The sequence below is a fragment of the Silene latifolia genome, chromosome Y, assembly GCF_048544455.1.
Source record: "Silene latifolia isolate original U9 population chromosome Y, ASM4854445v1, whole genome shotgun sequence".
NCBI lineage: Eukaryota > Viridiplantae > Streptophyta > Magnoliopsida > Caryophyllales > Caryophyllaceae > Silene > Silene latifolia.
Window position 1 is genome coordinate 225,358,909 of NC_133538.1, and position 72,089 is coordinate 225,430,997.

Genomic DNA, 72,089 nt, shown 5'->3' on the forward strand with positions numbered 1-72,089 from the left:
ACCCGACTGCCTCTACTACGTTTTATAGAGACCGGTGGGTTTTATTTTTTATAGGGTTGCGACAGCCGTGTCAGTATACCCCCCTCACAACCATACATACCAATCCAGCCTCTATAAAATCAACCTCTTTAAAATGACTACCTTTCCTATTAATTATCACCCTTAACCACTAGTGACAATACCACAACACCACCACTGTTCGTATAACAAATCTCTTACACTCACCTCTAAGTAAAACAGTTCCTTTCCTATCTTCGGTTAACATCTTAAATAACAAGCATCAATTCCATTAATAAAAATTACCTCAGCATCCATTCCAATTCTATCCTTAATTGTATCGTCACCTAACTCACCACCAAAATCTCATATCGTGCAAATACTCTACCAACTTTCACTCCCCTTAATTCCTCGAAACTCATGGCTAACATGTTGTCCTGAAACTCCTATATAACCATTAACTCAAATCCTCATGATAGTATCATACATCTTGACGATTCCTTATTTCTATATCACATAACTCCGGTCAACATTCTCCTAGTTTACTCCCCTCATTCTTTTTTTTTTTGGGAAAGATTAAGTATATTAATATCAACAAAATAATACATCATCCTTATAGAGTTTTTACAAAAATAGTAGTATCACCCACAGCAAGCTAGACCAACTCAAAAACCAAGGACAAATACATCATCTATGTAGATTGAATACTTTTAAGCCAGGTATCTTCCTCCCTAGTTATAGGCACTTTGTTACGAGCCCAGAATCTGGTAGTAACAGCCTGAATGGACTGCTGAACCATAATTTTAGGATGAGTAACAGTGAACAAAACTCAAGCTTTATTACGAGCCTGCCAAATTATATACACCATCACATAACAAGCACACACAATCCTTCTGCGTAAAATGTTGTATCTCCTCCCTCTTTTGTTCCATCCAACCAGATCTCGTGGATTCAAATAAGTATGAAGCTGCTGTTGCAGCAAATCAGAACATCTTATGCTAAAATCACAATAAAAAAACAGATGCTCATGGGATTCATCTGCACTATTACATAAGTAGCAGTCCAGATATATAGACCCACCCATTCTAGCCAGTCTATCTCGAGTAAGCAACCTCCTTAGCATGAATGGCCAATAAATGAAGGAGGTTTTGGGTATATTCATAGAATTTCAGCAGATTTTCCACCAGCTAACTGATGCCCCAGGGCTTGTTATCAAGTCATAACCTGCTTTGATTGTATAGGCTTCAGTTTTCCCCAGCCACAGATCAGTATTATAGGCAGATCTGAAATAAACCATGGTGTGAGCTATTTTTTTTCAAGACCAACTACAGTCAGAAAGAGGAGAGTAGTTGGTCCAGTGACCACCTCTGAGATATACATGATTAATCCATCGCACCCAGAGATGATCTTTCTTAGCAGCTACCCACCAGACATACTTCCCAGTAGAGCTTTATTCCAGGTCTTCGCATTTTTAATCCCCAATCCACCTTTAGCTTTTGGCATACAACAATGATCCCATCCAACAACAGGAGCAAGATGGTAAGAATCTTTCCCACTCCATAGGAAGTTCCTACAAATCCTATCAATGTTATTCATGATACCTGAAGGAATGAGGAAAATGGAGGCCCAATAGGAGTGCAGGGTATGCAAGACAGAAGTAACCAAGGTTAGTCTACCAGCATAGGATAAATGTTTAGCCCCCCAAGCTCTAATTTTAGCAGTGATCTTATCAGTCAGTTTCCTCCCATCATTCTTAGAGAGTTTCTTAGAAGAAATTAGAACCCCTAGATACTTAAAAGGAAGTGCCCCTCTCTTAAACCCAGACATTTGCAACACCTCTGCCACTGTATCATTTCTTACCCCATTCAAGTAGATCTCGGTTTTATCTTTGTTGAGACAGAGGCCAGAAGTAGAAGAAAAGGTGGCAAATGCCCTAAGAACCCACATGATAGAATCAACATTACCTTTGGAGAACATAAGCATCTCGTCTTACCCCATTCAATTTCAGGTGACCACAGAGAGGGTGGAACCTAAAATTATCTTGGTGTCCCACAACAGCCAATATCCTTGATAAGTAGTCCATACAAAGGGTAAACAAGAGAGGGGACAAAGGATCACCTTGTCTAAGACCTCTCTTGCCTTTGAAAAAACCAAATGACCTACCATTCAGGGATAAGGAATAGGAAGGAGAGGATACACATTTCATAACCCCGTTAATAAATTTTCCAGGAAATTTTAAAGCTAACATCATCTGCTGTAAGAAATCCCACTCCATACTATCATAAGCTTTCTTTAGATCAATATTAACCAAACATCTGAGAGAAGCAGCCTGTCTGTTGTAGAGTCTAACAATATCTTGACAACTGAGCACATTCTCAACTATGTTTCTCCCTTTGACAAACCCACCTTGGGTAATACTCACTACATCAGGTAGGATTTCCCCAAGCCTGTTGCATAAGAGTTTAGAAATACACTTATACAAAGTGTTAAAACAAGCAATTGGACGAAATTCTAGCACTGTTTTGGGATTACTACCTTTTGGAATTAGAGTAATATTTGTGGTGTTGAGCTTCTTCAATAGATGCCCAGTATAGAAGAAGTCTTTCACAGCAGCACACACATCCCATCCCACTATATCCCAAGAGTCTTTGTAAAATTGACTTGTGTATCCATCAGGCCCTGGACTTTTATCAGCTGGAATGGAGAAAATACTTTGTCTAATTTCTTCATCAGTTACTGGTCTGAGCAGGATTTGAACATGTTGCTCAATAATGAGATTCCCAGTTCTCACAGTAGGCTTGTGCACCTTAGTAGTTGGCTTGCTGGATTCCAGCAACTCAGTGTAGTTGGATAAGAATGGCATTCTCAATATCATTAGGGTCCTGATGACTGTTACCATCAGCATCAATGATTTGAGAATCCTTATTATGGATTTGCATGGATTTAATCCTACTATGATTAAATTTGGTATTTTCATCTCCTTCTATTAACCATTCCACTTTTGCTTTCTGTTGTAAAAAACTAATTCTTACCTTGTTTAAAGACTTATAGTCCTCTGTAGCTTCCTTTTTAGCAGCTAAGATTTGTTGATCTTGTGGATTAAGATGCATTGCAGTTTGCAATCTATCCAGCAGAGCTCTAGCAACTTCAGCACTCTTCTCAACATCAGAAAACTTGTTCTTATTTAAGTCCTTCAAAGGTTTCTTCAGATTCCTAAGCTTAGTAACAATTTGATACATTTTGACCCCTGAGATGTTCTTGTTCCATTTAGTACCAACAACCATTTTATACTTAGGATCCAAGCTCCATATATTGAAGTACTTAAGGGAATTATGTCTAACAGGTGCTTCATGCCTTCTATAACAGATACAGGGACAATGGTCAAAAGTTCCTTCATTCATGAAATAAGCTGAGCTCTTAGGATACAATTGAAGCCACTCAATATTAATAAGGCATCTATCAATTATGGAAAAGACTCGAGTGGTAGGATCTTGCTTATTGTTCCATGTAAAAAAGGAACCATGCGCAGGAATGTCAGTCATCTCACAGTGTTCTACACACTGCCTAAAATCCTTAATTTCATTCCAAGACACTGCCCTACCCAGTCTTTCATTAAAGTCTAAGACTGAGTTAAAGTCCCCACAAATACACCAAGGTTTAAGACAATTATCCTTAAGCTGATTAAGCTGCTCCCAAAGCCTAATTTTGTCACTATTAGAGTTGGAACCATAAACCACAATGTACCAAAAACTCTCTCCTGAAGCAAGATCAGAGACTTCCACTGTGATATGCTGGTCACTGCTAGTTATGAGGTGAACATGAAAAATCTGAGGGACCCAAATAATCCACACTCTACCACCAGGATGATGCGTATTATTGTTGATACCTTCCCATTGAAGCCCTAAATTATTAAGCACAGACAAAAAATCTTGCTCCTTTATTTTAGTCTCCACTAAGCCAAATAAACCAATTTTATTTTGATAAAGAAAATGCTTAATATCTAATTTTTAATTTGGATTATTCATACCTCGAACATTCCAAAATCCCAAATTATCCATTATCCCTATTGATATTAATGCCACTCCCCCCCTTCATCTTGTACTACCATTGTCTCAGTATTACCAGGATTATCCTTAGATGGAGAAACAACTACCCTATAAGACGTCCCAGGTCTGAGATGTGATATAGGAGCATGCTCTTGCCTTACTCTTTATATAATAGGACTGGCAGGAGTAGGGAGATTAGCAGAATTATGTATGGTTACCTTGAATTCTTGATAATGGTCATTAGAAGCGATTTAATCTATGTCGTGTACAACTTGCGTCTAACAATGGAAGTTATCCTAGGCGTATGATTTTCTTGAAATATCTCCATATTTATGTATGGGTTTTGCTATTATATATAGAACTAATATACATCCGACATGCAAATCATCCCCTTATGGTGTTGATGATTTAAAACAATTTGTCAAAAACTCAAGTAAGACCATTGTAAAGCGAGTTTCGTGTAGCGTATAACAATATTATTATATAAGGTGCCAACTCTTAACAATCTAATTTACTTGGATGGTGTAGAGGATGGAATTGTAGTAATTAAACGATAAATGCATTAAACTATAACGGTCGTCGTTCGAAGTTTAGTGTGACACCCTCATTTATTGCGGAAAAGTAAACACGTAATTCTACAGAAAAACTGACAGGATATGTTTGTAATAGGTTCAATTGGGTAAAAACCTGTAATTTTTAAAACCTGAACCTGTTATAAAGATATCCAAAAGGGAAGGTGTCAAACATGCAAGGTCCAAAATAAATCTCATGAATGAAACATCGCTAAAGTCGCGAAACAAAGTTATACAAACCAAATATGAGAAAGGGAGACATATGTCCCTAAAATGTATGTGACATAAAAAGGGTTTAAGGGTCACAATAAAATAAAACCAGTCTAGGTCCCAAGGTTACTTTGCTCGCTAGCTCGTCCATGTACCCCATATATGCATCACCTACCTTTCATTCGCATTTTATACAAATACGAAAGTCACAGTCAGTGGGGAGTAACTCCGAGTTCTCCCAGCCACGAAATGTCATAATTAATATAACATGTAAACATAAGAATATGAATATGAATAACACATAGCCTTAGCATATAGATGCTAGACAATCGTGCTTATCATGTGAACAACAATATAACAACACATAATCCTAGCATGTGAATACTAGACCGACTCATACTACACTATCAGGTGAATCACATAACATCCAGGAATCCAAACTCTATCAACCATAGCCGGCTGGCATCTCACCTTCTATGATTCATAGAATCACCATACAAGAAAGGGCAATATATCAAAGACAGGCATAAGTTCTTAGCACCGTCAATAGTCACTCTGTAACTCGAGTCTATACCACGAGGTAGGGAAGGTAATCGAACCGGTATCTTGGCTCAGCGGTTAATATTAATAAAACATGGCCAAGACACAACACAACCCTAGCCTAAAATCTGCCTTGAGACCTAGACATGCGGATACACACCACCGCACCCAAGACCCACAATTTTTCTAAAACAAAGTGAGTACCCTAAGGAGTCCACCAAAGGGTTGGCTAGTACTTAAGCTGACCACTTACTATCAAAATAAGTAACGAGGTCATGCCCCAACTTGGATATAAATCCACTAGTCAGGAACACAAAGGCTATTAAGCAGTGAACATATACTCGTCAGAGACTATAAAGACCTATCTATGATGAAGGCCGAAATACTCACCTAGGACCTAGTCGCAGCTAGTCCCAGCTTGAATACTTTAGCCCACACCACACAAGACAAGTAAGACACCCACTTAACCATAAGAGGGCAAAGAGTCCAACTTACCAACATAAATGCTAACATTCTATCATGTAAAAGGCTATATAAATGTCTATTAATGAGACAATCCAACAATATCCTCAATATCAATAATAATCCAAATTCCAATTAACCGTTAATCTCATAATTCATGAGAACAAGCTAAAATGGCAACAAGGCAAGAAGACTCAAGTATAAAGCATCCAAAGCATCCAACAACCAACATGTGAAATGATAATTACAAATATCAAGGCATAACATAAAACATCCAATCTTACCTCAAAGACAAACCCTCGACCCGAGTCCCGCGACGGGTCATCGGTCAAATCGAGGCTGACTGGTTTAAACCTAGCTTGACCAAACTCGTTCGGTCAATCTAGCCCAGCTCAGAGTCTTGGCCTACTTTGGCCCAAATTACAAAATTTATCGCAATATTATTCTCATGCTATTTCCAATTTTTATTATGTGAAAAACGAAAGTAACACGTTATCAATCACCTAATCACTTAACAAACAACAAGCACCACATTACTACTAATGTGACATTAATTCGTCGAGTAACTCGGAATAGTTACCTTACGCTAGCAAAGAGACAAGTAATAACTTGAGAAAGCTTCTAAAACCCAAAATTACTCTTCATCTTCAACCACATATGAGCCACCTAAAATAATTATGTGAAAGGACGATATTAACGAATTATCTTTATATAAAATATGAGACGGGATTTAAATAACTCGAATAACTCAAATTTGTCTTATAATAATAAATATTCCATTATATAATTTAACATGCCGGAATATACGAGTGACCCAACAACCACAAGGCATGTCCAAAATTTAACATAGGATATGAGAAGGCATGAAACAAAGGAGGAAAGACGGTCACGGACTACACAAAAGACGAGCTGGACACACACGGATTAAAGCCGTGCTGCCCAGCCGGCCTGCTCGCCCCTGACCACTGCCCAGGCCTGGCCCGGCCCTGCACAGAAACACGCACAAGCAGCCTGTAGTAGGCAAACAGTCCAGCAGTACAGAGCATCTCAAAAAAAACGCAGCTCCCCCTCATTGCCCAGCCATCTTAGAGCGGTTTTCTAGGCCAAATTAGGACGGATTCCACCCGAACCAAAGACTCAATCCAAACACGTACATGTACTTGAGACAATAGCAAGAAAGTTGGTTCAATTTAACATAAAGAAACCCGTCAAAACAGCCCGCAAAAACTGCTCAACAAAGTCCATTTTCACGATTTATGATGATCGTTTGTGACCGTCTTAAGACGAAATTTTAAGCATGAAATGGACGGAGTTTCTTACATACAATCGACCCAACTCAAACCTGTATATGTACACATGACACGAGCTATCAAATTGACTCGTATCAACAACAATTTTAGTCTAGAAATCGCGTCCAAAACTGACCCAAACGCACCGCCCATGTTATCAATTAGATAAACCAAATTGCTCAACCTTGCGTAAATCCCTTTATTCCAACATTTACCATATAACCTAATCCTAGAAACCCACTGACAACTTACCACCAAACAGTAAACCTTCTTTCATAAACAAACAACTGAATTATAAGCGCTCATGTTTATCCCGCATTCCAACAATTAAATTAACTTAACAATAGGAAATATAATAGCTAGTATTATAAATAATTCGAGTAGCCTATCACCGTTACCTTTAACTCTCGAATTCTCGAGTAAAAACGTCCAAAGCACGAGCCTTTCTTCAGTCTTCAACTAAAGAGGAGGAAAAACGAGTTAATTAAGACCAGAAATCGAGTTGTCATTTAAGACGGTATTTTCGAACTTTTACAAAATAGAAGATTTCTTACCTTAAAAGAACGAGGAAAGGACAAGGAAGCTAATGGTACAAAAATAATGGAGTTTGGTTGAGAAATAAAGAAGGGATCTGGGTTTTTGCGATCGAAAAATTGGTGATGGAGCTGTTGATTGTTGTTGCTGCTGTTGATTGAAAAAGAGAAAAAAAAAATGGAAGGGGGAAAGTGACGGGTAGGTTAGTAATAATAATAATAATAATAATAATAATAATGAAACACCAGCTAGCTTGCTAGCTACTAATTATACGTACGTTTCTTCATCGTTAAGTAATTTCGCTCGTTTTTAAAACCGTCTCGAGTTAATAAAATCGGTTTTTAGTAAAAGTTTCAGAAATAAAACGGAATTAATAATAAATAAATTTAATGAGTGAAAATAAAATAAACTCAGCTAGTTAACGTAAATAATACAATATCAGCTTGAATCGGAATTATTAGCGATTTTTACGAAACTAACAGATATTAATAAAAATTGCTAATTTAGTGAAATACGCTCAAAATAGCTAATTGGACGGTTTTGTTCCCAAAATCCATCTCGGGTTCACTTAAAACAACTTTCATAAGGACTCGTAAAGAAACGGAAATTATTAAATAAACAAACTCGAACTAACTTCAATAAACTTGAACTAACTTTCAATAAACTTATTAATGATTATTAAAATTAACGTATCGAATTATGATGAAATTAATTAATTAGCTAAGCATATATATATATATAAATCGTTAAATGATGTAATTAAATTCAAAATAGCAATTAAAAGAATTTTATCTAACTTAATAAAATACGGGGTGTTACAATCACCCCATCTTTTAAAAAGTTTCGTCCTCGAAACTTGAAAGTATAAATAAAAGGTTATAAAAATAAAACTGAAATTGGAATCGGTAACCAAAACATTTTAAAAGGTCACTTATCGTAAAAATCAAAATTCTTTCAAGAGCTTCAACTAAAATTTTCCGACAGAACCAGACTCTCATCAGAGGAACGGAAGTGTTTCGAATTACGTATTCAAGAACATCACATTCCAAATCAAAGATAAGGTCAAAAGGCAAATCATTTGTATAAATCAAAAATCAAAATACCTTCAAAAACATTAATGAAGAGTTTTCAAAAATATAAGTCTCATTCATGGAACGGAATTGCTCTTGTCGCGCACACAAGAACGCTAACTTTCCAAGTCAGAGACAAATTTAAAACAAATACTATTCGCCGACAAGCGTAGAACAAGTTATCAAATGTTTCCAATAACTAGTTCTAACATCCGATCAACGTTAAAATCAAAATAAGGGAAAGGTAATCTCCTCAAATGTTCTTTTGCAAAAAGCCAAAGTAGAAATAAAGGTTTCACCTTTAAACTAAAAGGGGAGTTAAATTAGGAAATATAATATTAAACTTTGACAAAGAAGTCATAAATAGATCAAGGTTAATAGAAATTGGATAAAATTTAAAGAAATTTCGGGTCTAGTAATTAAAATTACGATAAATGAGTTTATATTCAAGGAAGGAATAGGGAACTAAATCAAATTTTCATTTTCAAGTCTTCAAAAATAGGTTAGGTTTGCAGAAGTGACATAAACTTTTTAAGAATGAATCGAAACTGGTAGCTTGAAAGTTTAGAAGTTGTACAAAAAGGAAAGTAACTTAGATAGCATAAAAAACAAAGTATGTTAAGAGAGCTCAAACTTAAGCCACAAGAGAGCTATAATGACTTTCATAGGGTAAAAATTGAAGTCAAATTTACAAGGATGTCAAAGATGGAGTTTGACAAAATACGAGTGTCAAACTTAGAGGAGGAGCAAGATGAAGCGAGGAAAGGAGGTATGAACGGTAACGCTCATGATCAAGGAGAAAGGGAAATTAGACAACAAGGAAACGCCTATTAGGGTATTGTACCTTCATGACAAAACGACCAAATCCCAAACAAAAACAACAAAGCCAAGTTCTATAACTTTAGTAACATAGGCAACTAACTCTTAACACACATAATTCCACCTATCACTTATACTCACATTACCAAGGGGTTAGGTATAAGAATCCCCAAGTACGTCTCACCACACTACCTAAGTCTTTCTAACGTCACGACTTCTCAAAGCCAGGGTTAAGGGTCAGACACAAACAATCTCCTCAAAAGTCGAATTTTCCAACCCAGGTCAACATTCCTCAAAAGAAAGAGTACTATCAAAAAGGCGTTAAGGAAGGGTAAGCAAGGGTGAAAGGACAAGTTGGGAGGATACAAATGTAACTTCCTAGGAAGAAGAATAGAGAGTTTAGAAGAAGGATAGGCACCAAGAGATTAAGAATAAGGCGAGATACAAAAAGAACGAGAAATATCTTCAAGGAAGTAGAAGCATTCTTCAAAGGTTGAACAAATCTTCAATCCTCAGCAAAAGGCACTAAATCTTGATCTTCGTAAAATATAAGTGTCCTTTCAATGGAACGGAGATACTCTTGGCGATCACTCAAGAACATCAATATTCCAATTCAAAGACATAAAAATACATTTTTACACCAACAAATGATAAAACTAATTATCAGACGTCTCCAATAACAAGCTTTAACACTAATTGACGTTAAAACCAGTGAAAAACATTAAAATATTTTCAAAACCTTTAGTTCAAAATTTTTTTTATAATAAGGGTAATAACTCCATTAGCTATAGATAAGCTCACGGTCATTGATCCAAGAACGCAACAATTATTAAATGACAATCAACAAACAGGTTAGTACCTAACAAAGAGCAAACACAAAGAGACTACAACATAAGGTCCTAAGTCTACCCATCTTACCCAACTCTCAAGTTTATTATTTTAAGGTCAAGTTATTTATATTGGGGTGCACAAACGTGCGTCGGGAGCAAATATGCTCGATACCAACCTGTGACACCCTCATTTATTGCGGAAAAGTAAACACGTAATTCTACGAAAAAGCGACGAGGATATGTTTGTAATAGGTTCAATTGGGTAAAAACGTAATTTTTAAAACCGAACTGTTATAAAGATATCCAAAAGGGAAGGTGTCAAACATGCAAGGTCCAAAATAAATCTCATGAATGAAACATCGCTAAAGTCGCAAAACAAAGTTATACAAACCAAATATGAGAAAGGGAGACATATGTCCCTAAAATGTATGTGACATAAAAAGGGTTTAAGGGTCACAATAAAATAAAACCAGTCTAGGTCCCAAGGTTACTTTGCTCGCTAGCTCGTCCATGTACCCCATATATGCATCACCTACATGTCATTCGCATTTTATACAAATACGAAAGCCCACGGTCGAGTGGGGAGTAACTCCGAGTTCTCCCGACCACGAAATGTCATAATTAATATAACATGTAAACATAAGAATATGAATATGAATAACACATAGCCTTAGCATATAGATGCTAGACAATCGTGCTTATCATGTGAACAACAATATAACAACACATAGTCCTAGCATGTGAATACTAGACCGACTCATACTACACTATCGTGTGAATCACATAACATCCAGGAATCCAAACTCTATCAACCATAGCCGGCTGGCATCTCACCTTCTATGATTCATAGAATCACCATACAAGAAAGGGCAATATATCAAAGACAGGCATAAGTTCTTAGCACCGTCAATAGTCACTCAGAACTCGAGTCTATACCACGAGGTAGGGAAGGTAATCGAACCAAATATCTTGGCTCGGCGGTTAATATTAATAAAACATGGCCAAGACACAACACAACCCTAGCCTAAAATCTGCCTTGAGACCTAGACATGCGGATACACACCACCGCACCCAAGACCCACAATTTTTCTAAAACAAAGTGAGTACCCTAAGGAGTCCACCAAAGGGTTGGCTAGTACTTAAGCGGACCACTTACTCTCAAAATAAGTAACGAGGTCATGCCCCAACTTGGATATAAATCCACTAGTCGGGAACACAAAGGCTATTAAGCAGTGAACATATACTCGTCAGAGACTATAAAGACCTATCTATGATGAAGGCCGAAATACTCACCTAGGACCTAGTCGCAGCTAGTCCCAGCTTGAATACTTTAGCCCACACCACACAAGAGAAGTAAGACACCCACTTAACCATAAGAGGGCAAAGAGTCCAACTTACCAACATAAATGCTAACATTCTATCATGTGAAAGGCTATATAAATGTCTATTCAGCAGACAATCCAACAATATCCTCAATATCAATAATAATCCAAATTCCGGCCTAACCGTTAATCTCATAATTCATGAGAACAAGCTAAAATGGCAACAAGGCAAGAAGACTCAAGTATAAAGCATCCAAAGCATCCAACAACCAACATGTGAAATGATAATTACAAATATCAAGGCATAACATAAAACATCCAATCTTACCTCAAAGACAAACCCTCGACCCGAGTCCCGCGACGGGTCATCGGTCAAATCGAGGCTGACTGGTTTAAACCTAGCTTGACCAAACTCGTTCGGTCAATCTGGCCCAGCTCAGAGTCTTGGCCTACTTTGGCCCAAATTACAAAATTTATCGCAATATTATTCTCATGCTATTTCCAATTTTTATTATGTGAAAAACGAAAGTAACACATTATCAATCACCTAATCACTTAACAAACAACAAGCACCACATTACTACTAATGTGACATTAATTCGTCGAGTAACTCGGAATAGTTACCTTACGCTAGCAAAGAGACAAGTAATAACTTGAGAAAGCTTCTAAAACCCAAAATTACTCTTCATCTTCAACCACATATGAGCCACCTAAAATAATTATGTGAAAGGACGATATTAACGAATCATCTTTATATAAAATATGAGACGGGATTTAAATAACTCGAATAACTCAAATTTGTCTTATAATAATAAATATTCCATTATATAATTTAACATGCCGGAATATACGAGTGACCCAACAACCACAAGGCATGTCCAAAACTTAACATAGGATATGAGAAGGCATGAAACAAAGGAGGAAAGACGGTCACGGACTACACAAAAGACGAGCTGGACACACGGGGATTAAAGCCGTGCTGCCCAGCCGGCCTGCTCGCCCCTGACCACTGCCCAGGCCTGGCCCGGCCCTGCACAGAAACACGCACAAGCAGCCTGTAGTAGGCAAACAGTCCAGCAGTACAGAGCACCTCAAAAAAAACGCAGCTCCCCCTCATTGCCCAGCCATCTTAGAGCGGTTTTCTAGGCCAAATTAGGACGGATTCCACCCGAACCAAAGACTCAATCCAAACACGTACATGTACTTGAGACAATAGCATAAAAGTTGGTTCAATTTAACATAAAGAAACCCGTCAAAACAGCCCGCAAAAACTGCTCAACAAAGTCCATTTTCACGATTTATGAAGATCGTTTGTGACCGTCTTAAGACGAAATTTTAAGCATGAAATGGACGGAGTTTCTTACATACAATCGACCCAACTCAAACCTGTATATGTACACATGACACGAGCTATCAAATTGACTCGTATCAACAACAATTTTAGTCTAGAAATCGCGTCCAAAACTGACCCAAACGCACCGCCCATGTTATCAATTAGATAAACCAAATTGCTAAACCTTGCGTAAATCCCTTTATTCCAACATTTACCATATAACCTAATCCTAGAAACCCCCTGACAACTTACCACCAAACAGTAAACCTTCTTTCATAAACAAACAACTGAATTATAAGCGCTCATGTTTATCCCGCATTCCAACAATTAAATTAACTTAACAATAGGAAATATAATAGCTAGTATTATAAATAATTCGAGTAGCCTATCACCGTTACCTTTAACTCTCAAATTCCCGAGTAAAAACGTCCAAAGCACGAGCCTTTCTTCAGTCTTCAACTAAAGAGGAGGAAAAACGAGTTAATTAAGACCAGAAATCGAGTTGTCATTTAAGACGGTATTTTCGAACTTTTACAAAATAGAAGATTTCTTACCTTAAAAGAACGAGGAAAGGACAAGGAAGCTAATGGTACAAAAATAATGGAGTTTGGTTGAGAAATGAAGAAGGGATCTGGGTTTTTGTGATCGAAAAAATGGTGATGGAGCTGTTGATTGTTGTTGCTGCTGTTGATTGAAAAAGAGAAAAAAAAAATGGAAGGGGGAAAGTGACGGGTAGGTTAGTAATAATAATAATAATAATAATAATAATGAAACACCAGCTAGCTTGCTAGCTACTAATTATACGTACGTTTCTTCATCGTTAAGTAATTTCGCTCGTTTTTAAAACCGTCTCGAGTTAATAAAATCGGTTTTTAGTAAAAGTTTCAGAAATAAAACGGAATTAATAATAAATAAATTTAATGAGTGAAAATAAAATAAACTCAGCTAGTTAACGTAAATAATACAATATCAGCTTGAATCGGAATTATTAGCGATTTTTACGAAACTAACAGATATTAATAGAAATTGCTAATTTAGTGAAATACGCTCAAAATAGCTAATTGGACGTTTTTGTTCCCAAAATCCATCTCGGGTTCACTTAAAACAACTTTCATAAGGACTCGTAAAGAAACGGAAATTATTAAATAAACAAACTCGAACTAACTTCAATAAACTTGAACTAACTTTCAATAAACTTATTAATGATTATTAAAATTAACGTATCGAATTATGATGAAATTAATTAATTAGCTAAGCATATATATATAAATCGTTAAATGATGTAATTAAATTCAAAATAGCAATTAAAAGAATTTTATCTAACTTAATAAAATACGGGGTGTTACAATCACCCCATCTTTTAAAAAGTTTCGTCCTCGAAACTTGAAAGTATAAATAAAAGGTTATAAAAATAAAACTGAAATTGGAATCGGTAACCAAAACATTTTAAAAGGTCACTTATCGTAAAAATCAAAATTCTTTCAAGAGCTTCAACTAAAATTTTCCGACAGAACCAGACTCTCATCAGAGGAACGGAAGTGTTCTCGTTACGTATTCAAGAACATCACATTCCAAATCAAAGATAAGGTCAAAAGGCAAATCATTTGTATAAATCAAAAATCAAAATACCTTCAAAAACATTAATGAAGAGTTTTCAAAAATATAAGTCTCATTCATGGAACGGAATTGCTCTTGTCGCGCACACAAGAACGCTAACTTTCCAAGTCAGAGACAAATTTAAAACAAATACTATTCGCCGACAAGCGTAGAACAAGTTATCAAACGTTTCCAATAACTAGTTCTAACATCCGATCAACGTTAAAATCAAAATAAGGGAAAGGTAATCTCCTCAAATGTTCTTTTGCAAAAAGCCAAAGTGGAAATAAAGGTTTCACCTTTAAACTAAAAGGGGAGTTAAATTCCGGAAATATAATATTAAACTTTGACAAAGAAGTCATAAATAGATCAAGGTTAATAGAAATTGGATAAAATTTAAAGAAATTTCGGGTCTAGTAATTAAAATTACGATAAATGAGTTTATATTCAAGGAAGGAATAGGGAACTAAATCAAATTTTCATTTTCAAGTCTTCAAAAATAGGTTAGGTTTGTAGAAGTGACATAAACTTTTTAAGAATGAATCGAAACTGGTAGCTTGAAAGTTTAGAAGTTGTACAAAAAGGAAAGTAACTTAGATAGCATAAAAAACAAAGTATGTTAAGAGAGCTCAAACTTAAGCCACAAGAGAGCTATAATGACTTTCATAGGGTAAAAATTGAAGTCAAATTTACAAGGATGTCAAAGATGGAGTTTGACAAAATACGAGTGTCAAACTTAGAGGAGGAGCAAGATGAAGCGAGGAAAGGAGGTATGAACGGTAACGCTCATGATCAAGGAGAAAGGGAAATTAGACAACAAGGAAACGCCTATTAGGGTATTGTACCTTCATGACAAAACGACCAAATCCCAAACAAAAACAACAAAGCCAAGTTCTATAACTTTAGTAACATAGGCAACTAACTCTTAACACACATAATTCCACCTATCACTTATACTCACATTACCAAGGGGTTAGGTATAAGAATCCCCAAGTACGTCTCACCACACTACCTAAGTCTTTCTAACGTCACGACTTCTCAAAGCCAGGGTTAAGGGTCAGACACAAACAATCTCCTCAAAAGTCGAATTTTCCAACCCAGGTCAACATTCCTCAAAAGAAAGAGTACTATCAAAAAGGCGTTAAGGAAGGGTAAGCAAGGGTGAAAGGACAAGTTGGGAGGATACAAATGTAACTTCCTAGGAAGAAGAATAGAGAGTTTAGAAGAAGGATAGGCACCAAGAGATTAAGAATAAGGCGAGATACAAAAAGAACGAGAAATATCTTCAAGGAAGTAGAAGCATTCTTCAAAGGTTGAACAAATCTTCAATCCTCAGCAAAAGGCACTAAATCTTGATCTTCGTAAAATATAAGTGTCCTTTCAATGGAACAGAGATACTCTTGGCGATCACTCAAGAACATCAATATTCCAATTCAAAGACATAAAAATACATTTTTACACCAACAAATGATAAAACTAATTATCAGACGTCTCCAATAACAAGCTTTAACACTAATTGACGTTAAAACCAGTGAAAAACATTAAAATATTTTCAAAACCTTTAGTTCAAAATTTTTTTTATAATAAGGGTAATAACTCCATTAGCTATAGATAAGCTCACGGTCATTGATCCAAGAACGCAACAATTATTAAATGACAATCAACAAACAGGTTAGTACCTAACAAAGAGCAAACACAAAGAGACTACAACATAAGGTCCTAAGTCTACCCATCTTACCCAACTCTCAAGTTTATTATTTTAAGGTCAAGTTATTTATATTGGGGTGCACAAACGTGCGTCGGGAGCAAATATGCTCGATACCAACCTGTGACACCCTCATTTATTGCGGAAAAGTAAACACGTAATTCTACGAAAAACGACGAGGATATGTTTGTAATAGGTTCAATTGGGTAAAAAACTGTAATTTTAAAACCTGAACCTGTTATAAAGATATCCAAAAGGGAAGGTGTCAAACATGCAAGGTCCAAAATAAATCTCATGAATGAAACATCGCTAAAGTCGCGAAACAAAGTTATACAAACCAAATATGAGAAAGGGAGACATATGTCCCTAAAATGTATGTGACATAAAAAGGGTTTAAGGGTCACAATAAAATAAAACCAGTCTAGGTCCCAAGGTTACTTTGCTCGCTAGCTCGTCCATGTACCCCATATATGCATCACCTACCTGTCATTCGCATTTTATACAAATACGAAAGCCACGGTCAGTGGGGAGTAACTCGAGTTCTCGACCACGAAATGTCATAATTAATATAACATGTAAACATAAGAATATGAATATGAATAACACATAGCCTTAGCATATAGATGCTAGACAATCGTGCTTATCATGTGAACAACAATATAACAACACATAGTCCTAGCATGTGAATACTAGACCGACTCATACTACACTATCAGGTGAATCACATAACATCCAGGAATCCAAACTCTATCAACCATAGCCGGCTGGCATCTCACCTTCTATGATTCATAGAATCACCATACAAGAAAGGGCAATATATCAAAGACAGGCATAAGTTCTTAGCACCGTCAATAGTCACTCAGAACTCGAGTCTATACCACGAGGTAGGGAAGGTAATCGAACCGGTATCTTGGCTCGGCGGTTAATATTAATAAAACATGGCCAAGACACAACACAACCCTAGCCTAAAATCTGCTTGAGACCTAGACATGCGGATACACACCACCGCACCCAAGACCCACAATTTTTCTAAAACAAAGTGAGTACCCTAAGGAGTCCACCAAAGGGTTGGCTAGTACTTAAGCTGACCACTTACTATCAAAATAAGTAACGAGGTCATGCCCCAACTTGGATATAAATCCACTAGTCAGGAACACAAAGGCTATTAAGCAGTGAACATATACTCGTCAGAGACTATAAAGACCTATCTATGATGAAGGCCGAAATACTCACCTAGGACCTAGTCGCAGCTAGTCCCAGCTTGAATACTTTAGCCCACACCACACAAGAGAAGTAAGACACCCACTTAACCATAAGAGGGCAAAGAGTCCAACTTACCAACATAAATGCTAACATTCTATCATGTGAAAGGCTATATAAATGTCTATTCAGCAGACAATCCAACAATATCCTCAATATCAATAATAATCCAAATTCCAGCTAACCGTTAATCTCATAATTCATGAGAACAAGCTAAAATGGCAACAAGGCAAGAAGACTCAAGTATAAAGCATCCAAAGCATCCAACAACCAACATGTGAAATGATAATTACAAATATCAAGGCATAACATAAAACATCCAATCTTACCTCAAAGACAAACCCTCGACCCGAGTCCCGCGACGGGTCATCGGTCAAATCGAGGCTGACTGGTTTAAACCTAGCTTGACCAAACTCGTTCGGTCAATCTGGCCCAGCTCAGAGTCTTGGCCTACTTTGGCCCAAATTACAAAATTTATCGCAATATTATTCTCATGCTATTTCCAATTTTTATTATGTGAAAAACGAAAGTAACACATTATCAATCACCTAATCACTTAACAAACAACAAGCACCACATTACTACTAATGTGACATTAATTCGTCGAGTAACTCGGAATAGTTACCTTACGCTAGCAAAGAGACAAGTAATAACTTGAGAAAGCTTCTAAAACCCAAAATTACTCTTCATCTTTAACCACATATGAGCCACCTAAAATAATTATGTGAAAGGACGATATTAACGAATTATCTTTATATAAAATATGAGACGGGATTTAAATAACTCGAATAACTCAAATTTGTCTTATAATAATAAATATTCCATTATATAATTTAACATGCCGGAATATACGAGTGACCCAACAACCACAAGGCATGTCCAAAACTTAACATAGGATATGAGAAGGCATGAAACAAAGGAGGAAAGACGGTCACGGACTACACAAAAGACGAGCTGGACACACACGGATTAAAGCCGTGCTGCCCAGCCGGCCTGCTCGCCCCTGACCACTGCCCAGGCCTGGCCCGGCCCTGCACAGAAACACGCACAAGCAGCACTGTAGTAGGCAAACAGTCCAGAAGACTGAGCACCTCAAAAAAACGCAGCAGCTCCCCCTCATTGCCCAGCCATCTTAGAGCGGTTTTCTAGGCCAAATTAAGACGGATTCCACCCGAACCAAAGACTCAATCCAAACACGTACATGTACTTGAGACAATAGCATAAAAGTTGGTTCAATTTAACATAAAGAAACCCGTCAAAACAGCCCGCAAAAACTGCTCAACAAAGTCCATTTTCACGATTTATGAAGATCGTTTGTGACCGTCTTAAGACGAAATTTTAAGCATGAAATGGACGGAGTTTCTTACATACAATCGACCCAACTCAAACCTGTATATGTACACATGACACGAGCTATCAAATTGACTCGTATCAACAACAATTTTAGTCTAGAAATCGCGTCCAAAACTGACCCAAACGCACCGCCCATGTTATCAATTAGATAAACCAAATTGCTAAACCTTGCGTAAATCCCTTTATTCCAACATTTACCATATAACCTAATCCTAGAAACCCACTGACAACTTACCACCAAACAGTAAACCTTCTTTCATAAACAAACAACTGAATTATAAGCGCTCATGTTTATCCCGCATTCCAACAATTAAATTAACTTAACAATAGGAAATATAATAGCTAGTATTATAAATAATTCGAGTAGCCTATCACCGTTACCTTTAACTCTCGAATTCCCAAGTAAAAACGTCCAAAGCACGAGCCTTTCTTCAGTCTTCAACTAAAGAGAAGGAAAAACGAGTTAATTAAGACCAAAAATCGAGTTGTCATTTAAGACAGTATTTTCGAACTTTTACAAAATAGAAGAGTTCTTACCTTAAAAGAACGAGGAAAGGACAAGGAAGCTAATGGTACAAAAATAATGGAGTTTGGTTGAGAAATGAAGAAGGGATCTGGGTTTTTGCGATCGAAAAATTGGTGATGGAGCTGTTGATTGTTGTTGCTGCTGTTGATTGAAAAAGAGAAAAAAAAAATGGAAGGGGGAAAGTGACGGGTAGGTTAGTAATAATAATAATAATAATGACACCAGCTAGCTTGCTAGCTACTAATTATACGTACGTTTCTTCATCGTTAAGTAATTTCGCTCGTTTTTAAAACCGTCTCGAGTTAATAAAATCGGTTTTTAGTAAAAGTTTCAGAAATAAAACGGAATTAATAATAAATAAATTTAATGAGTGAAAATAAAATAAACTCAGCTAGTTAACGTAAATAATACAATATCAGCTTGAATCGGAATTATTAGCGATTTTTACGAAACTAACAGATATTAATAAAAATTGCTAATTTAGTGAAATACGCTCAAAATAGCTAATTGGACGGTTTTATTCCCAAAATCCATCTCGGGTTCACTTAAAACAACTTTCATAAGGACTCGTAAAGAAACGGAAATTATTAAATAAACAAACTCGAACTAACTTCAATAAACTTGAACTAACTTTCAATAAACTTATTAATGATTATTAAAATTAACGTATCGAATTATGATGAAATTAATTAATTAGCTAAGCATATATATATAAATCGTTAAATGATGTAATTAAATTCAAAATAGCAATTAAAAGAATTTTATCTAACTTAATAAAATACGGGGTGTTACATTTAGGTTGGAGTATACAATAAGCGTGCATGAAGAATAATGCGCTCACTAATACCATACAAATAACATTATTTGATGTGGAGTATTGAGTATATGATCATGTATAGACTATGAACGTGATATGTATAGTTTAATTAATTTGAATTATTAATGAGTAAAATATTAGGAAATTTGGTTTAACATACAAACAATTAGTATTAGAACTCTTGAACAACATTATTTGATGTGGAGCATTGAGTATATGATCATGTATAGATTATGAACGTGATATGTATAATTTAATTAATTTGAATTATTACTGAGTAAAATATTAGAAAATTTGGTTTAACATACAAACAATTAGTATTAGAACGCTTGAACAATTAAGATAAATATAATAGTATAAGGGTTAAATACATAATACGCCCTCCTATTCATTCATCTCTTCTCTCTTTCCTTATTGGGTAAGTCAGATTTTCTTCCCTCTTTCCTTTTTTGCACGTGGGGGTGTGTGTTTTGTGTGGTCCAAATTCAATTGCATGTTAGGTTATGTGTTTTTTGTGCTCCAAATTCATTTTTTTATTTTTTCTGCAAAATAGAAGAGGGACAAAATGAGTGAACAAGAGAGAGTAGTTAACGTGAAAATATTAGGAGGATTAAAAGAAGTCGTGAAACATGACTCTAACACGTCATGTTTTAAACGAATCTCATTACAAGCCTATAAAATACAAGTAATTATGCACAATGATAATCGTTGTATATTTTTGTTCGATAAATTACCCGAGGTACAATTCGTAGCTTTTGGCCATGTTCTTTCATGCTTAATTTCAGCTCATTTGAGTTTAACTCAACAATATTCAAATCAGGTTCATTCAGTTCAATCCATCTTAGAAAACTAATTAATAGCAATGTAATTGATCTTAGATGAAGTTGTGGTGCATGACTCTAACTCATCATCTTTTAAACGAATCTCATTACAAGCCTATAAAATACAAGTAATTATGCACAATGCTATTCGTTGTATATTATTGTTCGATAAATTCCCCATGGTGCAATTCGTAGCTTTAGGCCATGTTCTTTCATACTTAATTTTAGCTCATGTCAGTTTAAGTCAACAATATTCAAATCAGGTTCATTCAGTTCAATCCATCCATCTTAGAAAACTAATTAATAGCTTATGTGAGTGACTTCCCACATAATGGAGGAAGTAGATTCATGTGGGAAGTTCTACTTTCCATGATTTTGGCAACCAAACAACATCATGGTTTTACACTTCCTAGAAAGTTTAAAATCCCATGATTTTAATGGGAAACCAAACAAGCCCGATTGTATAGAATGCCTATATGCCGATCTTTTTAATGAGTAACATATTACAAGCGCAATTGAGTATATCTTAACATGTCAAATGTAAAGTACAAAGGGGGTGACTGGTGGTCACGCATGAAAACCATGAGAAAGTTAACGAGATATGTGGGAATTCGGAATATAATAAAGAAGATCATAATCAAACTTATGTCTACAAGAAAGGGTAAAAACGCTTACGTGATTGGATTTAAGAAAACTACATAAAACCAATAGACAAGAGTATTAGAACTGATAGCTAAAAGAATGAGACTTTTTTTAAAAAAACAAAGACCAATTTGTTAATAAAACGTCAAACGATACTTACAAATGAGACTTATTTATAAACAATGATTAACTGTGTATACGACTATATATGTTGAGGATTAACGGAATTGATTGGCTAAATTTCGAATACCATTTGTTGTATAAAAAATTAATAACCACCTATATTATATGAGATGTCTTATATTAACATGACTGAGGGACATCTAATCGGAGAATTAGAGATAGTAAAATGGACACAATTCATTCCACTTTAAGTAAGAGGTCTCTATCTTTTAGAATAACTTTAACGTTATTACTGTCCTATAAATTCAAACTTCAAGTTTTAGGTTAACTTATGTCATCCACTTTAATCACTTGGGATTAGAGTTAGATTTAAATTAGTTGCAACATGATTTTAGTAGTTAGGCCCTGTTCTCTTGACTTAAACGTCACTCATTTTAAGTTCAGTTCAGCTTTTATAAGTTCAATTGAGAAAAGTCAAGCTCCTATAAATTCAGTTTAGAAAGTTAAGCTTCGATAAGGTTAATTCTACTCCTATAAGTTTAGTTTAGAAGTGTATAAGTTAAACTCAATTCATACCCATTTTTATAAGTTAGGCTCCTATAAGTCCAGTTCAAAAAATTTAATCTCATATAAGTTTAGTTCAGCTTTTATATATTCAGATCGGAAAACTCAAGCTCCTATAAGTTCAGTTCCGTTCCAGCAAAAGTAAGTATAAAAGAACAGGGTTTTAGAATATTATTACATAATACTCGTAGGATATTACAAATTTGTCTAGCCATCGTCCGGGCATTAAATCTAGTATATACATAAAAGTGGAACTTTTGGAGCTATATCATTGACTACTGCTTTTGTTAATAAATAATGTGAATAAAAAGATATATAAATTGTGTATAAAATACACATTAAAATACTAAAATTTAAATTTAAATCACATGTATTATAATGACTTTAAATAAATAAAAAATCTTATTATGCAACTACATTATTTTAATAAGAGTTTCATGTACAATGTAGTACATTAAACCAAGAGAAATAAGAATCCTAATTTCTATCCTATTTTTATCCTAATCTATAATTGCACAGGTGTATCGAGTATCATAGTTCCCTACAAATTCTTCTCATATACTCCGTATATTTAATGGCCTAACCAACAATTGTACGTGAATTTTGTTGTAAAGAGGATGTTACTTTAATTTTTGTATATTTAGTTTCCCGATGTTCATATTAGTTTATATTACTGTATATATTATGATTATGATTTATGAAGGCATCGACATCGCCATTCGATATGTTTTTGTTGTTTCCCTATGATTTGTTGTGTTAGGTTATCTCTTTATTAGTATATGTACATTTTTGTAATGATAAAATCTAATATTTTTAGATTATTTCAATGACCAAGCTACGTTCATTTATTCCACAACTACATTCACTCCATCGGTAAAAGTATGACTTTTAATCGTTTCTTTGATCCACATATACATACAAAACGATCATTCTTCCAACTATTTTAGGAGTAGAAAGGTTTTTCTCTTAATTTTGTGATATAAAATAGTCATTTTTCTTAAAGTTCTCCGAGCATTAAAGGAAATTTGTTCAAAGATACAACTCCTATTAACAATACGAGTTTATAATTATAATGTCGTCCAACCAATTGAAAAATTGAGAATCTCCAACATAAAAGCCCGTTATTAGATGTATTATATTCCACGAAGCCAAATACAAAGCACCATACGATTAGGTTCAATTCTGGTGGATGTAATTGATCTCATTCACCATATAAAAAATTCTATTCAATACATATGTATTCCAAGAAACTTATTACTACCATAATCCATCATTAGCGAGAATACAAGGGTAATGAGGATGAATGTATGGGTAAACTATGCCAGGTGAAACAAGTTCTCAAGGGCTAAAGCTATATGAAGTTGTCTTTCTTCAGTGTTGTGGAGTATACTATTTATAACATTAGCCTTTATTTATATTATTACAACGTATTATTTAATAAATATACAATCTAAGTGGTGTGAATTGTGATTACTTTAACGTGGTAATTAGTTTGGGATATAAGTTATAATCGTCTTGAGTCTTGACTTATACTCCCTCCGTCTTACTCATTTGTTTACCTTTGATTTTAGCATAAGACCAAGGAAAAGGAGGGGGTAAATTTTTGAATGACAAGTGGACTAAATTTAGGGTGGATCAAATATTCCATCAAATACATTCTCAAATCAAAAGTTAAATAATTAACTAAGACACTCCAAACGGGATAGGTAAACTATAAATAAATTACCGGACAGAGAAAGTATATGGATGTTTATTTGTACATGGGTCAATATATACAAGCATTTAAAACGAGATGTACAGACACACACACTTGGATGAATTTACTAATATAAGTATTAAGGTGATTGTATCTCTACTTGACTAGTGAAATTTCAAATGACCTCAACTTTTAAAACTAAATAATAGTTTTGCAAAAGCTTTCTAAATCCTCACGTAGTATATATTGACAGTTATTTTAAATGGAGAAGAGAATCGAATTATAATAGACTTAGACTATAGAACGGAAATATGAGAGTGATACAAGTATACAACCGTATCAAAGTCTTTCAATTAGACCTATCAAATGGATCGGGCCAGTTCGGGTCGCTCATTGAATTTAGACGGGTTAATTCGGTTTGGGCCGGGTCATTTTGGGTTTCGAGTTTGTTAGTCCGGTCTGTTCCGGGTCAAGCGGGTTGGGTTGTTTCGAGTTGGGTCAAAGAATAAGAGAGAAAAGGTCATTTCAACTCTTTTCGGTTCAATTAGATCTATGTTTTATCGGGTCATTTTTAGGTTTGGTAGTTTCAGATCTGGTCATTTTCAGGTCGGGTCAGTTACGAGTCAAGAAAGCTCGAACCAGGTCAATTCGGTATTGAAAGAACCATGAGCACCATACTCTTCTTTGGTATTGACCATGCAATGTGACCAAAACGCGAATCAGTAGTTGTTTTAAACAAAATACATTTTTAACAACATTCTCCTAATAGGGTACTTTGAAGCCATTGTAGTGACATGACCCGGGCAACGCCCGTGCTTAAAATCTAGTTAGGAGTTAAATAATGAATTGTGGAACCAAAACATTAAGGTAAGTAACAAAATATGAGTAAAAGAGTTGGTTGGGAGTTGGTGATAGGAGAGAGGAATGAATAAAACAAGAGTAAAAGTTTCCAAAATAAGAAAGAGGAAGAAAACATGAATAATCCGTTTAAGGAAATAGGGAAGAAAATAGTGAATAAGAGGGAGTATGATTTTATAAATTGACCGGCAAAATAATTATGTAAATTTCAATATATGTTTCACCTAGTAGGAACTTTAAGAACAAAAGTTCGGAACCGTTAATATTGTTGTACTTTTTGTACAAAGTTTGTGCACAAATACTATTATACAACTAGTTGTACAAGAATATTGTACAACCATAACTAATCTAATTGAGCTAATGTGTATTTTTTTCGAGCTCCTATAGTTTTTTATTTATATTTTAATTTTTGATGTCAAAAATTAAAATCTAATTGAGCTAATATATATTATTTTTTGAGTTTCATTATAATTTTATAAGTTCAATATTTTTATAATTGAGCTCGGATTCTTTTAAACAGAGTTCGTAATCTATAGGTCTAAGCTCAAGTAAACACATTATAAAGCTCAACTTCTTTTCTATACAACCAATACAATTGGTTGTATAATGTACCTATTGAAGTTTCTGAACTTGAGGTTCTCACGGTTCTGATGTGAAGGAGGTTCTGATCGGATCCTCAATATATATATATATATATATATATATATATATATATATATATATATATATATATATATATATATATATATATATAGGTAAGATCTAATGAGTCCAACATGGGCCATTGAGTCCATAAGTCCCTCTAAGGGCCATTGGATGGACTAAATGGAAGGTTGAGATGAATTTGATTAAAGGCCTTTAAAAAGAAAAGGAAAAAATGTGGATGGTTGGATTGAGATGGATGGTTGAGATTGAAAATTACCAAAAAAATTTACCACTAATCAAATTTCTACACACTAATTAATTTTTCTTTCTCTCTCTAGCCCCTAATTAATCAGTTTTGAGTTTTAGATTTCAGAAGTGTAAATGTAATGTTGTATGAGTTTTACAAGTGTAAATGTGACGGAAATATAATTTTAACATTTTACAAGTGTAAATGTGATGTTTTACAAGTGTAAATGTAACATTTTAAGAGTGTAAATTTGATTTTTTGTGACGGAAATTTTGAATTTATATAATTTTGCCATTTTACAAGTGTAAATGTGATGTTTTACGAGTGTAAATGTAACATTTTAAGAGTGTAAATTTAATTTTTTGTGACGGAAATTTTGAATTTATATAATTTTAACATTTTACAAGTGTAAATGTGATGTTTTACGAGTGTAAATGTAACATTTTAAGAGTGTAAATTTAATTTTTTGTGACGGAAATTTTGAATTTATATAATTTTAACATTTTACAAGTGTAAATGTGATGTTTTACGAGTGTAAATGTAACATTTTAAGAGTGTAAATTTGATTTTTTTGTGACGGAAATTTTGAATTTATATAATTTTAACATTTTACAAGTGTAAATGTGAGGTTTTACGAGTGTAAATGTAACATTTTAAGAGTGTAAATTTGTTTTTTTGTGACGGAAAATTTGAATTTATTTAATTTTAACATTTTACAAGTGTAAATGTGAGGTTTTACGAGTGTAAATGTAACATTTTAAAAGTGTAAATTTGATTTTTTGTGACGGAAATTTTGAATTTATATAATTTTAACATTTTACAAGTGTAAATGCGAGGTTTTACGAGTGTAAATGTAACATTTTAAGAGTGTAAATTTGATTTTTTGTGACGGAAATTTTGAATTTATATAATTTTAACATTTTACAAGTGTAAATGTGATGTTTTACGAGTGTAAATGTAACATTTTAAGAGTGTAAATTTGATTTTTTTGTGACGGAAATTTTGAATTTACATAATTTTAACATTTTACAAGTGTAAATGTGATGTTTTACGAGTGTAAATGTAACATTTTAAGAGTGTAAATTTGATTTTTTGTGACGGAAATTTTGAATTTACATAATTTTAACATTTTACAAGTGTAAATGTGATGTTTTACGAGTGTAAATGTAATATTTTGAGAGTGTAAATGTAGTATTTTAAGAGTAAATTGGTCCTTTGAGTGTAACTTTGGTCTTTTATAAGTGTCACTTTTGTCCTTTACGAGTAAAACTTTAGTCCGACTACCAAAAAACACCACCACCGTCGTCCTCCACCACCAACTCATATCCACAAAAAATATGAGTGTAAATCTATATAATTTTAATGAGTGTAAATGTAAAGATATACGAGTGTAAATGTAAAAAATATGAGTGTAAATGTAAAGAAATACGAGTGTAAATGTAAAGAAATAAGGGTATAAATCTGAAAAATGCTTGTAAATGTAAAGAAATACGAGTGTAAATGTAAAGAAATACGAGTGTAAATCTGAGGAGATACAAGTGTAAATTTAAGAGAAATACGAGTGTAAATGTGAGGAGATACAAGTGTAAATTTAAATAAAAACAAGTGTAAATGTGAGGAGATACAAGTGTAAATTTAAAGAATTAGGAGTGTAAATCTGACAAAAATGTATAGAATACGAGTGTAAATATGAAAATAAATATATTTATTAGATCTAATAATAAAAAACATGACAATATGATTATTTTTCAATAATCTACTATATATTTTTTTAGATATAAGAATAAAATGTGGTAATTGTCTTTAAACACAAATAAGAACAAAAAAACATAAAAAAAAAGGGAAACGAGAAACAGAGAAAAAAAAAAGGCACAAAACCGCACGACATGTTAGATTTACAAAAACAACACAACAACTACAAAACAAAACACAAATACACATCTACACAACTAGTTGTTATCAGATCTTAAAAAATAAAAATAAAAAAAATAAAAGGAAAACGAGAAAGAGAGAAAGAAAGGAGGTCAGATCTGAAAAAAGAAAGGAAGAAGTAGCGGTTGCTGTGGGTGGTGGTTGAAGGAGGCGGTGGTGGTGGTGTGTTCGAAAAACCAGGGGAAGGTGGTGGCTGGTGTGGTGCGTGAGGGTGGTGGTGTGTTCGAAAAAGTAGGGGAAGGTGGTGGCTGCTGTGGTGCGTGAGGGTGGTGGTTGAAGGAGGCGGAGGCGGTGGTGGTGGTGTGTTCGAGGGAGGAGTCGAGTGAGGGAGGTCGGTTAGGGAGTCGGGTGAGGGAGGTTGTTGTCGGGGCTCAGATCTGAAGAAAAAGGGAGGGAGTTGGTTGTGTGTGGCGTTTTTGGTCGGGTCGTGTGTGGTTGTCGCGGGGAGTGGTGGTGACGGGTGTGTGAGTGGCCGGCAGGAGAGGTGCGTCGTGGTGGTGGTGGCGGGTGTGTGAGTGGTGGGTGGTGTGTCGTGGTGGTGGCGGGTGATGACTGATGAGGGGGAAATTTTTTTTTTGATTTTTTTGAATTATTTGGTTTTTGATTTTTGTTGGATTTTTGAGAGGAATTGAATGTTTTTGATTTTTAGAGAGATGGGAGGAATGATAATTGTGTGAGATGAGAGAGAAGTGAGTGAAAAATAAATGTTATATAGTAAAATTAGTGGTTGATTAGTGGAGGTAGTGAGGGAAAGTGATTAATTAGCTTCAATCCCCTCCATTTAGCATTAATCCCTCCCTTTTCCCCTTCAATCTCAACCCTCCATCCTATCTTTTCAATGGCTCCTAAGAGGACTTAGGGACTCAATGCTTTTTGGTGGACTCACTTGATCCTTCCTCTATATATATATATATATATATATATATATATATATATATATATATATATATATATATATATATATATATATATATATATATATATATATATATATATATATATATATATATATATATATATATATATATATATATATATATAATATAATATATATATATATAGTATCGGTGAGAATGATCATTCGGTGAGAACGCATATCTACCATTAGATTAAACTAATATGAAAGGTTCTGATGTAATCTAAAACAAATCCTAGTTAAACACACGCAAACTGTTGGGAAATGTGTCCTCAACAACAGTGCGATCATGTGATTTAAATATCATTATTAAATCTCATTTTAAAGAATACATTTGGGAAGTATTTTCTTGTCATTTGGTCCACACATATCGGTAATGATTGGTCGACTAGAGTTTGACATTCTTTTGTCGTGCGACGGTGGTGATCGATTGATCCCCTAGGTCATACCTATAGGGCAACACTCTTAATTGATTATTTAATTAATCGTATAATGTTGCGAGTTAATTAAATTACTTGAAAATTGACGGATGATTTTGGAAGTAAAATTTACGTGTCTCATTTTGATGAGATACGATGCGAGTAATGTCAATTGTATCTTTACTCGGATGAAATTATTGTTTAAGGAAACAATTGAAATTGAATGAATAATTATAAATACAAGTTGTTGTGATTTATAATTGGTAAAATATTTTGGTACAAGTAATTATGAATTACTAAGTCAATTTTTGTATATGACGTATTTTTATTAATACGTTGATTTTTAATATGTTAAAAATACATAACAATTTTATGTGACATGTGACATGTAACATATTGACAAATTGACAAAAATAATATGGAACCATATTATCAATAGTGACCGAAATTTTGAAGAGAATAAACTCTTCATATTCCTCCATTTGGACGGTTTTGGCATAGGGAAGTGTAAAAGTTTTATGCTTTTCTCTTTTGCCAAACTTTACCTATATTTACATGTAATCATTCATTCATACAAATGCTGAAGATAAGTGTTAAAAAGCATGCATGAAAACTCTTCCTATCCTCTTAACAAAACCGTGACATTAGTTGTTATGGTGACCAAAATTTTTGGTTCAATTTTCTCACAAAATTAATATTATCTAGTCTTCATAATATTGGTTTTAATTAAGAGAAAGCTTTGGGTATAAAGCCTTGGGAGAGATCCTATACTTGGGTCTTGGGTTGTTTGTTCTTCCATTTAAGGGATAGCTCAAGAACAAAAGAGAAGGAGAACTCTTTTGTGCCCATATATACCGATATTGCAATGTAAGAATAATGTTTCTTCCTCTCTTTGTTTTAATGTTTGCATGCATAAGATCATTAGTTAATTTTATGACAAATTATATTATAACATATATGAGTATGTTAGTAGGTATAAAGATCTACCTTTCCTTCAATTGGTATCAGAGCAATGGTTGTTTGCATGCAAATCGGTTATAGTTTTTCCGAGTTATACGATTAACATATAAAACTTGTAAATTTGTGTTATTATGATATATCACGAAATTAATTCATGCATGATAAGTTTCTGGTCCTAAAATGATTTTTAGGATCTTTGGTTAATTTACGGATTTTACTGTTCATAATATAAAATATTGGCATTAAAATGTGATTTTTATGATAAAAATGCCATTTTTGGACGAAAATTAGCTAAACTTCGAATTTTCAAGTTCTTTTTGGATATGTTTTCACATATATTATTATTAGATGATCTGGAAATTTTCATAATTTTATGAGTTGTTATGCTCGAAAAATGAATTTTTTATTATTAAATTCGGATTTAAGTGAAAAATAGGTTAATATGAGATAAATTTCGATTCTGGTCATATAAATTTAGTATGTTGTCACATGCAATTTTACAAGATGTGTGTAAAATAATTGGCTATATTGAAGTCTTTATGCATGATTTATGGATTTTTGATGAAAAATAGCATGAATAGTGACTTAATTAGTGAAAATTGCTAAAACATACTCTATGACTAAGGAAAAACGTCCAATGTTGCTTTTTATTATATTTTTCAGATCTAAAATTGAAAAGTTGGTGAAAATAATTTTTCTCATATTTTTATGATTATTTTAGTTAAAATCGATAAAACCGCAACATTGTTTTTCCGGATAAATTTCGAAATTTTTAACCTAAGGTTTTGAACATTATGAGTGTCATGGAATTTTTCCAGAATGTTCATGAGTTTAAATTTCAAATTTTGAATTTATTTGAAATTTTTATGATTTATTTGAAGTTTATAGCTTATTTTATAATTTTAAAGTCCATTATGAACAAATATGAGTTAATTATGGTCAAATTATTAGTGAAGACTATATTTTGAGTCCTAAACAGTTAGGGTAATTAACTTATGCATAAATATGAATTTATGTATTTTTGGTGATTGTAAAATGTTGAAATCACACAAATCCGTAAAAACCGAGTAATATATGATATTGGCTAATTTAAAGGCGATTTAGCATAAAATTGGGCATGTTCATACATATTATAATGCTGCATATTTCAATTGTTGAATGTCTTTTATTTATATAATTTTTTGAATTATGTAATTTTGCTTAGTATGGCCTTAGTTTTAATTGGTATTACCCGAAATGTATGGGAATATCGATTCGGTTGTAATTTTTATTGTGATCTCGTATCACCGTCTTGTAATTTAATAGATTTATTTTATTATAGTTACAAATGTATAATAGGAATTATGTAATTCATTATGTAATTTTAATTCATTCCGGAGTTCCTAAAGACGGATTTCCTAAAGATGGCGATACATAAAGACGGTGTTACCTCGAGATGTGTGCCACAACCGAAGTTCAAGGGACCAATGGAGTTGGTTTCCGAATATGTAATAGTTAATCAGTTTTCTATTTCTAGGAAGGCCATACTAGGATTTTTTTTTATGCTTTGCATTTTATTTATGTCGCATGCATCGCTAAATCGCCATAACTAATACATGCATCATCATCGAGTCCTTCGACCGTGTCAATTACAATTATCGTAGTTCACCGCTTTAGTTCACTTAAAACGTGATAGATAATAAATTGACATGACCTCTCGCTAAAACAATCAATTGAGATATAGCCTTACCAAATAGTAGAAACCATGAAAACCTATTTCGTGAGGGAGTGCACTCGGCCACACCGGGGTACAAACCTTGTTACGTAGGGGAAGTGGGTGATAAATGTCTAATCCACCGAATTCATGTTGATAAGGGATGTATCGGCCACACCGTGCCCAAGTTGATGTGGATTTGGATCATGGACACATTTATTCGAAATTTGGGTTGAACTCAACAAAAGTTTTTTGATAAGGGATGTATCGGCCCCACCGTGCCCTTGTCAGATGTGTTTTGGGCTAAAGATAAATGTTAATGTAATTTTATCGACCAAGAGTTCTAAAAGTAGAATCGATTAAACGTTAATCCACCGAGTTATATTGATAAAGGATGTATCGGCCCCACCGTGCCTGAGTCGATATGAATTTGGGTCTTGGAATCATTTATAATAGTTGGGTAGAGGTCACTATATAAATGCTCATATCTTGTTAATTTATTTACAAGTATGATTTAAAACGATAAATGTTAAGTTTTCCACTATTCCGTTATCATATTGTTCTATTTCTTTACCACAATTCATATACGATATCATTTCGATTTTTCCAAAATCTCCATTAAAACATCGTAACTAGAGACAAATTTGAATTTTGCTTCTGAAACCTCATATGAACCATTGCTAAGGATCTCTTGCAAAGAGTATAGATTAAAGTTATCTATTATCAAACAGGTTTTTGATTCTAGACTAACACATCTACTTACAATGGATTGTTTTTCATGTACTTAAAAGAATTAAGTACCTTGAAATGATTGTTTTGGTAATTAGTTTTGTCAGAATTCGTAATTGACCAAAATAACGCAACCACCTCAATGAGAGTTTTTAAGACTAAAACGAACAAATGAAGAGTGTTCTTCATGAATTCAATTTTGCTTCTCAAAGCAAAGACTCATTGAAATGAGTGGGAGCATTCTCTTAAACCGTTAAGATGAGGACGAGGTTCAAGAAGTAAAGATTATAATGGAATTGATACAAGGTAATGTTAAAAGTAAAGTTGTTGAGAATGACGATACTAAGCCTATCAATCCCAACCGATAAAGTTTCCATTGTCTCAAATGTTGGACACGAGAAAGGAAACTACCCCAAATTATTGAAGAATCAACAAGTTAGTTGTGGGACATCTAATGGGATCTTCTTCTTTAAATGTTTATTTGATTAAACATAAATTTTGCTAGTACCACTTCGTCAATATTAGAAACCAGTGGTGGTTTTCATCATTATGTTTGACACATAGGATGATTAGAATATGACGACTAGCAACAATGAAGTCGAGAGATAGAGTCATTGTGTACTAAATCTAGTTTTGGGTTTAGAGTTGTACTTAATTATGACTATTAAGTGCATAAACTCTAAATAAGAATACAAACTTGTTAAGATACAAAGGAGGTTTCACTTTTTGTGACCCTATACACCACGATTTGATGGCTAGCCCATTATCAAGGTGATAATATTCTAAACCAAACTAGAATGATATATCATGAAGATGATGCAAGACTCAAATTGGTAACCCAAGATTAAACCTTAAATTTTGGAATGATGAACGCAAAGAGTTATCGAGTACTCTTGAAACCATTAGATTGTTAATGGTATATGCGTATCTTGTATTCAAAGCAAGATGTCTCGTGCCTTTTGGTTGAAAAGGAGATCGAGGTTGTAAATCATTGATTCAAAATAGGTTAATCATTTTCTTTCACCAACGATTTAGGTTGACACTAATATGTTAACTTGATGAGGTAAATAGAGAAATCTTTTGAAGAAGTTCAAAGAGTTCAAGAAATCACGATTTAGTCGTGATGGGATTATCAAAGTGAAGACTTTGATATAAGCCAAAGGAAATGTGATATAGTATCACAAGTTAATCTCTCTTAGCACGCATTATAGAGTAATGTGTGGTTGGATAAAGAATTCAAACGCTATTCAATATGATTTGGACTTCAATCAAGTTACTTTGAGTTACTTGATCCTTTTGGGGATTTGATCATTTTTGTCTAAATTATTTTTCCACTAAATAGAATCATATGAGATATGAAATGGTAAGGGTACCATGTTTGTAAGTTTTCACAAGAAACAAATGCTCATTTTTCCCTATGATAATCACGAGTACACCGGGTTTGTGGCTCGTGAAGCTGTCTTTCTAAAAATACAAGTTTATTTCTAGAAGACAGAGTGGGAGAAAATTATTCAAGAGCCACAAAGAATATCATGTCGCAAGAAACAGGTCTTTCTTGGCTACATAAGACGTGTTGTGTAAGACGTTGTTTCTTTAAAAACCTAGGAGGTTAAATTCGTCACTTGTTAAAAATGATGAATTCAAGCTACTTTTAAGAAAGTAAAGAGCTTATAACTTACAAAAGAAATTATTTGATTCCAGTTGATTACTTCTAGAAAGTAATGAACATATGACTTACATAAGAGTGTTTAAGTCACAACTCAATACAAGGCTTAGAGCCATGAAAATCCGAAACAAAAAGGCTTGATTAGTGACAAAGGGTTTTGCACTAATAAAGAGAGATTTCAAAGCAAGATTGGTAGCAAAGAGTTTTGCACTGTTTGAAATGCTTAAGTCTATTTGGATCTTCTTAGGGGTTGTGTTTCATTATGAGGATATGAATACAGCAAGTGAATCTAAAACCCACTTCTTCAATAGAAGGAATGTATTCAATACATGTCATGAGTTTAATAGATTCTTGCAATCCTAAGATAATGTGAAACTTAAGAGAGGGTCTTAAGTAGGACATCAATGAGTTAGAATCAAATGTTTTGATCATGTTATAAAACTTTTCTCGATAAGACGAGAAGTTGTTTATACATGGAGTTTAGTGGGAGTTACGGAAATTTTATTTAGTCCGATATGTGGATGACATATTGATCATTAAGAATGATTTAAGACTTTTGGAGTAATATAATACATCTTTAATATCTAGATTTATGTAGATAAATCCACATGATATTAGCGTCAATAAGAAGTCTTATGTTGATAAGATTCATGACTAGTTCAATTAAATTGAACATATTTGATTGATTCCATTTGCTTCGCTTCTTAGGATCAATTAAATGAATAATGATGTATAACACTTCATATACTTTGAGTATGATGAATTGTTTTCAAAATCGAATTTAAGTAATCTTTATCAAGTAAGCCATGAAGATTACCCTTAAGTGCTTGCAGAAGTATTAAGGAAGTAATGCAAAGTGTTTATGATGCAATTTTGTGTAAGGGTATTACACAAGTTACAATTGACAATTGAGATTGCTCATGGTTTCCGACAAAACCATAATCAAAACACATTAGGATGGTTAAGATACCATTGTGGCTATGATAATTAAGAAGTATATTTTCTAGAATCGTTCTAGACAATAAAGAACAATGAGAGATATTTATAACGGAAATTGAGTACACTTGCAAACATGAGATGTGCAAGAAGGATGAGTCCCGCACACTGTGAAAACAGTGGGAGCTATTCTAAGGCTAGAGGGCCTATGTCTTGATTGGATCTCGACACGTACTCAGAAAGTTTTGTAATGCAAATGTATACATTACAAAGGAAAACGAGTATGTAGTAAGGTTGAGTAAGGTACAAGAAGTTGATAAAACCTACTAACCAAAGCCTTCTCAAAGGCTAAACATGATGAGTCATGTCATTTCAATTGAGTTGAAATAAACAACTACGTACAAGATCAAATTAGATTATAGAACATGAAATAGTAATCAGGCATTGACTATTCATATGTGATAATCGCATTTGTCGTTCGAGTTTTTCTTTAAAAACTCCTTTTATACTTTGTTACATCCAAACGGGTTGTAGAGACAATTGAATCCCGTTAAAGTGAACACGGATTAACATTGTATTCGCCCATAGTCACTTGTATGAGGTGACGTCTCGAAGTGACTAGAGTGTGATGCGATTGATGGCAAGTTCAAGTGACATAGAGTCATGTGAGATGACTAGTCGATCACATAGGCAGACTGTTAGGAACATTTTGTCGGGCCTAATGACCGCTTATAGAGTTCGGGCAAATTTATATAGCCACGGTCGTGGCGAGAGTCTGCTATAGTATTCAAATGAGTCGATTCTTTTGACTAAAGACTATTCTCCTAAGATGGCTCGTTTGATTAACTTTGATTTGTGTTACTACGACCTTCGTAAATGGGGTCAAATGGGCATATTTTGGGTTATGATGGTGTGGCTAGTCGAAGGGAATGAGTGCGATAGGAATTGTCCACCCCTTTGTCAGGGTTATAACAATATCTCGGGGCCACTCGAGGAGTAATGAACGGAAATGCGTGGCCACGCTCGGAATGTATCCATGGTGGATAAATCCGGTCAATCGGTTATTCTCCAGATCGAGGAAACCACTCTCGATATGATCACTTGCAAGTACGACCGAAAGACACCTTGCATTGAGTGGGAGATAGTAATAGGACAAGAGAATTGGTGACGCACACTTGTCGAGGACAAGTGGGAGATTGTTGGGAAATGTGTCCTCAACAACAGTGCGATCATGTGATTTAAATATCATTATTAAATCTCATTTTAAAGAATACATTTGGGAAGTATTTTTTGTCATTTGGTCCACACATATCGGTAATGATTGGCTGACTAGAGTTTGACATTACTGTCGTGCGACGGTGGTGATCAGTTGATCCCCTAGGTCATACCTATAGGGCAACACTCTTAATTGATTATTTAATTAATCGTATAATGTTGCGAGTTAATTAAATTACTTGAAAATTGACGGATGATTTTGGAAGTAAAATTTACGTGTCTCATTTTGATGAGATACGGTCTGAGTAATCGAATTGTATCTTTACTCAGATGAAATTATTGTTTAAGGAAACAATTGAAATTGAATGAATAATTATAAATACAAGTTGTTGTGATTTATAATTGGTAAAATATTTTGGTACAAGTAATTATGAATTACTAAGTCAATTTTTGTATATGACGTATTTTTATTAATACGTTGATTTTTAATATGTTAAAAATACATAACAATTTTATGTGACATGTGACATGTAACATATTGACAAATTGACAAAAATAATATGGAACCATATTATCAATAGTGACCGAAATTTTGAAGAGAATAAACTCTTCATATTCCTCCATTTGGACGGTTTTGGCATAGGGAAGTGTAAAAGTTTTATGCTTTTCTCTTTTGCCAAACTTTACCTATATTTACATGTAATCATTCATTCATACAAATGCTGAAGATAAGTGTTAAAAAGCATGCATGAAAACTCTTCCTATCCTCTTAACAAAACCGTGACATTAGTTGTTATGGTGACCAAAATTTTTGGTTCAATTTTCTCACAAAATTAATATTATCTAGTCTTCATAATATTGGTTTTAATTAAGAGAAAGCTTTGGGTATAAAGCCTTGGGAGAGATCCTATACTTGGGTCTTGGGTTGTTTGTTCTTCCATTTAAGGGATAGCTCAAGAACAAAAGAGAAGGAGAACTCTTTTGTGCCCATATATACCGATATTGCAATGTAAGAATAATGTTTCTTCCTCTCTTTGTTTTAATGTTTGCATGCATAAGATCATTAGTTAATTTTATGACAAATTATATTATAACATATATGAGTATGTTAGTAGGTATAAAGATCTACCTTTCCTTCACAAACTACCCTTCGTCCCATCATTTCATAATTTAACACCTGCCACATTTCACCAAGAGCCCGAGTTGCCAGAGCTCCAACAAGACTCTCGTCAGAGAATCTCACCAACACCGCTATATGATCGTTGGAGCTTCGACCAATTCCACCATCGTCGTCCCTTCTTATAATCATAACACAACACTCGTGCCACCGGCGCCGTCACACCAACGATAACAATTTTGACTGGTGGTCGTACTTTTTGTACCGGAATTTATAAACCCCAATATTAATAGTTGGGGGGAAAACAAAGAGGAGGTGGCTTCGTGGTGGACAAGGGAGATGTAATTGCCGTCGAAGCTCCGCCAGCAGGAGTGGCTAAAAATGACAGTGGTCGTTGCTGTCGTTGGAGAATATGGGTGGTAGTGATGGTGTATAGAGGGTAAGTGTTGGTCTGATTTTCCGTAGAAAAGTGATTGTGACTTTTTGATGGTGTTTAAGGTGGGTGATTGGTGATTAATGGTGGTAAATGTGGGCAACTGTGAGTGCAATTTGTTGGTTGAAGACATTCACAGAGGTAATTGATTAATAATTTGAAGCTTTATTATGGCTATATGAAAATGGGGATTGTGGATTGAGCCAACGAAGAAGAAGACAGAGGTTTGTGATGTTTGGGTGAAATGCTTTTTTTTTTGATAAAATGTAAGCTTTCATTAAATCAAAAGAGAACGGAACCATATCCCGATCGAACGAGAAATTAATCTCATTCGTCGAACTAACCCAAACAGCCCAAGCCCAAAGAGCATTACAATGGACAACAAAATCAAATTATAGAAATCTTATCTAGAGGAATCTAGTTAGAACGACCCATCGTCTTCCTCCTCCATCCTACTGTAGTCTACCAAGCAATCATCATCGCCCACACAATAATCTCGTCCAGTCATCCTCCTTTCTCTTCGATCTCTTCTGTGTTTGATCAATCCTAATCTTGAGATCCTTGATTATGTTTTCAGCGACTTTATGAGGTCTTAGCAGCTGCATCTCAAACTTGCATGTGTTCCTTTGCCTCCAAATGGAATAGATAAGAGCATTAAGAACGCCATTGACGACATCTCTCTTATACCCGGATCCATGGAATTGGATTCTCCAATCTAACAAATTTTGTCGAGGTAATTGAATGCCTAACCAAATCTCCACGATACTAACTATATTATTACTGTAGCTGCAGGAAAAGAAGAGATGATCCGGCTGTTCCGCTCCTACTCCACAGATATAGCAGGTATCGTCTGAGGTAATGCCAATATCTTTAAGCTTTGCATTAGTAGTAAGAGCTTTGTGATGATAAAGCCAAGCTACCAAGCTATGCTTGGGTATCGTCAACTGGTTCCAAACCATATTTGACCATTGCACCTCCTGAGTTTTCTCTCTGAGGAAATCATATCCTTTAGCTATGTAATAATCCCCTTCTCCTTGCTCTGTCCAGTCTTTAAGTCGATCTCTAACTTGACAAAGTTTCCTCCAATACCAGCTAGTGTCGGATGTGGGACAGTAACCATGCCATTCTTGCCCTTTGAGATACGTGTGGTTGATCCACTTAACCCATAAATGATCAGCTTTATGAGAAATCCACCACACTAACTTGCCCAACGCTGCTTTGTTCCACACAGAGTCATTTTTAAGCCCCAAATCCCCTTCTATTTTGGGTCTGCAGACCTTGTCCCATGCTACCAAAGGGGTTCTAATATACTCACTTCCTCCATCCCAGAGGAAGTTTCTGCAAATTGTCTCAATGCGGGCTATCACTCCACTTGGGAGAATGAACATTGTAGCCCAATAATTGTGATAAGTTTTTAGAACAACTTTAATGAGCACCAGGCGCCCTGCATAAGAAAGCTTTCTTGCTCCCAGTCCCCTAATTTTAGCAGTGATCTTCTCAATAAGAGGAGCACAATCATGGGCATTGAGCCTGGTAGTTTTGATTGGCACTCCCAAATATTTGAAAGGGAGACGGCCTTCAATACAACTTGAAACTTAAAGGATTTCTCTCTTGACTGTAGCTTCCATTCCATTGAAATAAGCATTGGATTTCCCCTTGCTTAACCTCAATCCAGAAGCTTTAGAGAAGGTAGCATATGTCCTGAGTAAAATCATTATGGAGTTCACATCCCCCTTACTAAAAAGTAGGAGGTCGTCTGCAAACATGAGGTGAGAAAGCCTCATGGGTTTACAGAGAGGGTGATAGTGGAACCCCATAGTCTCAGTAGTATAATCAAGTAATCTGGTCAGGTACTTCATGCATATAGTGAAAATAAGAGGAGAAAGGGGGTCTCCTTGTCTCAAGCCCCTTTGACCCTTGAAAAAACCAAACATGTCTCCATTCAAATTCAGTGAATAGGAAGCTGTAGTCACACACTGCATAATCCATTTAATGAACTTCCTTGGAAATCTCATAGCATATAGCATTTGATGTAGAAATTCCCATTCCACAATGTCATATGCTTTTTGGAGGTCTACCTTAAATAGGCATCTTGGGGAGGCCGTAGTTCTAGCATATAGTCTGATGATGTCCTGACAAATAAGGATGTATTATGCAGTGTGTGAAATGCTTGGTCAATGTTTGGATTTAGTTGACTTCCTTTTACAAGCTTTGATTCCTCCTCTTTAAAAATTAAGATTTGTTTTGTGGATTTTTAATTGGTTTGTTTATTTTTTTTTTTTGGTTGACCTTTGTGTATTTGAGTCATGTTATATACGTGTATTCAAATCATGTATTTGTGTATCTAGAATAATGTTTTGTGTATTTAGGTAGTTCGTATTTTTGTATCTATGTAGGAAAAAATATATCTAGGATGAATAAAAGTGTATCTACATCATTATTAAATAAATCTACATTATTACAAAGTTTCAGACACACATTAGATTGTCATAGGTATGCTTTGTACCTAAACTAGATACATTTTTTAACAAGTACATACATTTGTTCTATTTTTTTAAAACTCCTAGATACATTAAAATATACTCCGTGTGTCATATATGCATTTTTTTTACCAAATTTCAAATACAATTTAAACTATTATAGGGACGTTTTCACTTGAATTGTAGATACATTTTATAACGATGCAGATACATTTCATCCAATTCTAGTTACACTTTTTCTCAATTATGATTAATGTATCTGATAATATAATTAATGCATATGGTAATAATTTTAATGTTTTCAACAACAATAAATAAATCCCTAATTATATATATAAGATGACATGTTATAGTATGGTACTATACTAGTTCCATTAACAACACATACAATGGCGGACGCACGTTATAACAATAGGGGTCCATGGACACCCCAAAGATTAGAAAAAATCTGTAGAACTTGTTGCTTATAGATGATAGGACACCCTAAAGTTATAAATAGGACCCCTGATTGACCACTTGTCAACCAACAAACACTACTTTATTTACTTATCAGTCATGAATTTATCTAAAGATATATGTGCTACTCTTATCAATTATCAGTATGTACTAGACAGTAATTTCTAGAGTTGAATATTTCTATTTTCTTATCAAAATTCCTAAAAACCGTCCCCACATTATTAATCTAATCCTTAATATTTATTTAACTTTTCAACTAAGCCCCTCTCTAAATGTCTTTATAACATTATTTTTTATCGGTAATTCGAAATTGAGTGACGGTGACCCATTTTACGATTACCTTTTTTTTTTTTATTACATCACGCCATCTTTACGTATTTTGACAACATTGATTTTTGTATATTATTAAACGATCATTAATAACAATAATAATAATTAATAACCAATAACGATCAAATTAGAAACAAAACATGACGTTTATAAACGAAAAACTTCAAATGACCATAACTTTGTGCTAGGGTGTCCGATTTTGACGATTTTTTTTTTCAAATCGCTTAACTAAAGAGGACCCCGCAAAAAAAATTATGTATCCGCCACTGAACACATACACCATTATAAAGATAAATGGTTGAATATACAAACACTTTAAAAAAAATGACACACACACAATGAACAAACGATACGCCATTTCAAAGATAAAAAGTAGAAAATACACTCTTTGAAAAATGAGACACACACAATGAACAAAAGATAGTGTAACAAATACATCCGAGAATATATACTCAAGTAATTTGCTATTGAATAATTAGCATATGAAAAGAATTAAATACTAATATCGACACTTAATTACTGCTCCTCTTCCCATTTTTCATAAGCATCCACCATCACTATCCCCATCACCATAACGCGGCCACCACCACACCAGCGACAAACACCGAACCAACCAGACCTTACGGGAACAATTGTTGTCTTCCGAACTTCCTTCACATCACCACTTATTAGCCTTCTCTCCACCAATCTCCGGCGTGATGTCGCCGTTATCGAAATCACCATTCTACAATCAGCCGAAAATTATTTTTTCGGACTAAAAATCCTTTAGTAATGCCAATATAACAATGATTTTTTCCAAATTATTGATTTTTCACAATTGAAAATTGATTGATCTAAAAAACAAGAGGTGATAACGGTGATTTTCGCCAAATGATTTGATAGCGACGGCGATGGAAAATACAAGGTGGAGGGAGGTGTTTGCCGGCCGGAAAGACGCACCAAATAAGGTTAGTGCGGTTGTGATGGTGGTGAGGAAGGTGTCAGTTCGGCAGCATATTAGGGCAGTGCAGCTGTGCAGGGTGGTTCGTTGTCGTCGGCGTCGTACAGGGTGGTCGGTGACCTCGTCGGTAACATATGGGTCAGATGGTGATGTCAACGGTGTTGGTTGTGGTGGCTACCGGCGATGGCTTACTGTGAATAGTTGGTTAGGCAGATTAGTTTGTTGGATGGATGAAGATGGGAGGGAGATGTGGGGTGAATTGCTTGTGATCTCGGCCAGTGATCTCGGCCATATATATATATATATATATATATATATATATATATATATATATATATATATATATATATATATATATATATGAGATCTAATGAGTGTATCTCTTTTTGTTGAGTCCATAAGTTCTATCTAGAGCCCTTAGATGAGGAAGATGGAGGGCTTAAATCACATTTACACTCAGGATCAATAATGAGTATTTTAACACTCTTTCTCATAATCACACAATTAATCACTAGTTAAAAACTAATCACTATATATAATTTATTTTCACACCCACTCATCTCTCATCTCACAAAAATCCTTCACTTTCTCTCTCAAAAAACCAATAAAATAAAAAAACAAATAAATTAAAATCATTCAAAATCCCCCCAAAAAAACCTCTCTTCCTCACCAACTCCGGCCACCATCGTGCCACCGACGACGACACACCGGAGCCACAACCCCGACCACCAACGACCGCACCACCAACGACCGCACATCGGAGCCATAAACCACCCTGCCACCTCATCCTCTTCCCTTTTCCGGCCAGATCCGCCTCCTCCTCTTTCCTTTTCCGGCCAGATCTACCACGCGCGACCCTCGCCACCTCACGTCCTCGCAACAACACCACGCCGACCACCAACCACAACAAACACTAGCCTGAAAACCCCATCATCACCTCATTCATTCGTCTCCCACCATTCGAACACAACCACCATCCTCTGCACCACCGCACCACTCTCCCTCTGAACACCATCGACGGTAGCCTAGATCCGCCGCTACCACGCGATCTCCTCCTTATTTTTGGTTCTGTCGATTTCTTTTTTTATTTCAAATTTGTTTTTTGAGATCTTGTTTCATATTTTCGTTTTTTTTGGATTTTTTACTGTTTATACATTTTGGTTGGGTGGTTGTTGTGTCGTGTGTCGCCTTTTTTTTTTGAATAAGTGGTGTTATAATACATAAAAACATGGTGTTTTGGTTTGTTGTGGGAGTTTGTTTATATTCAAGTAGGTTTTGTTCATATTCAAACCCAGATCTGGAAAATAGGAAGTATATATTTTTCAGTTTTCGTATTTTAAATATCGCTTTGTTTTGTATTTTAAAATCTCGTCTTGTTAAATATCTCTTATTATATTATTTTTTCAGATTTACACTTATATTTTATTATGTCAAAGTTATACTTTGGTGGTTTCAGATCTGGTTTTGTTGTGTTCTTTTACAGTTACACTCGTATTTCTTTAAATTTACACTTGTATTTTCTCACATTTACACTCGTATTTCTTTAAATTTACACTTGTATTTCCTAAGATTTACACTCGTATTTCCTTAAATTTACACTAGTTTTATATTTTTTTCAAATCTCTTTTTGTTTTATATATTTTTTTAATTACGGCTTGTTTAAATTCGTCTTGTTATATATATTGTTTTAATATTTACACTCGTATTTCATCAGAGTTACACTCGTATTTCCTCAGAGTTACACTTGTATTCTATTGTTTTTGTTTCAGATCTCTTTTTATGATGTTTGTTGGTGGTCGGACTACAGTTACACTCATAAAGGACCAAAGTTACACTCGTAAAGGACCAAAGTTACACTCAAAGGACGAAAGTTACACTTGTAAAACATTAAATTTACACTCGTAAAGATTCAAATTTACACTCGTATACCTTCAAGTTTATACTTAAAATACTACATTTACACTCGTAAAGCATCAAATTTACACTCGTAGCATGTTAAGATTATATAAATTCCAATTTTTATATAGAAAATTGCCTAAAAAATCAAATTTACACTCTTAAAATATTACATTTACCCTCGTAAAACATGAAAGTTACACTAGTACGTAAAATGTTAAAATTATATAAATTCAAATTTTTCGTCATAAAAAATTCAAAATTACACTTATAAAACATCAAAGTTATTCTTGTAAAATGTTAAAATTATATAAATTCAAAATTTTCGTTACAACAAAATCAGAATTACACTCGAAAAACTTCAAATTTACACTGGTAAAATGTTACAGTTACACTTGTAAAATTTTATATTTGTATAAATTCAAAAATTTTATATACAAAAACCGCCTTAAAAGATTACATTTACACTCCTACAACTTACATTTACACTCATAAAATTCCTACAATATCAGAGTTACAAAAAACCGCCTTAAAATATCACATTTACACTTCTACAAGTTACAGTTACACTCGTAAAACTCCAACAATATCACATTTACACTCATTAATCACTCAAACGTGATTAAATTAGTGATTAAAGAGTGAAAAAACAATTAATTATATGATAGAAAAAGATTAGTGAGAATATTTTTTTGTTATTTTCAATCTCAACCATCCATTTCAATCCAACTATCCACATTTTTTTCCTTTTTCTTTTTAATTGTCCTTAATCATTTTCCTCTCCATCCATCTCAACCATCCATTGAGTCCATCCAATGGCCCTTACAAGGACTTAGGGACTCAATGGCAGAGGTGGACTCATTAGAACTCCTCTCTCTCTCTCTCTTTCTCTCTCTCTCTCTATATATATATATATATATATATATATATATATATATATATATATAGAATTGTACAAAGTGTAACTAAAAACGGTGCAGAACCGTACGAACTGACCTATTAAAGTCATTCTCAAACGCTATTTTTTATTTCTCTGCCAAACTAAAACAATTCAACACCAAACCACCACAAACACTCTACTTCCATCGCCTCTCACACTTCCACCGTCGGCCGCTACTTCCACCGTCGGCCGCCATGTCCACCGCCGCTTCTACCACCCAAGAACAGATTTCAGTCTATTATAGAAGAAAGGTGAGCTTCAATTCTTATTTTAATCTCTGAAAATTGATATTTAGGTATGAATTCTAATTAAAAATTAGGTTTATAAAAATTGATCATTATAAATTTTATTTTTTTAATCGTTTTTGGGTTATAATTTGGCCTGATCGTGGCCTTGGAGATGTATGTTGTGGTGTATTGTGGTGACGGGTGATGTCCCCGTCGCGGTGTGAGGTGGTCGTTTATGTCACCAGTGATGTCGCTGATGTGGGTTCAAGTGGTTGTCGGGGCTGATGGCGGGGTCGGGGCTTGTTGTGGGGTTAGTCCAGGGAAGTAGGTGTGGCGGTGGTAGTGTTGGTGGTTGTGATGGCCAGTTTGGTGGTCGTAGTTTATCTTTTGATCGTGGATACACGAAATACCAGTCCGGATACACGTGGTATTACTACTGGATACACAAATCGATTTGTGTATATAGTAGTAATACCATGTGTATCTTTTAAGCAATAGATTATCAAAAGTTTAGTCTTAGTAAGCTATCAGTGTAATCATGCATGCAAATGACATAACAAATTATGCACGCACAAGGAATCCTTGTTTATCCGGAAAAACAGCAACACACCTTGTCTACACCTTGTCTGATACTTCAAAGGTGAGATTATTCTCTTTCAGTATGAGATTTGTATAATTGAAAAGGAGAAGGCTAAGAATCAAATCCAAACCACAGACCGTTAAAGGAACCACATTTTACCCGGGATATAAGAATACGACATCGTTTGGACTGTTGGTGTTTAAGGTACAGAATTTGGTTATACTTGGAAGTGATGGGAAGACGGATTATGAGAATCAGAAGAGTGAAGTAGTGTATGAGATGCAGGTGAAGGCGTGAAGCGGCGGTGTTATGAGAATCAGAAGACTGTTGGTGTTTAAGGTACAGAATTTGGTTATATTTGGTTATACAACATCGTAACCTTGCTAGATACACTCTTTTTTGGAAAGGAGTATATATCCCTCCAGAATGTATTGTTTAGTAGAATAGCCCTCTAATTTGCATGCCCCTCTCAATGCAACTATTGATACGGTCATATTCTGTACCTCTCTATGTTGTTAATCTGCACTTGTTGAGAATCTTTACTTATGCTGTATTTGTCTGATTCCATTGGGCTTTGTTGCTCAAATTTGACATGCCCCATCACATGGGGCTACCATGACTTTGTAACTAGAGATAATAGTAGGGCATCTGTACTTTGAGTCTTTCGTATTGTAGACTGCCTGCATTTCATGAAGTACTTCTAATTCTTGACAAGTGAGCTATATGTTACTTGGACTCATTTAGTATGATACGACGTGGATGTGTTGCAAGTGTCGTCCGACTCTTTTTTATGAATTACCATGTTTTGGCTTAAATTATGGTATCTAAGTCTGATACATGTCCGGGTGTCGTGTTGGACACGGGTAGTCGGGTATGGGAAGTAATAAGAAAAGCTGGAGCTATAGCAAGGGAAAAGTGGACAAATCTTGCTGCTTGTTTTTACTATTTACCATTGGATGGGTATCTTTAGATGCTTGCTCAACAATGTAGTAACTTTAATTATGTTTCCACTTGAGTGCTATCGGCTATACTATTGGACTTTTAATGGGCTAGTCATATAATCCCACGTTGTAAGCATATTCTTACATATATCTTCACTTGGCAGGATTCTGGGACAGGGTATGATCCAGAGGGCTACTCTTTGTGGTTCTGTGACTACAAGTACAATGATGAGAACACAGTCTCATTTGTGACCATGAACAAAGTAGGCGGGTTCTTGCAGAGGATGGATCTGGCCCGCAAATATGCTTTTGGGAAGATGCTGATTATTGGTTCTGCGCCATTCAAGGTGAAGGGGCTCTGGCTTTTCCGTGGGACTGAGATTCCCCAGTTTGTGATGGATGAATGCTATGACATGGAGCTGTATGAGTGGACCAAGGTGGACATTAATGACGAAGTTCAGAAGGAGCGTGTCAACCAAATGATCGAGGATTGCGAGCCCTTTGAGGGTGAAGAGTTGGTTGATGCCAAGTGTTTCAAGTGATTCAGTTGTTTTTCCATAGCCCGATATCAAGAAACAGTTGCACAACTGGGTGGTCTAAGATTCAAATTGGTTTACCCTGTTCTATCAAAATATTCGAAAATGACTTTAGTAAGCATTTTTGTTATCTAATCTGTTTTATGACGGTTTTTATCCTTTTTTTTTTAATGTCAGTTTTGCCTGCGGGGAAGAAACATTTTCATGTAGTGGTTACAAATTCCAGAGAGTGAACTTTTAAATGAGAAATTTGTAATGTTGTTGATCCCTTTCCCCGTGATGCGGAATTTATTTATCTAAGCAGTCAGATCTTAATTTTATCGTAAAGTGTATGGTTGATGACTAAATGTACGTGTCCATATACTTGGCTGGATATGACCGCTCCGCTTTTATACTCGGGACACAGGTACGTGAGTCAAACTGTATCATACTCTTCGATGACTTGATTGAAGTACATTCAAATTGGGAGATCTCTCTTGATCTAGATGCAAAAATACTTGCAATGATTGTTTTATCTAGAGGGATTGTAATAAAAGTTACGGGTTGCTTTATTACGCATGGGGTGAATCTGAATCTGAACTTGCAGTGGTTGGCAAGTAAACTAAATGAATATGTTACGTGTCCATAGCCGTTGCTAGAATGGTCCTATTTAGATGACCGGACGCATATTTGGACACGAACTTGGTTTCATTTGGACACGAACTTAGTGAAACCGACTCAATACTTTGAACGACTTATTTGAAGTACATTGAAACCAGATCTGTCCTGATCTGGATGAAATGAACTTGGAATAACCCGACCGTGACCCTGAACTGTGTCCAAATGCGGATAATTGTATGTAATTGGAATCAAGAGGGTTAATCAATGCTTGAGTTTGAGGATGGATTGGAAAACTTATTTGAGACTGAAGCATAAGTTCGAGGTTAATTTCTTGTTGTCAAAATACAGTTTTTGCGGTAAACTGATTGTTATAGTGTAAGCTGAGAGGTCAGCTGTGTCTATATAATGAAGTAAGATATAGAGATGAGAAATGTTGCATAAAGCAGTGTGTCACGGCACAAGGGCCATTCTGCCGAAAATTGAGTATTAATCCCCTTTTTGCATGTTAATGATAATGAGTGGTTTTATATTTTGATAAAACATCGATCTATGAAACAAAAGAAGAAGGGAACAACGTCCATGGCAATTGAAGGCAGAAACAACTAGTGAAGAACATGGTAATTTTCCGGCTAATAGTCGACTGACGAGTATAATACGCATTATATTTAACATACAATCCTTGTCTGTCCACAACAAAAGTTATTATCTCCGGTAAGCCATTTACTCAAATCGGCCGCTATATAAATAATAATACATGAGCAATAATTAATCTGTTTTTTCTGTGCGTTTAATATCAAATTTTCAGCACAATTGATCTTATTTTCAATATAACTCCAGACTGCAAAGAAGAGAATTGTCGTCATTACATGCTTGTAGATGATGCAGTGTCTACATTCGGTATCAAGAAAACCTGCTCAACTGCAAATACAAAGGTGGTTGTGGTAAGATCCGTATTGAATATGTACTCTGTCTACAAGTGACCCAGAATGACCCGATATGCACACACTTAAAACAGACACGAATGTCCTCTTTTGGATAGGTCTGTATTTGTGTATTCTATCATCAACAGTAAACATCGTTGTGTGCCCGATACTTGTAGTTTTGAGTTAGAGTTTACCTGAGATTGAGAAACTTTTTGTCAGGATTAGAGAATGCACTGCTATGCTGTATCATGCTTTGATCCATAATGTGATCTCTGTGCACAAAACCATGGAAATGATGGAATGCACTCAAATCTTGGTTCGGATTTACTTGTTGGAGCGCCTCGACTTCAGATATCTTCTAGTTTAATTAGGATGTCTAATATGAGATTCAGGCTCAAATGAAACCACAAAATAACAAGTGTACTGTAAATATTGATGCATATACACATATACCTTTCCTTTGAGAAATACATTTTCATGTTCCAGCTCAATCTCCTGTTATCATAAAAACATCGAATGGTTCAGAGCTCAGAGAAGATCTGTTAAACATTACAGAGTATTTTATACTCAAGTTTTTGTCGAAAACGTAAGATAACTTTCGGTATTGGTCGTGAACTCGTGATTACAGTGATACTGCAACCTGCATTCCTGCAATGTAGTATATACTTTATCCATGATATTAAAGATTGTTTACAATGTTAATCTTGATCACTGAAACCGTAAATGATGCTTACAACCTATCAAAATATGGTTGCAACTTCATAAAATGCATTAGACCACTGTCCGAACAGTGTTAGGAATTGACATGTTAGAATAACATTTATCGTGTTAAGGTATAGAACTTGATTTTAAACGAAAACTATACTGGTGGTCGTTTTCATAAAATAGCCGAGTCTGTCTCTTCACTGTCTTGAGCACCCACTCGGCCACTCATATCAAATACTGTGTTTCTAACCGGTCTGAGTAATGAGTTTTTAAAGGCAATAGGAAAAACTGACCCTTTTCTGCAAGAACTCGATGTCAGCAAGGAGTAATTCATGCTGCACCCACCAGATTAATGCCAAGTTATTGTCAGTAGAATATTAGATTGGAAGTGGCAATTGCAGAAGTTGATTACCTGAACTATAAATATGGGAAATGTTACCTTCTTAGATCTAATTCTTGAGATGCCTCTTTCAAGCCTAGTCTCCACTTGCTTCAGTTCTTTTACACTTAAGCTTCCCAAGCATTCACCCATCAGATTCCTGACGCAAAGCACAAATGCACAAGGTGAAGTAATTGCATGAAGAACTCAACATCGTAACCTTGCTAGATACACTCTTTTACCTTGTTAGATACACATCTCCGCCAAGTCAGGTACAATTCTCTAGATTGCTAGATACATGTCTTTACCTTGCTAGATACACTCTTTTAACTTGTTAGATACACATCTCCGCCAAGTCGACACACTTCTTTAAATTCTTGAGATCACAAGTTAGTACTTCCATATACACATGATATAACTACTAGATACACATGTATCCCGTAGTAATACCATGTGTATCCGGGCCGATATTATGTGTATCTAGGTGCTATTTTGTGTATCCACCTCCGCCACCACCACCACTGCCCTACCACTGCCACAATTCTAGCCTCCCTGGACAGCCTCAATCCACCGCCACCACTGGCCCCACCACCACCGCCACTACTACCACTACCTAGAGAATGGTAAAAAAACTGAAGAAAACAAATCGAAACAAACTGAGAACAGTAAAAGAACTGAAGAAAAATAAAGGCAACTCTTTTGCAAATAGCAAGAACAGAAGTGATAATCAATCAGATCAATAATTAAGTACATTTACGCCTTCCTTGATTGAGCCCGGACAAAATAATACAGTAACAAAATTTACACATACTGTTTATATATACTAACCATATATACTATCAAAGCACCATACTGAGGTCGTCCATTGGAATATCCAGACAACCAGTAAAATCACAAGCTGGCAAATCTTTGAACCAATCGTTTAGATCATCAGGCGCGCCGTTCTCATTTTGTGCAATTGAATCAAAATCAATAGCCTCCTCAGAGTTAATAAAAGTATCTTTTGAATCATTAAAAGATGATGGCAGCCACACATTCCCATCCCTCTCGTTTCCAGGAACTTGCTGCTGAATTGAACTAGATAATAACCGAGTGGCAGAAGATTTTTGCTTTGTTTTAGCTTTTGGTTTCTCTTCAATCTTCAAGCCCCCAACTAACTGGTTTTTACGCATGCTATCAGTCATTAGAGCCCCCTTCTTGTTATCTCTATGGCTCTCATTTGACTTACCCTTTGCTCCTTCAATAAGAAAGCCACCATGAGTTGCTGCAACATCAAAGGCAGATAAACTCTCTGTGTATGTGTATCCATAGCAGTATACTCGTGTACCTAAGGGTATGCAACAAACCAGCTAACAAACTCAAGCCACGTCAGCAAGTTGTTGAGAAGTTAGTTACAAGTGGTTATAGAAATAATAAAGTTGTTACTACTCTTACTATATATAACAAACTTTACACTGTGTAGTCATTCATTCATTTTGTAATTCATTTCCTTTCTCTTCTACAAAATCTCTGTAATCCTCTCTCAATTTCCTTCTATAATAAATACAATTTGTTCGAGAATTTCTCCTTCAATTTGCCCCAATTTATGTAAAGAATTTCCGATTTCAATAAGAAATCCCAATTCATTACAATTGGTATCGAGACTCTAGGGTCCTGAATATCTTTTTCTTTCTGTTCATTGCCGCCATTAACAAAGCTTTGCGTCACCATTATTGCACTGGCGAAGCTTACTGTTCTCCAATTATCTGCACAAATGGATGAAAGGTTGGAATCAATTGAGCAACAATTGCAACAGCAGCATGATCTCCAGCAACAACAACAGCAAAACATGGCGGAACTGGGTATTCAGCTGCGGGAATTGATTAACAGGCTTCCTATTTTGCCAAATCCACCAAGAAATCATGAGCCAAGAAACCATGAAAACTACCATGAGGGTAATCCTCCTAGAACTTTCAATCTTATACCTAAATTGGAATTCCCTGTTTTCGATGGTAGTAATCCCAGGATTTGGGTAAAAAAATGTAAAAGATACTTTGACCTGTGTAAAGTGGTAGAGAGTCAGAAAGTATGTATGGCTTCTTTGTATATGGTGGGTAAGGCAGAGTCTTGGGTACACAGTTATATGACCATAAGACCAAATGTGGAATGGGATGATTTTGTAATGGATTTGTGTGCTCGATTTAAGGAGAATTTGGGTAGTAATGTGGTAGAAGAGTTCAATAAATTGCAGCAAAAAGGGTCTTTAGAGGATTATCTGGACACCTTTGAAAATCTGAGGGGGTTGATGTTACAAAGAAATGCATTGTTGCCTGAAAATTATTTCTTGGATAGTTTCATCGGAGGATTGAAACCCATGGTTAAGCCCTTTGTGAGAGCTTTGAAACCTACAACCATGGCAGAGGCAGTAGAGCTAGCAAGGTGTCAAGAGGAAAGCTTGGCTGCAGCTAGAACCTTGGGTAACAAAGCTGAGATAAACCCTAATAGGCTTACCAGTCAAGGTTTTAGCAAGAACCCTGCAACCAGTTTCCAAAATAACACTAATACCAGGTTTTCCCAACCATTCCAAAGATCAAACCAGGGATTAACTAATCAAAGACCCACTAATTTCAAAAGATTAACACCTGCTGAGGTTGATGATAAAAGGAAGAAGAATTTGTGCTTTCAATGTGATGAACCATATGTTCCAGGGCACAAATGCAAGGGGAGACTCTATAATATGGTGTTAGTCCCTATGGAGTTAGAGGACGAGGAAGGAGGTACAAATGATAATATGGATATCCCTGAATTCATTGAAAAAAATGAAAGTGTGATTGAAGAATTTGGGGAAGAACAGCCTGTGATATCACTGAATGCGATTTCTGGTCATACTTCCTACCAAACTATGAGAGTACAAGGCAAAGTCAAGCATAATGCTGTCCATATTCTCATTGATTCAGGAAGCACACATAACTTCTGTGATGAGAATGTTGCACAGAAGCTTGGATGCAAGATCACATCCTCATACCCACTAGAAGTTTCTGTTGCGAATGGGGAAAAGATTGTTACTACAAAGATATGCAAAGGGTTCAGGTGGCAGCTACATGGGGTTGAATTTACAACTGATGTGATGATCGTCCCTTTAGGTGGGTGTGAAATGGTGCTAGGAGTCCAATGGCTCTCTTCTTTGGGGCCAGTGATATGGGATTTTGATCAATTAAAGATGGAATTCATGTACCAAGGGAGGAGGGTGATCCTTAGGGGCATCACAAATGGAAGTCTGAAATGGATATCTGGGAGGAAGTTGTCTGCTGAAATGGGTAGGAAGGAAGGACATGACAGTGGTCAGTTCTTTGCTATTCAAGTGAAACCAAAGTCATCATCAGCTCCACCAGTACCAACACACGATCAGGTATCTCTTGTACCTGCTGAAATTCAAAGGGTTTTACTTGAATTTGAGGACATATTTCTTGAACCAAAAGCATTACCACCCCATAGGAATCATGACCATAGGATTCATCTTAATCCTGGAGTAGCACCCATAAATGTTAGACCATATAGGTATCCTATGGTGCAAAACAATGCTATTGAAACAATCACTAAGGAAATGCTGGAAACTGGTGTTGTTCAGCCCAGTCAGAGTCCATTTTCTTCTCCTGTTGTCATGGTTAAGAAAAAAGATGGCACATGGAGGTTTTGTGTGGACTATAGGGAGCTAAACAAGAACACTGTTAAGGATAAATTTCCTATTCCAGTTATTGATGAACTGCTAGATGAATTACAAGGTTCTTGCATATTCTCAAAAATTGATTTGAGGTCTGGCTATTGGCAAATTAGAATGCATCCTGAAGATATACAAAAAACTGCTTTTAGGACTCATGTAGGGCATTATGAGTTTGTGGTAATGCCTTTTGGCCTTACTAATGCCCCTTCAACATTTCAAAGTTTGATGAACTCTATTTTCAGTGAGCATTTAAGAAAGTTTATATTGGTATTTTTTGATGACATATTGGTTTATTGCCCTGACATTGCATCCCATACAATTCATTTGAGGGCCACATTGGAAATTCTAAGACAACACCAGTTGTTTGCTAAGATGAGTAAGTGTAGCTTTGGGGTTGATCATGTGGAATATATGGGACATATAGTGTCTGCTGCAGGGGTAGCTACTGACCCTACCAAAATACAAGCAATGCTCAAATGGCCACCTCCTAAATCAGTTAAGGAACTCAGGGGATTTTTGGGTTTAACAGGCTATTACAGGAAGTTCATTAGGAATTATGGGATCATCAGCAAACCCCTAACTAATTTACTGAGAAAAAATGCATACATATGGAATCTTGAAGCAGAAATGGCTTTTGAATCCTTGAAACAAGCCATGATAACAGCTCCAGTTCTTGCCTTACCAGACTTCAGCTCTCAATTTGAGGTGGAAACTGATGCTTCTGACATAGGCATAGGAGCTGTCTTAACCCAGAAAGGTCATCCTATTGCTTTTATAAGCAAAGCCTTGGCTGATAAGCATAAAGCCCTATCAACCTATGAAAAAGAGCTGCTGGCTTTGATATTAGCTGTAGACAAATGGAGACCTTATTTGGTAGGCCAACACTTCATAATCAAAACTGATCACTTCAGTTTGAAATACTTGTTGGGGCAGAAAATAACCAGCTCTTTTCAGAGTAAATGCTTACCAAAATTAATGGGATTGGATTATGAAGTACAATACAGGAAGGGAAAAGAGAACACAGTGGCTGATGCTCTTTCTAGGGTGGAAGGGGCTGAATTATTGTCCATACTAGTGTCTCAAGTGAGGTCTGATCTCTTACAAAGAATAAAGGATAGCTGGCAAGCACCTGAGTTGATGCAATTAATTACAGACTTGCAAGGCAATCCTGCTGCAAGCACCAAATTTCAATGGCAGAACGGTTAATTGTTTAAAAAGGGGAGGTTGGTTATAGGTCCTGATTCTGACTTAAGGTCAGAGATCTGCTCTTTAATGCATAATTCTGCTCTTGGGGGACATTCTGGTGTCCATGCTACATATATGAGGATGTCAGAGCTTTTCTACTGGAAAAATATGAAGAAAAGTGTGAGGAAGTGGATTAAAGAATGTGGGGTGTGCCAGCAGAACAAACCTTTGCTGCAGTCACCTGCTGGACTCCTACAACCATTACCAATACCTAAGGCAATTTGGGTAAACATTTCTATGGACTTTATAGAAGGACTCCCTAAGTCCCAAGGGAAGGACACAATCTTGGTTATAGTGGACAGATTGAGTAAGTATGCTCATTTCCTATTGTTGACCCATCCTTTCAAGGCTTCTGATGTGGCAAGGGTTTATTTGGATCAAGTCTTCAAACTACATGGGAATCCCAAGTCAATAGTGAGTGATAGGGACAAAATCTTTATAAGCCAATTCTGGCAGGAATTCTTCAAACTACAAAAAGTGGACTTACTAATGTCCTCTGCTTATCACCCTCAAACAGATGGGCAATCAGAGGTAGTCAACAAATGTCTTGAGACATATCTTAGATGCATGACGGGAGAAAGACCAAAGGATTGGGCACAATGGGTGCCATTGGCTGAATGGTGGTACAACTCTAATTTTCACTCTGCCATAGGAACAACCCCTTATGAAGTGGTATATGGGCAATCACCCCAATTGCATTTTCCCTACATCAATGGTGATAGTACAGTAGCTGTTGTGGATAGAAGCTTGAATGCCAGAGAGGAATGCATTCAGATGCTAAAATTCCATCTGAAACGAGCTCAGGATAGGATGAAGAATCAAAGTGATAAACACAGGACTGACACAGAATACCAGTTGGGAGAATTAGTGTATGTCAAACTACAACCATATAGACAACAATCAGTAGTCTATAGGAGTTGTCAGAAGCTTGCACCAAGGTACTTTGGGCCATTTGAGGTGTCTGCAAAGATAGGCAAGGTGGCTTATAGGCTGAAGTTACCCGAGCAGTCCAAAATACACCCTGTGTTTCACGTCTCTCAGTTGAAGAAACACCATGGTGCTGTGCCTGTTATTAGTGTTGTCCCTACTTTGGATGATAATCTGCAATTAAGAGCAGAACCTGTAGCTATTTTGGAAAGAAAAATGGTGAAGAAAGGCAATGCTGCTGCTGTGTATTTTCTAGTACAATGGTCTAATGGCAATGCTGAGGATGCTACGTGGGAATTGTCAGATGATTTCATGAGGCGATTTCCAGCATTTCAGATATCTTAAGCTTGAGGACAAGCTTCAGTTGAAGAGGAATGTATTGCAACAAACCAGCTAACAAACTCAAGCCACGTCAGCAAGTTGTTGAGAAGTTAGTTACAAGTGGTTATAGAAATAATAAAGTTGTTACTACTCTTACTATATATAACAAACTTTACACTGTGTAGTCATTCATTCATTTTGTAATTCATTTCCTTTCTCTTCTACAAAATCTCTGTAATCCTCTCTCAATTTCCTTCTATAATCAATACAATTTGTTCGAGAATTTCTCCTTCAATTTGCCCCAATTTATGTAAAGAATTTCCGATTTCAATAAGAAATCCTGAATTCTGTTACAGGGTACTACTCTGTGTATCCACAAACCACCACCCACTAATAGCACACCACCACAGTCTGCAACCCACGCCAGAGACATCGCCGCAACTCTGTACGGCACCGACGTCAATAGAGAACATCATGAAACACCACTCCGTCACTATCACCACACCCAACCCGAACTCATCATCTCCATCCATCAGCAGGACCTTCGTTGGCATGCTATTAACATTTCCCTGCCGTCGATGGAACTCCGACAACACCATTAAATCACCATCTCGCGCCCTTCTCTATCCACGAAACCACCACTCCTCGCTCCATCCACCAACAGTACCTCATCGTTCGACCTCCACATTCACCGGCACCATTATAAACTGCACTTACGCAAAATCTTCCTTTAATCTCAATTTTCTTTTCAACTTTTTAATTAGATTAATAGATTTATAAATATAGGAGTAGAAATGAAGAATATACAAAAATTAATCTTTGAAAAGACAACGAGATATGTCTTTGACGGCGAGGAGCCGTTGGATCTCCGACGACTTTGCGGTGGTGGAGGGTAAGGGATTGGAAGAGGGAGAAAAGGGGAATAAGAAAGAGGAAACTTTGAATTCCGGCCAAACACCGGTACAAGATCCGAAAATCGAGACGGGCGCAAGGTTGATGCCGATCTAACTCGGAGCTCCAGTCTTGGCGAAGTTTGTTGGATGTGATACTTGGGAGTAGCGTTGGGTTGTGATTTGTGATTGATGGTGGGTGTGTTTAATGTCGGGACTTGGGGTTTATTTTAATTTTTGACCGCAGATTTACTTCTTTTTTTAAATCTAGTGGTCCTTATTTAGTTCGTAAGTTCGCACCGAACTTTAGGTTCGCATGAGGATCCTATATATATATATATATATATATATATATATATATATATATATATATATATATATATATATATAGAGGCAAGTTCTAATGAGTCCACCTAAAATGGTGAGTCCACTAAGTCCTAATCCTAGCCATTGATCTCTAAAATTGATGGTTGAGATTTTACAATTCTAAGATGAAAACTTTAATGTTTTATAACTGAAACTTTAATTTATTAGTTTAACTTTAATTCTTTACAATTATAAGTTTAACTTTTACGAATGAAACTTTAATGCTAAAAATTGAAACTTTAATTTTTTTAACTAATTTTTAATATTAAACTTTGAATTTATTTATTTTTACAGATTTATAAATATAACTTTAATGTTTTACTTAATGAAACTTTAATGCTAAAAATTGAAACTTTAATTTTTTAAATAATTTTTAATATTAAACTTTAAATTTATTTATTTTTACAGATTTATAAATATAACTTTAATGTTTTACGAATGAAACTTTAATGCTAAAAATTGAAACTTTAATTTTTTAGACAATATAAAATATAAAAATTTGAATTTAGTTAATTTTTCTTGGTTTATAATTTTTTTAAATTGTCATTTTTTGAATATAACTTTAATGTTTTAGGACTGAAACTTTAATGCTAAAATGTGTAACTTTAATTTTTTTAGACCATTTTTTAATATAAAAATTTGTTTTTATGAAATAATGTACTTGGGACTAATATTTATTTAATTTAATTTCATTAATTTATGAATATAACTTTAATGTTATAGGAGTGAAACTTTAATGATAAAAATTGAAACTTTATTGTTTTTTGCCATTTGTAATTTTAATGGTTATGTAACTTTAATACCTGATCATGAAACGTTATTCTTTTACGAATGAAACTTTAATCCGTGACTGATTTTTTATATTAAAAATAGGGTGATTTTGGATATGTTAATTTGAATTTACATAAATTTAGTCCGTTAAAAATTTAATTTAAGTCCTTATCCATGTAATTTCAGTCCATATCGTTGAAACTCTAATCTTAACCACCCCGCCTTTCACTAATAATTAACAACCACCACCTTTAATTCTTGGGAGTCGAAACTTTAATGCGAGTCCTTTTATATATAGGCAATAACCACCACCACCGCCAACAATAAAAACTCCTTTGTCGCTACCACCGCCAACAATAATAACAACAACCGCCAACACCACCCCGACTTCACCTTCAAAAAAAAAAAATTTAGTAGATCGAAAAACGAGTCCACCTACGACTCCTCCAACCATCGACACCCACCACCCTCGGCTTCTCAAACCACCACCAACAAAAAACAACTCCTTTGGCTTAGATCTGAAAAAAAAAAAAAAAAAAAAGACCAAAAAGTGCTAAAATGACCACCGCGCGACTACGACCACGGCCACCACCTTCTCTCCCCGTTCGCCATCAACAACACCACCTACATCTTAAAAAAAAAAAAAAAAAAAAAAAAAAAGGAGGAATAGGCGGCGAAATGACCACCGCGCGACTACGACCACGCCACCACCTTCTCTCCCCGTTCGCCATCAACAACACCACCTACATCTTAAAAAAAAAAAAAAAAAAAAGGAGGGAATAGGCGGCGGGAACTACCGCCACTCCATTACCCACCGCAACACCAACCACCAACAACAACAACAACAAACTTTTTAAGATCTCAAAAAAAAAAGAAAAACAAAAAAAAAAAAAACGAGAAGGGGAAAGAGGCGGCGTCGGTGGCGGCGGTTGAGAGAGGAGAAGGGACGACCACGACGAGGGAGAGAGCGGCGATCGTAGTGGCGTGCACCTTGTTGTGGTTGTTGTCGGTGGTGGTAGGGTGGTTGTTTTGGTGTTTAGGGTTGGTTGGTGAGTGAGGGATGAGAGAGGCCGAGAGAGAGAGGAGGAAGAGAGAGAAGTGAGAGGCGGTGAAATGGAAAGAAATTAGGTTTTGTTGTCTTTTATATAACCTCATTATTTTTAGATTTAATCTCAACCCTTGATTTTGTTACAATCTAAGGGTTAATATTAGGACTTATGGACTCACCTAAGAGGGGTGGACTCATTTGATCCTAATTCTATATATATATATATATATATATATATATATATATATATATATATATATATATATATATATATATATATATATATATATATATATATATCGTAAAGTGGTAAACCATTTGATTAATTTTTAATAAGTTTTAGAAAGAATATAATTTATAGGGTTTATATTATTGAGTTTTGTTGAGTGATAATAACGCAATGTCTTATATATAGTACGTCTAATGTAGGTAACAAGAGCGTCTATAGCCATGGGCGACGAAACCGAGCCAGGCTCCATTTTTGGTTACGAAATTGTACAAGCTTTACTGATGAAATTCAATATAAACCTTAATGTATAGTACACTTATGCATTCATATTTAGGCCTCAATTTTTTTGTGTTGCACTGAGCCTTTATTTATTTTAAGATGCGGTAACTATAACCCTAAATGCTTAAACATGTCGTCATGCAATAATGTGTTACCCTTGAAATTTGTCATTTTGCTCAGGGTACTCAACCTTTTAAGTTTGTGCACATGAGACCCTAGAGGTTTGATTTTCTAGTATAGTGTGCCCTTTTTATTGTTTTTTAAATCTTCGATTGAACATAAATGGTCATTTGGAAATTTAGGATTGAAATTATATATAGTTGATTTAAGGTTTTGGTATATAAAAAAAAAAAAAAAAAAAAAAAAACTAGAAAATGGATACAATTTTTTTTTGTTTAGAAAAATACATTCATTGTAGAACAAAAAATGGTTGATTCTGAATTCCGGTGAAAGAGTTATGTTCAATTGAAATTTTTTATAGCGACAAAAAATACATGTTCATGAAAATTAAACGAGTAGAGTAACATGTACACAAATCAATATCTATCTATCTGTATTATTAAAGGAAGCTTTTTTCGAGCGATTACAGAGTCTCCAACCTTCGTAAAACAGCTTAACAAAATAGATAATGTTAAATAACAATAGCTATATCAAAAAAATATCCTATATCACGTATGACGTGAAGTTGTTGATTACTACTCTGTTACATATATTTGATCTGTTCGCAAACTAATACAATTGTATGCGAATAACAATACTAAGCAAACCCTTGCGTAAATCAACCTAACAAATAGATAAGAAAGTATCTTTTGGAAGCTCTCACATTAAAAATAAATAAAAAGACTTCTATTAGACTTCAAATAACTCCATAAGTACAAATGAAAACCGTATATATATACATGCCGACTAAATCAAATTGCTATATTTTCATGACTTCTCTAATTCTTAATTGTTTTTTCTTAGAAGCATGTTGTAACACCCGCGAATTTCTCTTTTTGACATTTATAGTTTAATTAACCATTCTATTGTTTTATTTATACCTTAAATCATTTAATTTAATTAATTTCACTCTTAAACGTAATTTTTATAAAAACTACATTTTTATAAGCTTGTTTATATTAACATATATATTTTTAATCGGATAGTATTAATAGTGATATTATTAATAATTGCTTTCCGTCTTAAGTTGATATAGATTTGAGACTTTTTCCCGTCTAGCGTAAGACCGTCACATTTTCATATATGAGGCTAATTTATTCGGACCAACCCGATTCCCTACACATACTCACTCATCTTATCTCTAAACTTCATATATTATTATATATTATTATTATTATTATTATTATTATTATTATTATTATTATAATCTACCCCTAACCCCACCTTCCTCATCACTTTCCCCTACCCCCGTCCTTTTTCTTTGTTTTCGAACAACAACAGTAGCAGCCACAATAACAAAGCAACAGCAACCACCATTTCCGCCTCCTTCAACCTCCATTTTCTCCCTTATTTCTCAACCAATTTTCATAAAATTTACTCCATTAGCTTCCCCTCCTCATTCTCCTTCTTCCTATATAAAAAAGAGCCAAGCTTTCATCCGGTTTCATTTCGGCCGTCTTTCAAAGATGCGGTTTTTGGAGCTAATCTCTTCCATTTTGGGTCTAGAATCACCCTTGGACGGTTCCTTGGACGTTTAAGAGCTCATAAACAGGTAACGGTGATAGGTTACTCGACAAAGTGTCGGAATTTCGCCTTATAAACTCGTTTTTAGCTTATGTGTGTGTTAAAGTTGCATCCTTTTCGCTTTATTTCACTTGTATGGTTGAGTGTGTGAGTTTTAGGAGGCATTTTACATGTTTGTCCGACTGTTTTCATAGCTTATTTCTCCTGTGAGATGGGTTGTTTGTGCGCTATATGGATTCATCACATATTGAAAAGGCTTTGAATGTTTTGAGGAGACTAAGCAAATAGTTGGTAAAAGCATTATCATTGGGAACTTATTATTGACCAAACGACTTATGAGGTAGCTAATTCATAGTTAATGGGTATTAGCCAACTAGATTTTAGTGATTATAGATTTTACATGGTGTATTTAACAAGAGATAAAAGATGGTCTGCAACACTTGAACGAGAGCAATTATTTGGGTTTAAATGAGTTTTTGTTTGTCCTATATGATGAATTTTCTCACGCGCAACCTGTGATGCAATATTTGAAGTGCCGATTTTGGTTAGACTTTGAGCTTAGGCTTGTCATTGTACATAGAACCTGATTTGGGCGTTGTTGTTGTGGGTACATTATCGAATTTCCGTCTCGTGTTTTATATAACATAATTCGTTAAATATCGTTTATTTATATATTTTTCTCACATGAATTATAATGGTGGAATTTCGTTATTTAATTATTTTTCCGTCTTAATTTTGGATCCAACATGGGTGCTCTGGATGGGTTTACGAGAATCCGAAATTGGGCTTGTTCTATACTTCATGTTTTTGGGTCATACGGTGTTGTATTGTATCTATTTGACCTTGACATGTTTAATTTGTTGGGCTCAATTGATTTTAATTGTTGGGCTTTATGTGAGTAAATGGTTAGACTTCTTGTGACTAAACTTTTGGGTTGTACATGATTAAATGTTTGGGCTTGTTGTATGCCATTTATTAGATTCTATATAAATCTTATGTTGAGCTTCACATGATTTTGTTGTTAGGTCTAATAGATTCCATTTGATGGGTCGTGTAGTTGTCTCTTTCCAAGTTGATTCGTATCGCTTGGTTGAGTCGTATTCTTGATAATGCCTTTATACTATACCGTTTTGCTTGACATATCTTTACGCCTCTTCGGACTTCGCCGATTGTGGGTTTAGCTCATATTTTCCGCCTCTTTCGGATCTCATTCGCGATTGTGGGTTCTCGACTTCCGTTCGTCGATCGAGTCTTGGATGCGGACTGCTTCGCCGCATGTCGAATCGGGGACCGTTCGCCCGAGAGTCGGCGCAGATTTAGACTAGGACTGAGTCTTGGGAGTACCATTGTCGTCCTACCAGGGGAATTATATTTTGATATATGAGTAGTAAAGGTCTTGCTTGGTTGTAGATATTGGTATTTGTCTGTTGTTTATCTTGGTCCTATTGGATACTAGGGGTGAGCTATAAGCCCTCTAGTTGCGATATGATCGTCGGGATTGATGTTCCCATCCGTTCTTATGGTGAGATGCAAGCTATAAGTATGAATGGGAGATTAGTAGCCACGTCCCGTACAATGTTTGCTAAGTGGTTTTCCAAGTAATGGCTACAATTTCTATTCTTGTAAATTGCATTGGTTGATCCCTTACTTAACTGCTTCACATGATTCGAATTCTAATCTCATATCTATGTTGTATTTTCTTGAAAGGCGTGCTTTTATATAAATGACCGTACTCTTGTCTTTCGTATTATCTAATTGTCTCACATGATTAGTTGAATCTCTATCATGCTAATGTTGATCTATCCGGTCCCATCTCATTGAATTGCCATGTTTACATATAACTTGATATTCACATCTTTTGTAAGTATCTTACATGACTTACCTGTTTTAGTGCTTTGTTATGTTCGTTTCGACATTTTGTGGCTGGGAGAACCTTGAGTTACTCCCCACTGACTGTGGCGTTCATGTTTATATGAATGACAGGTATTAGTGATGCATTCATGGGGTGAAGACATGTGTGAGCTAGCGAGCACTTCGGCCTAGTAGTTGGTTTATTAGGATTGTTTAGACCTACCTTTTATTGTATTGTCATTCGAGGGATATATTTTCCCTCACCTCGACTATTACGTTTGTATAATTTAAAATCTTTATTTCCGCATTCTTTATTGTGTTTTGTATTTTAACAAACCCGCGCTTTAAAATTTAAAAGTTTCAAAAATTCCCTATTTTCCGCTTGAGTTTATAAGTTATACTTTCCGCTTTATCGCGGGGTGTCACACATGTTATCAAGATATTGAGTTACGATCTCTAATATTTATTGTTTGCAATAAATTTTCAGGTATAATTCAGGCTGTGCATATGCAATGTGATTTTTCAATTCAGAGATGGAACCCGTCTTCGGATAATTTATTATTGAAGGTATAGCTTTTTTTTTTTTTAATTCCGTTCTTAGTTACCATCTTTCAAGATTTCTATGTGGTCTAACTACTTTGCTTTCTATTTAATTTAATTGTTTTATTTGAAGGAGGTACGCGTTATGTGTACTATTGATGTGCATATTAACGTTAAAATTGCTTTATACATTAGTACATGATAGTTTTTCTATACTAAATTAATTGTTTTTTAATCTTATGATGTTTTATTGTTTTATGGCAGATATCATGGTTGTCGAGTATGCATGAAGATTGTTCGTAGCGAACTATTGGGTAAAGCTTTCCTCCGTCTGTCAACAAGCCAAGAACCCAAGCCTTCGCTTCTCGACAAAATTAGACATGGGTGTACACATTGTTATCAACCTATTAGAAATTGTAACTTTCTTGATTTCTCGATCCGATTCATTCTCATGTATATAAGCTGAGTATAAAATCTAAAAAAAGAAAAAAAAAGAAAAAAATTTGAGTATAAACAATGAACATGTTATTCATTACTATCTAGGTTATAATGTAATTTTGTAGATAATCCAATCGCATTCTATTTTTTTTCTTTTATTGTAGTTTTATATATATATATATATATATATATATATATATATATATATATATATATATATATATATATATATATATATATATATATATATATATATACACGGAGTACATATTATGGTAGGAGTGTTCATCTTTAAGGGTTATTCACTTATTCTTACCTTGAATCTGCATTTTATGCCATCAATCGATGTTGACAAATATTTATCGTGTAGTTTCGTAATTGTTGTTTATTAGTATTTGTTTCCTTACAACTTTAGTTCGGTTGGTGATCGATACAGACTAATAATGAGGAAGTTTCAGTAGTATGAACACAGCCAAGCACTGATCAATTTCTATGCTTCGTTGTTCCTACTTTGATAAAAAAAAAAGAACTGCTTATTGCTATTGTATAATACTCAGCATGATATAGCATGCGCTTTTTTTTTAATTATACACTTAGGTATGTAATAGATTGCCTAATATTTGAGAGTTTTTTGTTTTAATTATAGAATTTTCATTACTTATGTTTAAGCGCACATACAGTATATGAAAATTATTATATAAGGTTTTATCCATTGCAATCCATTCCGAATTAATTAAAAGTTATCTTTTTCCGAGCCCCGTATTAAAAATTGACTCCTTTTAAGCCCCCTCCATTCCAATCGTTTGTTCACTTTTTATTCATTATGAGATTGGGACGGAAGAAGTACTCTCTCTGTCAGTTTACACCTGCTTTAGAGCATCCGCAACAATGGGGCTCCCCATATTTTCTCTTTCCTTTTCTTATTCGTCCACCTAATTTTCCACTAACTTTTTCATTTACTCTCCCCATTTCATAACTACATCTCTGCAACAATGGGGTTCCCCATTTCAACTCCACTTTACCACTTTACTTTTTCACGTTTGTCAACGCGTGTTTTACGCGGTAAATATCGTTAACTACGTATTTGCATAAATTATAAAAGTACGATATTTTTAATGTACTCGTAAAGACGAATCAAACAAGATCTCACATGAATATATTTGGCCCACTTTTTAATAGAACTTGGCCCACTTTTTCATATGGGAACCTCCCCTACAAATGGTGGAGCCTCTAATTAAGGGGAAGTGTGTGCAATAATGAGGCTCCCCATTTGAGGAGAGAGACTACATATGGGGAGGCACCTCCCCACCTTTGCGGATGCTCTTATTTCCTCGTTACAACATAAAGTAAACGTAAACTATTCATTGGGGCGGAGGAAGTACTATTTAGTATTTTAGTATGCAGATTAAACATAATTAAATAAAAAACAGTTATTTTTAAGTATTTAATTTTGATTAAGGGCCTACTCAAACTAACCCTATATAAAAATGAGTGAGAATAAGAGTAAAACATTGGTGTATGTTAAATGAAACACAGTTAGTCAGTTAGAATTTTACAAGCATAAAATTTGGTTGATAGTATAGACGAAATCCGACTTCCAGTTGAAATATTGGCCAACATTTCGAGTCCACCATAAGTTACTTTAGAAATGCTTATACAAATTGGTGGGAAAAAATCACGCATCTATGTATGTTTTACATGTATTCTTTGCGTTAATATATCGAGCTGTCAATTATATACAAGCACGTACTCTATAGAAAATTACACAGAGGCCCGTGCATCGCACAGGCATTAAATCTAGTCTATATGATTAAAGGAAGCTTTTTTCGAGGGAGTACAGAAAGTCCAACTATTACAAACTACCTTAAATAAATCTAAATATTAATGATAATTAAATAATACAAATATGATAGGATAAACCTCTTTAATCTTATAAAAAAAATATCTGCATACGCCTTACTTTAGCATTTTAATGTGATTAGAAGTGTGATGAAATATAACTACAACGTTGGTGTATATAAACTCCATATTTAACGGTTCTTCCTCTTACCTTTGTAGTTTGTTTTTTTTTTTTTTTTTTTTGGTGTTGATCAGGAGTATCCCCTACCGACAGCCGGGGCAATCTCCTTTGGGGTACTGAAGGCAATTTAATGGGTTGACCCTTTCAAAGTTTGGCTTTTTTATTCGCAAGAGTCAGGAATCGAACCCCTGACCACTTGTTTAAGAGATGAGAGCCCTTACCACTCACACCAGCCAACTTTGGTACCTTTGTAGTTTGTTACAACCTCTTTAAGTCTTTATATTATATTTGTTATATTATATTTGTTTTAATTTAATTCTTATTACGTGATTATTAGTTCATATTAGAGATAAGATGATCTGAGTTTTTGAGGTATACAAAAAGTTTATGCTCACCATTCATTGTTTTTTTTTCTAATAATTTATTTTCATGTTTATGTAGGAGTCAAATCTCCAATCAGAGTATGGCAATTCAGCTTAAGAAAGTAACTTTTCTTTAAACTCGCTTCTTCGGATACAAAATTAAGTCATGCTCCTTATTATTATGTATATTTTGTATGATATGCCCTATATTGTGGATTACTAGTTTTCTTGCTCGTGCGTTGCACGGATATTAAAATAATGTGTGATAAATTTCACAGTAAAATGGAATATAGACATATAGTACATCGTTCATGTCTAAAATTTTATGTATATCGCATGACCAACAAATAATTCCCGTTAACATAATATTGACATAAGAATAAAATAATGGTTGATTAATAAAATACTTGTTAGGAAAATAAAACCAATATGAAGTTTATATATATATATATATGTATATATATATGTATATATATATATATATGTATATATATATATATATGTATATATATATATATATATGTATATATATATATATACATATATATATATATATATATATATATATATATATATATATATATATATGATACTTGGACTGATAGTTTTTAGAATTTGTTCGTTAATACTTTTTTGTTTTTCAATTGGTCAAGGAAAACAATAATATCTACTTTGCATAATCAACTCAATGATGCAACAAATTTCATTCTTTCGAATAATAACCATAATTTAATCATTGTTGGATCAAATTTTAATTATGTAAAAACATTTAGAGGTAGTTAGAATGTTATATCTCCCGGTCAAACTATAGAAGTACGTTTGAATGTGAACCAAATTCCGACGCAATACTACATGGCTAGGGCTGCTTATGCCCCCCTCCTCTATAGCAATAGTCTTGACCCCATCTTTTCATGTGAAACAAAATCTTTCACGCAGACCCCTATTTTTCTTCCCTATTCACACACTTGATCTAAAACAATCTCATCCCTTGAAAGATTGATCATTGTCTCCGAAACTTATTTCAAATTTATCCAACCAAGTGAAAAACTAAACCCTTACTTCTAGAAAAATACACCATCCAATGGAAACTAACCCTTGCTCTCGACAATATTGTTTTTTTAGGAAAATAAAACCAATATGAAGTTTATATATATGATATTTGGGACTAAGAGTTTTTAGATTTTGTTCGTTAATACCTGTTTGTTTTTCAATTGGTCAAGGAAAACAATAATATCTACTTTGCATAATCAACTCAATTATGCAACAAATCTCCTTCTTTAAAATAACAACCATAATTTAATCATTGTTGGGTCAAATGGTAGTTACGTAAAAATATTTACAGGTAGTTAAATGTTATATCTCCCGGTTAAACTATAGACGTACCTTTGAATGTGAACCAAATTCCAACGCAATATTACATGGCTAAGGCTGCTTATGACACCCCCATATAACAACAGTCTTGCCCCCCATCTTCTCATTTGAAACAAAATCCTTCACGCAGACCCCTATTTTTCTTCCCTATTCACACACATGATCTAAAACAATCTCATCCCTTGAAATATCGATCATTGTCTTCGAAACTTCTCTCAAATTTTTCCAACCAATTGAAAAACTAAACCCCTACTTCTAGAAAAATCCACAATCCAATGGAAACTAACCCTTGCTCTAGACAATGTAAATAAGATTAAGATTTTACTTTAATTTGGATTGACGGGGTCAAGATTAAGTTTATCAGTATGATCTTTTGAGGTTTCTTGTTATTATTCATGTTACCTATATGTTTTAATGCAAGCAATATTTTGCTGATAAATAACCTTATTTATTTTCACTATCCTCGTTAAACTCATCACCCTCCACAAATGTACCCTCCCTCCACCCCACTAATTTAACCGCAAAATAAAACATCAGCCACTGTGATTAATTCTTACTACTTGAAACAACCTCCAATCCACTACCATTATCACTACCTTTCTGCCACGTTTTACATCTAAAAAGTCATAAATCACATTCACCTCCATGAAACACAAATCTTTACTCCAGATGATATGGATCCTCTTCTCCCTTATTGAAGACAATTTATTTCTCCTTCAACAAAGAAAAGTTTAAGAAGCAATCTTCCCTCTTATCTCTCTCCCTTTCCATTCCTAGTCTTTTTCTCGCCCACTCCCCTACCTCCATTCCATATACTCGAACAAAGTGTTTGGGTACTATGTTTGTGAACTGAATAAGTTTGAATATTATATATATACACGAACTTTGCTATTTATTTCATTTTGCATAAATAAATCTTACTATTTCTATCTCATTTTTATTGTCGTTTTTTCTTCAAATTTTATTATCTCATCATTATTATTCCCTTTCTAGATCTAGTAAGGAAAAACTTTAGTCAACGACCTCGTCGCACTCAACCTCATTCCCACTCGAAACAACCTTTAGCCCACTATTTAATCCCTTCGGTTCACACATAAAGCGGTCTAAAATGCAAAGCTTTCATCTCTCTCTTGAAAAGTTCATCTAACTAACAGAAAACTAACCGGTACTTTCTAAACTTCATCATTTTTACATCCCGTAAAGATTAAGTTTAACATGACAAAAAAAATGCAGAAACTTGGATTTTGTTTGATAACGACAGATTGAACATTTTTTTTAGCATTTTGAAAGTTTTTACACTATTTAAATAACAAATGTGCTATTTTCAGTGTTGATCATCGACATATTGAAATAGTAGATTGTGGTGTAATTTCCTGTTTCACATTATGACCTTTAATTAGTATGTTGTAAGAAAATAAAAATTGAGTTTTTTTTTTATCATTGAGGAAATTAAAGATCAAACTTTATCTTTATCATATTTATAATTAATATTCTTCACTTAAAATATATAAATTTAAGCAAGTTCAAATACGTTAGCTAAAAGTTATAATTCACAAATTGTACGAAGCAATATAATATTTTTTTTATTAATATGAAATAAATGTCATAAACTTCATGAGAATATTAATGCGGTAGAGAACTATAGAAGAGTTGGGAAGTACGTGACCCCCTTTTAGGTTTAAATTTTTTCATTTATTTTTATATTTTTGCCTGACGGTGGTTAAAGCATCGTATTATGCATGACGAATATGTCTCACCCTTCCCCAATTCGTATCTCTCCCTAAATCATAGTGATGATGTGCTCAATTTACACACAAAAAAACAATAATTAGTTTGCTCCATATAATTGAATAGTACCGTTTTTTATGCATATAAATTTGTCAGAAGAAAAGCTTGAGAGAGACGGTCTTCACTATGTTAGGGAAAGATTACTCTTACCCTTTTATGTGTTTTTCAAGACTTTTTTTTAATGTTGATTGTTGCTTGAATTGAATCTTAACCTTATACATATTTCTATAATAAGTGTATCTAATTTACCTTCAAGCTTCATTCAAATCTATTGTATTACTCGTGGTACCATTTTTACTTTAAATTGTAAAACAATCGCACAATAAAGTTTTTCAAACATTTACTCATTTGTCATAATATGATATTTCGATTTGCAAATTAGCAGCAACTTTCTTTATCTTTTAATACTCCTTGAAAAATAAATATCAAACTTTGTACTTATCAATAATTTGTGAATATCTTATTTAAATTTTGATTAATATACTTTTATATAATGACAAATGAATGTAAATAATATATAATAAATTATCAATAGAAGTTGAAGTGTATTGTGAGGGAAATAACTTTAAAATTGGTAGGAGAAATACATATGACATTTGAAAAATAAACTTCGTATTATCTATAATTAAATATGACATTAGCAATAGCAAAATACGTAGGGGCATATTTCAGCGTTCATTTTACTCTTTACATGAGTAAATTCCATGTAGTACGTATTATGCATGCACATTTGTCACAACCCAGTTCGGCCTAGGGTCTTTTAGCCTCATAATACCTCATTTTTTTAATCGAAAGTTGTTATAAAACTGGATATTATAAATATATCAAAGATTTTTTTTCCTTCTAATTTAATAAAAAGTGAACAAATACTAATGAATAATTTTTTAATATTAACAAATTGTAGATAATTAATTTATTTCATGTTTCTAATAATAAAATTATAAAATAATTAATTAATTCTCATTTCTAATAGGAAAATCATATTCCTAATTGTCTCCTAATTCTAATAGTATAATTAGGGAAAAAAAAACTTAATAAATTGTTAATTTATTTCCTATTTCTAATAGGAAAATTGTAAAATAATTAATTAATTCTCATTTCTAATAGGAAAATTATATTCCTAATTATGATAGAAAAATTGTAAATAATTAATTATCTCCTAATTCTAATGCTAATAGTATAATTAGAAAAAAAAGCCTCCTTTAGTTATATATATTGATTGATTATCTCTTTAAGTTTCGGTTTATGCATACGATACTCTGCATGTTTTTTACATACGGCCATAAATACTTATATTAGTAGCCTTTTACCTATATTTGTCATCAATCTCATAACATTTTCTATGTGTAATTGCAGGAATTCGTGACTTGGGTATTGCTGAATTCCTGATTACCCTTTACCTTTGGTACTTGCTCTTTATGACGACATCAAATAATCGTTTCGATCATTATTTGCCATTTTATACTTCATACCTTTTTTTTTCTTATTGTGTAGGTTTAAGATTCCTTCATCAGCGGATTACTCGAGTGCTGCGTTTTTGGTTGTTTAGGTCTTGATTTGAATTCTAACAAACAAATTAAGAAAACAGCATTACAGACTTGGTTAATTGTTGTACCAAAAAAATGACTTAATTAATTGAGAGTGTTATGGAGAGGTCATACGTGCTTCTACTTCTACTTTTCGTTTATTTTCACAATAATCAATCACATATCCAACTAAAATTTGCTAAAGTCATATGGAGTATTGATAAGTTTGAAAATAAATTAGTAATAAATGAAATGGTTTTCACCTTAGAACTCCATTCTTGGAACATGTATGGTTTGAAACACGTTTGCTCGAATCTATATAATAACATAAAAAGGTATATTGAGTGATATTTGAGTGACATATGGCATCATGTAAAATAGAGCCACGTGTACAATTTAACTGTAATAACATTATGCTGGCTTTACATTTTCCTGTTATTAATCCTTCATTAGGCCTTCACCATTCCACCTTAAATGCATTTTTTACATCACCTTTATTACCTCATTAATATAATGTGACCATTAAGCTACTGATGAATGCTTCACCCTGTTCGAATTCTGCGGTTTTAAGTGGTTAAAACTGAAAATCCAACTTATATAAATCCCCCAAACTCCAATGAATACTTCAAGAAATCTTCCCTCGATTGCGTACACTCAATACTTAACTACCGTTCACACGTACTCTAAGCCACCTAAATTAGTTGGCTTCACATTTTGTTTGTTTCTGCTGTGTAATTGACTATAATGGAGTACACGATATTTTACGGTGCTCCTCTTACTTGCTTCCGAGTACACGAATTGAGTATTTAAAAACTTATGTCCACTTTTTATTTTATATCAATGTAATTAATTACTTAAAGTTTATTTGATTAAACTTTAACTAATTAACTAGGTAATTATTAACGTAA

General features: G+C 34.5%; 3 protein-coding genes and 3 long non-coding RNA genes across 9 annotated transcripts; 2 read left to right on the plus strand and 4 right to left on the minus strand.

Annotated features, from left to right (window-relative positions):
* Window positions 1-4,794: 4,794 nt before the first annotated feature.
* Window positions 4,795-10,896, minus strand: LOC141626610 (uncharacterized). Of its 2 annotated transcripts, none has more exons than XR_012536208.1 (3): window positions 10,840-10,896; window positions 6,408-6,493; window positions 4,795-5,000 (listed from the first exon to the last, which is right to left on the minus strand). It is a non-coding gene; the product is annotated as an uncharacterized LOC141626610 (long non-coding RNA). The 2 variants fall into 2 exon arrangements; XR_012536207.1 differs by lacking the exon at window positions 10,840-10,896 and adding an exon at window positions 7,515-7,601.
* A 5,706-nt stretch (window positions 10,897-16,602) lies between these two features.
* On the minus strand, window positions 16,603-18,297 carry LOC141632577 (uncharacterized). The gene is made up of 2 exons (XR_012537792.1): window positions 18,211-18,297; window positions 16,603-16,808 (listed from the first exon to the last, which is right to left on the minus strand). It is a non-coding gene; the product is annotated as an uncharacterized LOC141632577 (long non-coding RNA).
* Window positions 18,298-38,369: 20,072 nt separating this feature from the next.
* LOC141630157 (uncharacterized) lies at window positions 38,370-39,281 on the minus strand. The gene has a single exon (XM_074443024.1). It carries the CDS (start codon window positions 39,279-39,281, stop codon window positions 38,370-38,372), a length of 912 nt encoding a protein of 303 aa, XP_074299125.1.
* A 5,751-nt stretch (window positions 39,282-45,032) lies between these two features.
* LOC141633825 (elongation factor 1-gamma 3-like) lies at window positions 45,033-47,487 on the plus strand. Of its 2 annotated transcripts, none has more exons than XM_074446218.1 (2): window positions 45,033-45,186; window positions 46,848-47,487. In XM_074446218.1, exons 1-2 carry the CDS (start codon window positions 45,130-45,132, stop codon window positions 47,223-47,225), a joined length of 435 nt encoding a protein of 144 aa, XP_074302319.1. In that variant the 5' UTR covers window positions 45,033-45,129; the 3' UTR covers window positions 47,226-47,487. The 2 variants fall into 2 exon arrangements, with proteins under 2 accessions (XP_074302319.1, XP_074302320.1); XM_074446219.1 differs by lacking the exon at window positions 45,033-45,186 and adding an exon at window positions 45,950-46,081.
* Window positions 47,488-48,425: 938 nt separating this feature from the next.
* Window positions 48,426-50,172, minus strand: LOC141634160 (agamous-like MADS-box protein AGL11). 2 transcript variants are annotated; one of them, XM_074446436.1, is made up of 6 exons: window positions 50,069-50,172; window positions 49,887-49,986; window positions 49,741-49,782; window positions 49,196-49,237; window positions 48,937-49,097; window positions 48,426-48,737 (listed from the first exon to the last, which is right to left on the minus strand). In XM_074446436.1, exons 2-6 carry the CDS (start codon window positions 49,977-49,979, stop codon window positions 48,734-48,736), a joined length of 342 nt encoding a protein of 113 aa, XP_074302537.1. In that variant the 5' UTR covers window positions 49,980-49,986; window positions 50,069-50,172; the 3' UTR covers window positions 48,426-48,733. The 2 variants fall into 2 exon arrangements, with proteins under 2 accessions (XP_074302537.1, XP_074302536.1); XM_074446435.1 differs by having other exon boundaries at window positions 48,937-49,100.
* Window positions 50,173-61,017: 10,845 nt separating this feature from the next.
* On the plus strand, window positions 61,018-64,231 carry LOC141626349 (uncharacterized). Its single transcript, XR_012535944.1, has 3 exons — window positions 61,018-61,313; window positions 63,269-63,703; window positions 63,941-64,231. It is a non-coding gene; the product is annotated as an uncharacterized LOC141626349 (long non-coding RNA).
* Window positions 64,232-72,089: the final 7,858 nt, after the last annotated feature.

Excerpts from the sequence above, each read along its gene's own strand:
- LOC141633825 (XM_074446218.1), top strand. The coding sequence starts at position 45,130 with ATGTCCACCGCCGCTTCTACCACCCAAGAACAGATTTCAGTCTATTAT. Across the intron at positions 45,187-46,847 it reads CAGTCTATTATAGAAGAAAG|GATTCTGGGACAGGGTATGA; the intron begins GTGAGCTTCAAT and ends TTCACTTGGCAG.
- LOC141634160 (XM_074446435.1), bottom strand. The coding sequence starts at position 49,979 with ATGGGTGAATGCTTGGGAAGCTTAAGTGTAAAAGAACTGAAGCAAGTG. Across the intron at positions 49,783-49,886 it reads CAAGAATTAGATCTAAGAAG|CATGAATTACTCCTTGCTGA; the intron begins GTAACATTTCCC and ends TGGTGGGTGCAG. Across the intron at positions 49,101-49,195 it reads ATGTATTTCTCAAAGGAAAG|AAGATATCTGAAGTCGAGGC; the intron begins GTATATGTGTAT and ends TAATTAAACTAG.
- LOC141630157 (XM_074443024.1), bottom strand. The coding sequence starts at position 39,281 with ATGTTCATTCTCCCAAGTGGAGTGATAGCCCGCATTGAGACAATTTGC.